General features: G+C 40.4%; 1 pseudogene; it reads left to right on the top strand.

Moving 5' to 3' along the window:
• The first annotated feature begins 20,214 nt into the window (after positions 1-20,214).
• Positions 20,215-45,411, top strand: LOC135714479 (uncharacterized; annotated as a pseudogene).
• The last annotated feature ends 15,537 nt before the right edge of the window (positions 45,412-60,948 follow it).

The following is a 60,948-nucleotide window of genomic DNA, read 5'->3' as shown; positions in this document are numbered from 1 at the left end:
TGAAAGATGTTTTAATGAAGTTTTAAGAAAAATTATGAAAAACTCAGAGATATTTGATTTTGTATGAAAAAAATACGTTACAAATGCTTTTTCTTGATTTTCACTGCGAGGGTCTTCAACAACTTCAATTTTACATAACATATAAAAAAAATTAGCGATGCCGAAGAAGTAGTTTTGGATATTTCATTTTTTTTTAAATAAAAAATCATTGTTCCACAATATATACACCACACGTGCATGGAAACGATGAAGACGCAAGGTAGTTCACAATGCGTCTCAAGCAGCTGTGACTAACGAAATCTTTGAGTGACTTACAAGCTGGGTGCAACATTCAGTTCAACCTGCGGGCTGTCCATAAACCTCGTAGACCAAGTTTTAAACATTGCAGATCCTACCTTTCCCCTCGTATACTAAAATTTTCAAGCGTTTCGTTTCAATACTCCTCCCATAGGGCCCTTTCCATGACAAGTTGCGAAAAAATTCTACACGGCAGCAATGCCAAAATCTTTTTGCATGTTGCATCAGTACCTACGAGTCCAAGTTGTAACTCATAGGTATATCACTCGTTCGTAGGCAATGACTTTTACATAAGCTCCAGCCCTATAGGCTTCGTGGTGTTAGTGACATTTGGAAATGTTTGGGGGCGTTTGTATTTATTCGCAATGCTGAAACAGCTGTTTGTAGTGACGTCATTGCTTACGAACGAGTGATATACCTATGAGTTACAGCTTAGACTCATAGGTACGATATAATGCTTCACATGTTATGGATGTTATGAAAGAAATTATCAGTTAGAAAACAAAGTTTCCTACTAGAACAGTTGAATCGAAGAATATCTAACGTACACACTAACTTTAGATTACTGGAGTCAGTAAAATTTTACTGGGTTTTTGAATTGCGGATCGCCCAGTAATCATCACAGAAATAATTTGCATTACCGAACTGTCCGTAAAGTCAATCTGTCAAAAATAACTGTTCATTCAGTAATTGGTTCTAGTTGCGTATACTGGAAAACCCAGTATTTTCTTTTTGTTTATTTCGCTGCAATTTAACTGAGAAGACAGTTATTTGGTTCATTATTATACCGAGCTACCCAGTTATATTAAAAGTAGTGAATGTGCAGTAATAAAAGCATGAATCCTGGTGCAATTCACCGTTTATAATATGCCAATTAATATGACGACTTAATCCCTTGACGTACCCCGGAATAGCGCGTCGACAGTGAAAGCAAACAATACAAACATCCATTTTGTTAATCAAAATTTGTTGGAGATCAAGGAACTGCAAAAAGAGTAAATAATTAGTGTTGGTACCAACGAAATAGGTCTTCGATTTCGCTGTCGAGCTTTCCCAGTTCCGTCATGATAGAATTCATGATATTATTCCCAATATTATTCAAATTTTAACAAAACTGCGCGATTCAACATTTGCTCCCGGATTTTACTGAAGCTTAAATGGCGGCGGGAATAAAATTGACAGGTTAGAGTTTACAATTCGTGGTCTGTAAAACAAGGTGGCTATTTTGCTGACCAGTCGGTAAAAAAATAAAGACTACTTTGTGCACAGTAATTATTTTTACTGACTTTTCGTGAAATCACGAAAATTTGGAAATTAACGACTTTCTCAGTAAATAAATGTTCTGTGTACAGTATTTTGCATCAAACGATACCGAAGTTCAGTTTGTGTTTTACAGAACGTCGGTTATTCACCTGATTTAAACTGAATTTTCAGTAAATCTTTCGTTTTACCGTCTAAGCCCAGTACAAAAAAAATACCGAACAACTAAATGCTGGATTAGTGTGTACGTGTATAATGTTTGGTGTTTGGATGTTGAGTTCATGTTCCAGAAAAATCACCAATAAAATTGTACGATTATGCAGTGGAAAAAAAGATTAAAATAGATGAGAGTAGCTCGTTCATTTGTCAACGTTGCTACCACAAAGTATATGAACCCAATGATGCCATGACCGAAGAAGTCGTTGCAGGACCATCCAGAATCGCTGCTTCAGGTACGTTATTTGAAAATTTATGTGATTCTTCTTTAACTTTCAATTCTTTTCTTCAAACTACTAACTTAAGCTTTTCTTTTTTTGCAATCATTTTTCAGAGACCATCGAAAAAAACCAGTATTGAATCGATTGCCGTTGCGGATTCCTTTTCCCTGCCAAGGTGAATAAAAAAATAAATCATTTGTATGTTTTTTTTTTCTTCTAATAATCAATCATTTTTTATATTTATTTTCAGAGTCAGTGGAAACAACCAGTTCTGAATCGATCGTTACCACCTACAACGCACCTTTGATAATGAATTCCTGAAGTTAAAGTTTGTCATAGTGGTCTTTGGTTTTTTGTTCATGATTCCGTTATAAAAAATCTGGGACTTTGAACAGTTATCTGAAATCAATGAATTGGAAAATTGGTAACTACACTACAATGCTTATTTCTGTTGGCAAACTTTGTAAACATATCAAGCAGAAATGAATAAATAGAGTATTACTGAATTATAAGTGGGGATGGGTGGCATTCATTAGCCTGAGAATACCCTCCAGATGCTAGCCTCTTCACCAACCATACATCAGTACACACTTATCGAGTAAGTAATTTTTACCGAGTTTTTGAATTGCAGAACTCTTCGGTAAAATTTAAAAAATCTGTAAAAAATTAAAAGTTGAGAAATGTGTTACCAAATTTTACAGACTAACTTCTGTTAACACCGTGTGATGATGAAAAATAAAAATTTCGATTCATTTAAATTTTAACCGAGTCACTAATCTAAAAATCCAGTAAAAAATCGAAGTGTGTATACAGAAGCAGCGGAGCTCCACACTCCACCATCGAAACAGCACCGCAGTTGAGCTGCGAGTGCTATGAAATAAAAAGGACATCGACTTATTACCACTACCTACTTCTCTCCCTTCCGCTCTCAGAATTCGCCAATTCGGTGTCTCTCGTTGTGCTTTCTGCTGAGACTGAGCAATATTCGATACCGCGAAACATCTCCGCAGTTATGTTTTCTTTCGGCGCATGAGATGTGCGGTAATCAAAAGTTAAGAATGTAGCTAAACATTCTACCAAATTTCCATGTGCGTAGTCCACTGCAACAGCCGAACGTACGAATGAATAGGGTGACTATAGCGCATTTTAAGAAAACGTCACAAGTTTTCATGGCTGTTTTAAATCAATAATTACGAAGAAACCATAAAGCCTATAAGGTTACTACCAAAGACACAAATCTAGGGAACTGCATGGAGAATGTTTTGTAGAACAACTAAATAAACAGAAATGAAAATTTTCAACTTAAAAACACTAAAATGTATGAAATTTCACCAGTTTTTTCGGTACTTTCAACATACTTTTCAATTTTAATGTATGATAAATAACTTTAATCGAGTTCTTTTTTAGACAGCATTGATAGCTAAGACTTTAATCTTTCATTTGGTATGTTGAAATCAGAAAACCACATTAAGATTAAAAAAATATAGCTAACCAAAGTTGGCAAAACTCACTTAGCAGTGATTTCCGACCCTATGTTTCATGGGGATTTTTTCATAACTTTAGGAGCCCTATCTACCCTGAAAATATGTAAAACCCGGAACCAAACACCCTGTATAAAGAAACAAGAGACAGCAATGAGCGATACAGGATTTTAACCACACTTCCCAAAAGATGGTCTACGTATAGAATTATGAAGTAGTTCAATGTTTCCCAACATATGGCCAACCAAGCAAAAGCACTGCAGCAAGATGTATGTATATATGTATATATATTAGGGTGTCCCAAAATTGCACTATGCCTGGAAATCTGGGGGCTCACCCTCCAAATGATAGCTAAGGGTGTTAAAAACAAACTTTTGTATGGCGGCAACTCTGGGAAATGTTGTTTAGAGGTCGCCCCGACGAGATTTTTGAAAAAAGCCCATTTTTCATAGCTATTATCCAATAATTATTTTTAGTTCTATAAATTTCAGTTAAATCTCACCCTTTTATATTTTTCGCAGATTCACAAGGATCAAAACTATAAGAGAATAAATTGCTACGGCACAACTTGAATGCTTTGTCCGATTGAAAGTTGTTGGGTTTCATGCTTGAATCGAAAGTACCTGATGATGTCCAACTCCGACGACAAACGGTTTCTGGGCAAATGCTTGCTCGCAATACCGGTGATGAGATCCGACTTGAGCTTGGTTTCTGGTGACATGATTTTCTTTTTTGGTTCTGCTTGCTACGGCAATCAAATGGAAACTAATAAATTGTGTGATCCCTTTCCGCTCATATATCCTCCTATTGAATTCTAGAAACTTCGAAACAAATTTTACCAAGTGATTTGCAACAAAGTATGTGATTTATATTTATCGATTTCAATGATAGTTTGATTTGCTGGTCGGGACATACTGCAAGTATTGCAATTTTGAACTTTTCTTCCCACAATAAATCACGAATAACTTTTTAACGGTTAAAAATGAACTGTCTTCGGCAATGTTTTTGCTTATACAATTTCCCATATTTCTGCTGCATTTGATTAATAATAGCGCATTGTTTGATACCCACTTTTGATGATTGAATGCAGTGATGTACAACAAAAAACACCATTTTAGAGAATTTGAAAAATTGTAACTAACAAATTGGACACAGAACATGCCGTAGCAATTTTTTCTCTTATAGTTTTGACCCTTGTGAATCTGCGAAAAATATGATAAAAAATAACAATTTTCGATTTTATCCAATCTTTACGAGTAACAGTCATTTGAATTTTAACCGAGTCAGTAATCCAAAAATCCAGTAATAAATACTGACTCCTGCAAAAAATCTAAGTGTGTATACAGAAGCAGCGGAGCTCCACACTCCTCCATTGAAACAGCACCGCAGCTGAGCTGCGAGTGCTATAAAATAAAAGGGACATCGACTTATTACCACCACCTACTTCTCTCCCTTCCGCTCTAAGAATTCGCCGATTCGGTGTATCTCGCTGTGTTTCTGCTGAGACTGAGCAATATTCGATACCGCGAAACATCTCCGCAGTTATGTTTTCTTTCGGCGCATGAGATGTGCGGTAATCAAAAGTTAAGAATGTAGTTTAGCATTTACAATAACATTCTACCAAATTTTCAACAGCCGAATGTACGAACGAATAGGGTGACCATAGCACATTTTAAGAAAACGTCACTAGTTTTTATGGCTGTTTTAAATCAATAATTACGAAGAAACCATAAAGCCTACAAGGTTACTACCTAAGGCACAAATCTAAGGAACTGCATGGAGAATGTTATGTAGAAATGTAAAATGTGTTAACTAAATTAACAGTAATGAAAATTTTCAACTTAAAAACACTAAAATGTATGAAATTTCACCAGTTTTTTTTTTGGTACTTTCAACATACTTTTCAATTTTAATGTATGATAATTAACTTTAATCGAGTTCTTTACTAAAGAGCACTAAGACTTAAATTTTTCATTTGGTATGTTGAAATCAGAAAACAACATTAAGATTAAAAAAATATAGCTAACCAAAGTTTGCAATACAAAAAAACATAAAATGTTGGATAACTCACTTAGCAGTCATTTCCGACCCTATGTTTCATGGGGATTTTTTCATAACTTTAGGAACCCTATCTACCATGAAAATATGTGAAACCCGGAACCAAACATCCTGTATATATATATATACACTCCTCACCATCCCTCTCCAAAGGGGAAGTTTGGTAAAGAGAGATGATAAAACCGATTTGTACCTTCCTTAAAAGTTGTCCTAGCTCGCTATCTACTTTCTATATGCAATTTTCACACTGCCGTAATCTAAACGGAACTATCAATTCTATACTTTCATCTCCTCCTCCTCATCTATCGTATACAAATTACCACTTCAGTCTGTTATTCGAAATAGTATCTTCAACTATATTGTGTACATTTGTTAATTGAGTGGGGATTGTTATAATTTTGAGAAATGTAAAATTTAAAATCTCAAAATTGAGCCGAAATGTAAATTATTAGTACTGCTATTATTTTGAAACTTGTCAAAGTTGACCATTTTGTATGGAAATCGGCATGCTATTGCTACGCCTATGAATCTAGCTAGAGAACGTGAACATCCGATAAAAAATGCAAGGGAACTATACGATTGGACTCAGAAGCGGAACGAGGATCAGCTGACTCAAATTTTCTTTTGTTATATATCACTCTGAGTGAACGCTCACGAAACATAGAATCGCTGATTGTGACGCTCTTAAGGTTCAATTTACTTTGATGCATTTTAGAAAGATTCAAATGAAGTTTTTTTCAACGCATCATTTCAGATTGCAAAAAGCTCGCGTCATATTGTTTAAAATAGCAAAAAGAATAGAATGACGCGAGCTTTTTGCAATCTGAAATGATGCGTCGAAAAAAAATGCATTTGATTTTTTTCTAAAATTCATCAAAGTAAATTCAACCTTACTTAACACGAAATCGACATTACAACCCACACTGGGCAAAAATTGACAAAACCGCGACTAAATTGAATATCTCAGCTGCCAAACGGTTTCAGTCAACATGTTATACATATTCTCAAAGGAAAAATTCCGCTGAATCGAGTGGTGGTCATTGGCCGGAGGCTTTTGCGTACCGAGATAGAGGGCCGGGATCAACCCGAGTTCCCGGTAAAGTAGGAAATGCCACTATCTATCGACATAATTTTACACTTTACTTAACGTATATTACTGGAAATTGATAGTACTAAGTATATATGGTGTAAAGACACCATATACGACCTCAGGGAAACTTTACTGGTCTAAAGGAGCATCCGGAATAACCGATGAAGTGGCCACATTATAAAAAATGTCCTAGAACCTTGTGATTTTTTCTATGTTGTTCAGAATCAAGAGATCAAAGCGTATTTAATATGGAAACTATATTTTGGGTATCGTGGCCATATTCTGGTTCTCCGGATAACCTGGATTGACCGATAAAGTGGCCACATTATAAATATTGTCCTAGAACCTTGCGATTTTTTCTATGTTTGTTCAGAATCATGAGTTCAAAGCAAATTTAAAAAAAGAATTTAAATTTTGGTGTAAGTGGCCATAATATATTCATATAAATTTTACTGACGATTTGGATATTTGAAACTATTTAATTCAGAAATTTGTTTCATGGTATAAGTGTTAAATCGAATGAAAAAAAAACTGATTTTAATACCTTGATACTTTGATTTTCTCAATCCAAGTCTGGTTTTCAGCATCAAAGACGAGACGGGAGATGGTTCAATCTTCTGGTACACCTCTGGACGTATTCAACGTATTGTTCGCTCAGGACTCACCACCATTTCTCAACAATTTCAAAATCTTTGTGACTGCTGGGCTTTCTAGTTTGCGTGCAGCAGCTTATCCAAGGGATGATCACGGGCTAGCCGTTGACAACTTTTAGCTTTGGATTGTTCCGTAAGATCATTGCACACCGACTCCAGTTCGTCGTACTTTTTAATATAGTGTGCTTTCAGAAGCCACTGAGGAAGAGTTTTAGTCGAACGTACGGCTGTCGCACATGAATGATGGTGATTGTGTTCCATAATTATCGAAAGGAGAAGCTGGTGATCCTGATTGTTTCAGCTTGAAATCAAAATCACAACAAGTTATTCTTCTGATTTATTTTCTTTAGGCAACATACCGTAAATACAGACTTAATCCTTTTTAACTCCTTCTCGAAAAATCGTTTTTTGCATCCATGCTTCGACCAATAATACTTTAAGCTGCTAATCCTTCGTATTGATGTTGAAGATAAAACTTCGCGATGTCACCGTTAGATATCATGTTGACAGTAGTTTCCCGATTGCGATGATATCCGCTAAGCTGTTAACAATTAATTGCAATCGATCGTGCTAAAGCTTCTTTGAAAAACACATATCGCACTTAAAAATAGGCCAAGATATATTCTTATATCTTACAGTACTGAAAAATAACGAAAACATCGTGATTTGATGTGTCGCATGTCCATGATCTGTCCGATCGAAAATTGGTCCCTGGTATTCCAAAACATCCGGTAGTGGCCTAAGAGGTGGTCGGAGGTCGCAATACTCTTTGAACACATAATTTTGACATTTTATTAAAAAGTAGTATGAGACGATTCAAACATTTTTTTTTTAGAAATTATTGTGATCTACCATCCATAGAAAAAATATACCCCATTTAAATCCGGTATTACTCTAAAATCAAGTGCCCAATTACAGCTCTTCAGAAACATATCGATCATTAACAAATACAACTACAGTTGCGGACAAAATAATAATACTTAGTGATTTTTTTTTTCTGTTCAAAAAAATTAATGAGCTGTAACTTTTCAGGACGGTTTTTTGAACATTTTTGAAATGTTGATTGCTGGTACATCAATTTTTCAAAATGTATCAGTATGGTTTTGCGTTTGATTGGATGAGTTTGTAGGAAGTTTTTGCAATTTTAGTAAAACGCTTTTTATTTGACTGCCCTTTTTCAAAGTGTTATTTCTTGAAGTATAATAAACCGAATTACCTGAAATTTTATATATTTGTAGTCAAATTTTTTTTTTCCTAGAAAAGCTTTAGATTTGACTTAAATCTGCTCACGATGTTTCAAAGGTCAATGTTTTGACTACACATGAGAAATAAATCAGCTGATTCAGTGCATTGTGCTTCAATAAAATTAGTGTAACGATAGAAAGTCAAATAAGAAGCGTTTCATTAAAACTGCTCAAACTTCATACAAATTCAAGTAACCAAACTCTAAACTATACCAATATAACTTGAATAGTTGATGTACCAGCAGCCAAGGTTTCAGAAATTTTAATGTCCATCCAAAAAAGTTACAGCTTATTGAATAGTTAGTATACTTTTGTCCGGCACTGCACATCTCTGTTTTGACATTTCCAGGTTCAAATGAAATTTAATCATTGAAATATTTATATTAATAGTGAAACAAAAACATCTGCCAAACTTTCACGTGTTAAAAAAAAATATTATTCATTTCTGATAGATTGGAACATGTTGCATGAAACTTCATTACTCCTTTATTATGAAAACAAGGATCGGGCCTGCTTAAATAACGTACTAATTGTATGGTGAATGCTTATGGTCGTGTTGTTCAGAATATGACACACACACACAAACACACACACCCAGACACACACACACACACACACACACACACACACACACACACACACACAACCACACCCAGACACACCCAGACACACAACCACACACACACACACACACACACACACACACACACACACACACACACACACACACACACACACACACACACACACACACACACACACACACACAACCACACACACACACACACACACAGACACAGACACAGACACACACACAGACACACACACACACACACACACACACAAACACACACACACACACAAACACACACACACACACACACAACACACACACAACACACACACACACACACACACACACACACACACACACACACACTGGGCTACAAATGGTGAGTTGACAACCTAGCTGTGGTTCTCACAAGTTCCTACCTTACACCTCCCCGTGGTATAGCCTGGGCAATGTTGTCCTTCTGACAATAGCAAAGTGAGGGGGTGCGACGCGAACACTGGCGCGGTAACCATAACACGGCGATAGAGGAAATGCTTCGTCAACCCTCAGGAGTGCCAACCGGCACATTAGGATCGACGCCAGTAAGATCCTTATTAAGGCATACTGGACACGGCATGGAACTATGGACACGACACGGCACAATGGACTGGATATCACGCTACAGGGCTGACAGTCGTGCTATTCTGCTCCCTAAGTAAAGAAGGGTGACACCTTCTTGAAATGGCGAGTAGGCTAATAGTGCGGCTGCCCCCGTCCCGCTAAAACCTTGGCAGGCCTCCGGATACGTTCAAAACTCGTCACCATTTGGTGATTGGTGATTAGTAGGCTCAGATGTAACATTCCTGACTTACACCGATCTGGCTCTGAACACGGCCCCCATGAAGAACCGTGTCAACCTTAGCATGGCCTCCCTGCTTGCATAGATCACCATGAGATCACGATAGGAGACTACATACAACGAGTGGAGATAGCGGCCCGGAGGGGGGACCCATCAGAATGGATAACATTGGAGAAAAAAACAAAAAAGACGAAAACGAAAAAACCAAAAAAAATATGAAGGACGACGGCAAGACGCCAGATATTGAAAACGGAGGAGCGAACGTGTTCGCAAGAAGCGGAACAGCATGGACCCCAAGGAGAGCAGCTAGGTGCGGTGCCATGCCAAATATTCACACCGAAATCCAGCAGTGGCAAACAGCAAGAATTGCAGCTTGGGAGAACCAAAATGACGGAGGTTAGGAGGAAGATCGAAGAACTCTATGTGTTCGTGAAGGATAAGAACAACATACACAAGGAGGTCAAGCTACTAGCGACGGTCATCAAATCCGGCATAGCTGTGGCAGATCGGGAACTGCAAGAATGGAGAAGAAGAGCCGAAGCGGCCGAAAAGGCTCTGCTTGAGGCCAAGGAGAATGCAATACTGGCTGTAGCGCAGGAGACGCCGAAGGGACCAACGAACCCACGTCCGGAAAAAAGAGATAGGGAAACGCCAGGAGAGGAAGAGGACCCTAAAAAACACAAGGACGACGAATACGGGGACAAGACAATGATTGGCGTAAAGTCGAAAACCAGAAGGAGAAGAGGAAAAAACTGAAGGAAGAGGAAAAAATGAAGAAGGAACAGAAGAAGAAGGAGGAGAAGGAAAAGAAGAATAAAGAGGAAGAGAAGAAGGAAAAGACGGAAGAGAGGAAGAAGGAAGTCAAGAAGAAGGAAAACCTCAGGCATCGTAGGGAGAGAAGTAAGGGCGACGCTCTGGTTATCGAGGCGAAAGATAAAACGACATACGCAGCACTCCTCCGGAAGGTGAGAGAGGATCCGGAGTTGAAGCAACTGGGCGAGAACGTGGTGAAAACCAGGCGCACCCACAAAGGCGAGATGCTCTTCGAGCTGAAGAAGAACCCGTCGGTGAGGAGTTCAGCCTTCAAGGAACTCGTCGAAAAATCTCTTGGCGAGGACGCGAACGTAAGAGCCTTATCGCAGGAGTCAGTGGTCGAGTGCAAGGATCTGGATGAGATCACAACGGAAGACGAGGTACGATGTGCGCTGAAGGTGCAAGGCAATCTGGGAGATGTGCCTACGACAATCCGGTTGAGGAAGGCGTACGGTGGTACACAAACGGCGTCGATACGACTTGCGACGGACGCAGCTAACGAATTGCTGAAGACAGGACGAGTCAAGGTTGGGTGGCCAGTATGCCCCCTGAAAGCTATCCCTCGGGTTACCAAGCAAATGGAGAGATGCTTTAAGTGCAAGAACTTTGGTCACCAGGCGAGAAAGTGTAAAGGCCCTGATAGATCGGATCTGTGCAGGAAATGCGGAGAGAAGGGGCACGTTGCTAAAGACTGTATGAAGCAACCGAGGTGCATGCTATGCAGAAAGGAGGACGGAAACGGCCATATGACGGGAAGTTTCAGGTGCCCAGCTTACAAAAAGGCGATTGCGGGCCAATAGTAATGGAGATAACCCAAATAAATCTCAATCATTGTGACACAGCACAGCAACTGTTGTGGCAGTCGACAACGGAAACAAAGTGCGACGTTGCAAAGATTGCGGAGCCGTATCGAGTCCCTCCCGATAACGATAACTGGGTGGCCGATAGAGCAGGGATGGCGGCAATACAAGTTATGGGCAGGTATCCCATACAAGAAGTGGTGACGAGGTCTTACGAAGGTTTTGTGATCGCCAAAATTAATGGAACCTTCGTATGTAGTTGGAGGAGATTTCAATGCTTGGGCAGTGGACTGGGGAAGCAGATGTACCAACGCAAGAGAGTATAGCCTGCTGGAAGCTCTGGCAAAGTTGGACGTCAGTCTGGCCAACGAAGGAACCATCAGCACCTTCCGCAAAGGGAGGGAATCCATTATCGACGTCACTTTCTTCAATCCGTCGTTAGTGACAAGTATGAACTGAAGAGTGTGTGAGGAGTACACTCATAGTGACCATCAGGCGATTAGGTACAGCTTTGGCCAACTGATACCTAAGGCAATGTGGAAAACGAAAGTAAGCAAGCGGAGGTGGAAGACGAAGGCATTCGACAAGGATCTCTTTGTAGAAGCTCTCCGGGTAGACAGCAGCGTCCCAGACCAAAGCGCGGAAGAGTTGACAGAATCGTTAGCGAGGGCATCCGACACAACCATGCCGAGGAAATCGGAACCAAGGAACAGACGGCGTCCAGCTTACTGGTGGAACGAGGCACTTAGCACCCTCCGCGCTAGTTGTCTCCGAACCAGAAGGCGCGTTCAGAGAGCAAGAACTGATGCAGACAGAGCAGAGCGAAGGGTGGTGTTTCGAGCAGCCAAGGCCGCTCTAAAACGAGAGATAAAGCTGAGCAAGTCAAACTGCTTCAAGGAGCTGTGTCGAGACGCTGATGCCAACCCCTGGGGTGACTCATACCGAGTCGCGATGGCGAAGATTAGAGGTCCAACGATGCCTGTTGAAATGTGCCCAGACAAGCTGAAAGTCATCGTGGAGGGACTTTTCCCGAAGCATGATCAAATGACCTGGCCACCTACACCGTACGGCGAGGCAGAGGCAGACAACACCGAAGGTAGACAAGTCTCCAACGAGGAACTCGTAGCAGTGGCGAAAGGACTGAAGACGAAGAAAGCTCCCGGTCCGGATGGAATCCCCAACGTGGCGTTGAAGGCGGCGATCCAGGCGTTTCCGGACATGTTCAGGATAGTGCTGCAGAAGTGTCTGGATGAAGGTCACTTCCCGTACCGATGGAAGATACAGAAGCTAGTGCTGCTGCCGAAACCCGGAAAACCGCCGGGGGATCCTGCATCGTATAGGCCTATATGCTTGCTGGATACAGTCGGAAAGCTATTGGAGAAGATCATCCTCAACAGGCTAACGAAATTCACGGAGAGTGAGCATGGATTGTCGGTGAGGCAGTTCGGATTCCGGAAAGGGAGATCAACGGTGGATGCAATTCGGACAGTGGTCGAGAGTGCCGAGAAAGCGTCTAAACAGAAGCGGAGAGGAGATCGATATTGCGCCGTGATAACGATCGACGTGAAGAACGCATTCAACAACGCCAGCTGGGAGGCCATCGCCGAAGCACTGCATGGAATGAGGGTTCCTGATTACCTGTGTAGCATTATAAGGAGTTACTTCCAGAACGGGTTCTAGTCTACGAGACGGACATGGGAGAGAAATCAATCCGGATCACGGCGGGTGTGCCACAAGGCTCCATCCTTGGCCCAACGCTCTGGAACATGATGTACAACGGCGTGCTAACGCTGAAGTTGCCCAAAGGAGTTGAGATCGTAGGATTTGCGGACGACGTCGTGTTGGCGGTAGTAGGCGAGACGTTAGAAGAGATAGAAATGCTGGCAACCGAGGTGATCGAGACGGTTTCCAGCTGGATGCAAGGAGCGAAGCTGCAGATAGCACACCACAAAACGGAAGTGCTATTTGTCAGTAACTGCAAAGCTGTTCAGCGAGCAGAAATTACCGTCGGGGAGAACGCCATAGCATCAAAGCGCGTGCTGAAGTATCTTGGAGTGATGATCGATGACCGGCTAAACTTCAATAGCCACGTCGACTACGCATGTGAGAAGGCGGCGAAGGTCATCAATGCGATAGCCAGAATCATGCCTAACAATTCTGGACCAAGCAGCAGCAAGAGGCGTCTTCTGGCTAGTGTATCGTCGTCGATACTGAGGTATGGAGGTCCAGCCTGGGATGCAGCGCTGAAAACGAAGAAGAACCAAAGAAAATTGAACAGTACGTTCCGCCTCATGGCCATGCGAGTCGTGAGTGCGTACATAACAATTTCGACGGAAGCAGTATGCGTTATCGCCGGTATGATACCCATCGTCATCACCTTGGCGGAGGACGCCGAATGCTATATGCGAAGAGATACCAGGGGAGTACGAAAAATGGTGAGAACGGAGTCGATGGTTAAGTGGCAACAGGAGTGGGACGCAGCGGAGAACGGTAGATGGACACACAGGCTAATACCGATTCTTTCGACCTGGGTGAACAGGAAGCATGGAGAAGTCAACTTCTACTTGACGCAGTTCCTGTCTGGTCATGGCTGCTTCAGGAAGTACCTGCATCGTTTTGGACACACAACGTCACCCCTCTGTCCGGAGTGTGGCAACGTAGACGAAACGCCGGAGCACGTGGTTTTCTACTGCCCAAGATTTGAGGCAGTGTGAGTGGAGATGCCGGCCCTTAACGCGAGAAATGTCGTCAGTGAAATGTACCGGGATGAGAGGACGTGGAGCGTCGTCAGCAGGGCAGTGACGCAAATTTTGTCGGAGCTGCAGCGAAAATGGAGAGATGATCAGCGAGTTAGCAACGCCGGCTAGCTGAGCTAAAGAGAAGTGCTTGAGCACAGGCCCCCCCGGCGAAATACTCTAGGGGAGTAAGGTTTTAGTGGTTAAGAGTCCCACACTGTGCCAGAAGGAGAACAAACACGCAACACAGTGACAGGCCGGGCTTTTGAAGCTTATAAAAAAAAACACACACACACACACACTAACACACACACACACACACACACATACACACAGACATACTCACACACTAACACACACACACACACACACACACACACACACACACACACACACACACACACAAACACACACACACAGACATACTCACACACACACACACACACACACACACACACACACACACACACACACACACACACACACAAACACACCCACACACACACACACACACACACACACACACACACACACACACACACACACACACACACACACACGCACACACACACACACACACGGTTACAAATGGTGAGTTGAAAACCAAGCTCTGGTCCTTACAAGTTCCTACCTCACACCTCCCCTTGGTGTAGCCTGGGCAATGTTGTCCTTCAGACAATAGCAAAGTGCGACGCGAACGCTGGCGCGGTAACCATAGCACGGCGATAGAGGAAATGCTTCGTCAACCTGCAGGAGTGCCAACCGGCATATTAGGATCGACGCCAGTAAGATCCTTATTAAAGCATACTGGACACGGCATGGAACTATGGACACGACACGGCACAATCGATTGAATACCACGCTACAGGGCTGACAGTCGTGCTATTTTGGTCCCTGAGTATAGAAGGGTGACACCTTCTTGCAATGGCGAGTAGGCTAATAGTGCGGCTGCCCCCGTCCCGATAAAACCTTGGCAGGCCTCCGGATACGTTCAAAACTCGTCACCAATTGGTGGTTGGTGAGTAGTAGGCTCAGATGTAACATTCCTAACTTACGCCGATCTGGCTCTGAACACGGCCCCCATGAAGGACCGTGTCAACCCTTGCATGGCCTCCCTGCTTTCATAGATAACCATGGGATCACGATAGGCGACTACATACAACGAGTGGAGATAGCGGCCCCAAGGGAATCCAAGGGAATTTACCCATCAGAATGGATAAAATTGGAGAAAAAACAAAAAATGAAGAAAAAAGAAAAAAAAAAACCAAAAAAATATGAAGGACGATGGCAAGACGCCAGACAATGAAAACGGAGGAGCGAACGTGTTCGCAAGGAGCGGGATATTGCAGAGGTCACCAGTGCCGAACCTGGGGGCCACTGCTAGTTCCAGCAGCAGCAGTCAGTCTCAAGAAGAGCAGCCAGGCGTTGGGCTAAGCCAGATTTTCACACCAATATCCAGCAGTAGCAAATCTCAAGAACTGCAGCTCGGGAGAACCAAAATGACGGAGGTCAGGAGGATAAAAACAACGTACACAAAGAGATCATGCAACTTGTGACTGGAATCAAATCCGGCATAACAGTAGCAGATCGGGAATTCCAAGAGTGGAGAAAAAGAGCTGAAAATGCCGAGAAGGCTCTCCTGGAGGCCAAGGAGAGCATAAGACTGGCTGAAGCACATGAGACGCGAAAGGGACCCACAAATCCACGTCCTGAAAAGAGAGATAGAGACACGCCAGGAGATGAGGAGGAGCCCAAAAAACGCAAAGACGAGGAAGGCATCTAGGAGATGGGAGAAAATGGTGGGTGGCGTTAAGTCGAGAACCTGGTTGTTGAGGCGAAGGACAAAACGTCCGACGCAGCACTCCTCCGGAAAGTGAGAGAGGATCCGGAGTTGAAACAACTAGGCGAGAACGTGGTGAAAACCAGGCGAACACAGAAAGACGAGATTGCATTTGAGCTGAAAAGAGATCCTACGGTTAAGAACGCAGCTTTTAAGGAGCTCGTCGAAAAATCTCTTGGCGGGACGGCGAACGTAAGAGCCTTATCCCAAGAGTCAGTGGTCGAGTGCAGGGATCTGGACGAGATCACAACAGAAGACGAGTTGAAAAGTGCGCTGAAGGTGCAATGCAACCTCGGAGACGTACCGATGGCAATTCGGTTGAGGAAGGCGTATGGCGGCACGACTTCCTTCGGACGCAGCTAACGAGCTGCTGAAGACAGGCCGAATCAAAGTTGGGTGGTCAGTGTGCCCATTGAAAGCTATTCCTCGGGTATCTAAGAAAATGGAGAGATGCTACAAATGCATGGGCTTCGGTCACCAGGCGAGAAACTGCAAAGGCCCTGACAGATCTGATCTGTGTAGAAAATGCGGAGAGAAGAGCACGTTGCAAAAGACTGTACAAAGCAACCGAGGTGCATGCTCTGCAAAAAGGAGGACGGAAACGGCCATATGAAGGGAAGTTTCAGGTGCCCTGAGTTCAAGAAGGCGATGGTGGGCCAGCAATAATGGAGATAACCCAAATAAATCTCAATCATTGCAACACAGCACAGCAACTGTTGTGGCAGTCGACAACGGAAACAAAGTGCGACGTTGCAATCATTGCAGAGCCATATCGAGTCCCTCTCGATAATGGTAACTGGGTTGCAGATATAGCAGGAATGGCGGCCATACAAGTCATGGCAGTTATCCCATTCAACAAGTGGTGGCGGGCTCATACGAAGGTTTCGTGATCGCCAAAATCAATGGAATCTATGTATGAAGTTGCTACGCACCCCCAAGATGGACAATTGAACAGTTCCACCAGATGCTAGATGGGCTCACCGGAGAGCTCATTGGACGGAGACCAGTCATCATCGCAGGAGATTTCAATGCTTGGGCAGTGGATTGGGGGAGCAGATGTACCAACGCAAGAGGGTATAGCCTGCTGGAAGCTCTGGCAAAGTTGAACGTCAGTCTGGCCAACGAAGGAACCATCAGCACCTTCCGCAACGATGGTAGGGATTCCATTATCGACGTCACTTTCTACAGTACGTCGCTGAAGGCAAATATGAACTGGACAGTGTGCGAGGAGTACACCCATAGTGACCATCAGGCGATCCGGTACAGTATCGGCGAACGGACACCGGTGAAAATGCGGAGGACGAAAGTAAGCGAGCGGAAGTGGAAGACGAAGGCATTCAATAAGGATCCCTTCATCGAAGCTCTAAGGGTAGACAGCAGCGTCCCGGGCCAAAGCGCGAACGAGATGACCGAATCATTAGCAAGGGCATGTGACACAACTATGCCGAGAAAACTGGAGCCAACGAACAGGCGGTGTTTCGAGAGGCCAGGGCTGCACTGAAACGAAAGATAAAGCTGAGCAAGTCAAATAGTTTCAAGGAGCTGTGCCAAGACGCCGATGCCAACCCCTGGGGCAACGCATACCGAGTCGCGATGGCGAAGATCAGAGGTCCAACGGTGCCGGTTGAAATGTGTCCCAACAAGCTGAAAGTCATCGTGGAGGGACTTTTCCCACAGCATGACCCAACGAACTGGCCACCTACACCATATGGCGAGGTAGATGAAGACAACGTTGAACAAGTCTCCAACGAGGAACTCATAGCAGCAGCGAAAGGGTTGAAAGCGAATAAAGCTCCCGGCCCGGATGGAATTCCCAACCTGGCGTTGAAGGCGGCGATCCAGACGCTCCCGGACATGTTCAGGATGGTGCTGCAGAAATGTCTGGATGAGGGTCAGTTCCCTGATAGATGGAAGGTACAAAAGCTTGTGCTGTTTCCGAAGCCCGGAAAACCGCCGGGGGATCCTGCATCGTATAGGCCTATATGCTTGCTGGATACTGTCGGAAAGCTCTTGGAGAGGATCATCCTGAACAGGCTGACGAAATGCACGGAGAGTGAACACGTATTGTCGGAGAGGCAGTTTGGATTCCGGGAAGGGAGATCTACGGTGGATGCAATTCGGACAGTGATTGACAGAGCCGAGAAAGCTTCCAAACAGAAGCGGAGAGGAAATCGATACTGCGCCGTGATTACGATTGATGTGAAGAATGCCTTCAATAGCGCCAGCTCTGAGGCCATTGCCAAGGCGCTCCATAGAATGAGGGTTCCAGACTACCTCTGCAGGATTCTAAGTAGTTACTTCCAGAACCGGGTCCTGGTCTACGTGACAGACACGGGGCAGAAATCGCTTAGAATCACGGCGGGAGTTCCACAAGGCTCCATTCTAGGTCCCACGCTGTGGAACGGAATGTACAATGGCGTGCTGACGCTCAAGCTGCCCAAAGGAGTTGAGATCGTTGGCTTTGTGGACGATGTCGTCTTGACGGTAACCGGTGAGACGCTGGAAGAAGTGGAAATGCTGGCGACCGAGGCGATAGATACGATTGGTAACTGTATGCAAGGAGCGAAGCTGCAGATAGCCCAAAAAAAAGAAGTAATGTTGGTCAGTAACTGCAAAGCAGTGCAAGGGGCAGCAATCACTGTTGGAGAGCACACCATTGTTTCGAAGCGCGTGCTAAAGTATCTGGGAGTGATGATCGACGACCGGCTAAACTTTAATAGCCACATCGAATATGCTTGCGAGAAGGCGGCGAAGGTCATCAACGCAATAGCCAGAATCATGCCGAACAATTCTGGTCCAAGCAGCAGCAAGAGGCGTCTTCTGGCTAGTGTGTCCTCGTCGATACTAAGGTACGGAGGTCCAGCCTGGATTGAAGCACTGAAAACGAAGCAAAACCAAAGGAAATTGAGTAGTACGTTCCGGCTCATTGCCATGCGAGTCGTGAGTGCATACAGAACCATTTCGATGGAGGCAGTATGCGTTATCGCCGGTATGATCCCAATCGGCATCACCTTGGCGGAGGACTACGAGTGCTATATGACGAGAGAAACCAGAGGAGTACGAAAAATGGTGAGAACGGAGTCGATGGCTAAGTTTTTTTTTTTTTTTTTTCTTTATTTTAGAGATTTTTAGCCATAGGCTAGTTCATCTCTTCGATGGCTAAGTGGCAGCAGGAGTGGGATGCAGCAGAGAACAGTAGATGAACACACAGACTAATACCGACTCTTTCGACCTGGGTGAACAGGACGCATGGAGAAGTCAACTTCCACTTGACGCAGTTCCTGTCTGGTCCGGAAGTACCTGCATCAGTTCGGACACACAACGTCACCCTTCTGTCCGGAGTGTGTGAATGTGGAAGAATCACCAGAGCACGTGGTCTTCGAATGTCCTAGATTTGATGCTGTGTGAGAGGATATGCTCGCCCTTAGCACGGAGAATGTCGTCCAAGAAATGTGTCGAGAGGAGGGCACCTTTAACGCCGTCAGCAGAGCAGTAACGCAGCTCATGTAAGTGCTGCAGCGAAAATGGCGAGAAGATTAACTAGAAAGTAGTAATGTGCTCACACAAGTGCAAAGTGAAAGCCGAAGCCGGCTGGGGGGGGGGGGACGTGCTGTCAAATCAGCCTACTGATCATCTTGTATGAAACTGGTTCCAAACGTAAACAAACGCTGTAGGTTTCTTATGGCTTGTTTACGTTTGGAACCAGTTATGCGAGGTAGGCGACGATTGTTCGTATTTGACAGCCACCTCCCCCCCTTGGAAGCCGGGAGAACTCTCCGTCAGAGTAGGCTGAATCCACCACCGGGGAGAACGTGACACTGAGAGCTAAATGGCTCACAAATTGGGGAGACGATCAGCGAACTGGAAGCGCCAATTAGCTGAGGTAAAGTGAGGTGCGTAATGCACGGCCCCCTCCGAAGTAATACGACAAGTGGTTCCGGGGAAAAGGGCAAGGCGTCCAAGGAGGTTTTAGTGCGGTAAGAATCCTACACACTGTGTCACCGCGACTGTGCACCCAGTCGGCAAGCGGTGGCACGATGGATTTTTTGAAGGTTTCCTCCTTGCCAAAAAAAAAAAAAACGCACACACATACCAACTGCGGGTTTCTAGGAGATTTACAGTGCCGATCAATATAATAGCAGATTTAACTTTCTTCTCTTATGACCAATTGAGCTGAAGTCTTCTTCACAGAACTCAAATGTGTTCAAATTTTCGATTTAAAGTACCATTTTTTAAGCATCTGCCAGAAGTGGGATACTAGGGATTTGCTTTAAAAATAAAAATAGTTTTAATTATTTGCATATTAACAAGATTGTTAAGAAAAAAGATTGTGGTTTTGCAGGAATGTTTACATGCTATGACAACTTCTACGTCAATCCAGATTTTCCGGAGGTTATGGTCACTTTACACCAAAATTTAAATTCTTTATTAATTTCGCTTTGATCTATTTATTATGTTTATGAACAAACATAGAAAAAGCCGCAAGGTTTTTTTTTTATTATTGGGTATCAAGCTGCGTGACAGCTTAGTTTTCAAGACTTGACCCATTTGAATAAATGTTGCTTCTATCTTTGACAATACAGCAGAAGGACTGCCTATGTTGGCCGCTTGAACACTGGATTCCGTATGTATTGTTTCAAGATAGTTATAGTAAAAATGCTGTGACGTGTGCGCGTAGTAATCTGATTGAAGAAGTAAATCCGTGTCGAACGAAATATCTAAATTATGTAAGTTACGAAAACCACGCGAATTTCGAACTTCGTGCAAAACAACCAACGCGAGAATCATTCCTCGTTCTGCTAGCGAATGAGCAACATCAGGGTCTGTTGTCTCGTCACACGGCATAGCTTTGAAAGTGTTTTTTTTTTCACCGCGAAACGTTATTTTCCGGAAAAAGTTTTTGTGCCTCAGGTGACTCGCGCATTTCTGGAGGAAGCAGCCGATCCTGGCGAAGCCTACGGTCGGACTGTCCACCTTTAAAACCCGCTTCGATGATACCGAAATTCTGCATACGGCAAAACACACGGACGGTGTGTACAACTGGAAACAATAACCAGCAGAAAGCAGTGAGCCACCGCACGGACGGTGTGTGTACGACCGGCATCTATTGTGGCAGAGCAGCAACAGTATAAGCAGTAGAAACGGTAAGGGCAAATAGTAGCACGTATCTGTTTTTTTGTATACCCATTCCTCTGACTGTTTGCTTGTGAATCATCTGTCTCTCCCCCAGTGGAATCGTTCCACATAGGGTGGTTCGTAAATCAAAAAAGTAAAAAAAAAATTAATTACTTCTTAACGAAAGTTTTAAATTTCGTATGGATGATGCACAGGGGGCGTCAAGCCTCCCAATGATAAAGTTCGAAAGCGTCATTACCAGGCGTCTTCTGCTTCGCCTTGGGTTGTCTACTTTCGGCAGAAAGAGAAAGCCCTAAACTTCTTAGGGATTAAAAGAACGTTGACGCGTCGTTTCCCGGGACCGAATTTCATCAGGTCAATCGGAACAAACTGCGTATAACCAACAATCAATACGAAACTAACGATTTGTAATTGGCTCTCTACTTGAATAGCCTATTGGTCCCAAGCAAACGATTAACGTACCCCATTCTAGTCGAAATTCTAGTAATACACAATGTTTGTTTTGATTCGCTATGAAAGTTTGACAGATAAAATGAGGGGTTAGTGGATTTTCCTATGTTTCGAGGGGTGAATCGATTAGCTTGGGACCGAAGATAGTACCAGAGCTGAGCCAAAAAGTTGAGCACGTTTCTTCGGGACCTGCTGGTCTTAGAGTTGCGCTCACATAATGAAGAGTATTACGTCTACATCCCATCTCGAGATGTGGAGATAGACGGCGTGGTCTCTGCAGTGAGCCTGACGTGTTATGACGTCATGGAAGGTATGGGGCGCCTTCAAAATGCTGCTACATCTACCGTGGACGTTCTGGGTTGCAGGATATTGTATTCAGCGACCACGGTAGATGGTCAAAAAACTTATTCCCCTTCAGGCTCACTACAGGTGTCTTTCGCTGGATCGGTTCTCCCAAAGTTTTTAGAAATTGAAAATGTTTTTTTCCCGGGTGCGACTTTTTGTACCAAGGGTATATAATTGTACCAACTGCAAAAAGTTGGAACACACAGCTGCTTTTTGTGACAACTGTAGCCAAGACCACATGGAGGATGTAGCCAAGACCACATGGAGGGTGTAGCCAAGACCACATGGAGTGTGCTTGCCAACAGGAATCAACTAAATGTGCTTACTGTGGCAAAGAACCTCTTCATGCTTTGCAGGACTGCCCCGCGAACAAGAAGCGTGCCAACAATGTTAAACGTTCAATAAAAGAACGCTCCAAGCTGACGTTTCCAGAAATGGTTAAGTTGCAAAATGGAACCTCTGCTTCGTTGGCATCAGCCGCTCAAAATGAAAAAACCCTTGGGAGATTTTGTCTTCCGATGAACTGGACTCTGACATAGCAGATGAGAGTGAGTGTCCGGAGGTACACGCCCCCGGTAAAAGGAAGCCGACTAGCTCCCCGGGAGTGCGCCGGAAAAAAATAAAACCACTCTCAAAAGCATGCAAAAATCTGAAGGTAGCGGGGATTCATTGAAAAAGCCGAACAAATCGGTAATTGCTGCTCCATCTGATCCTTGCTGCAGCTTTTCCACCCCGCCGCTACCTAATAAAGGTAAGAGGTTACCAGAAATAAACACCACGTCTACTCGCAATTCAAAGAAAATTCTCCCGTCCAAGCGAGGAAAGATTAAATTTAAGGACATTGTGTGTGGATAAACTTTTGAATGCCCTCGGCTTTCCCGACGAATCGCCACTTCGAGGGCTTATTTACCTACTTGTTCCTATAGTCGGAAACTACTTCAAGCAATTTACTGTATCATGGCCCCTCATTGGTGAATTCATATCTTTCGATGGATAATTCGTCGAGTGAGGATCAAGATATGATCACTTTATTACAATGGAACTGTCGTAGTTTAATACCTAAATTAGACTCGTTCAAGTATTTGATTCACAATTCTGTTTGTGATATATTTGCACTCTGTGAAACTTGGCTTTCTTCTGAAGATGAACTAAACTTCCACGATTTTAACATTATCCGCCTGGACCGAGATGTGGTGGCGTACTTTTGGGGATCAAAAAGTGCTACTCCTTCTATAAAATCTCAATCGCAATAATTTCAGGTATGAAATTGTTGCTTGCCAAATACATGTGAAGAACATGGATCTTTGCATAGCTTCTGTATATGTCCCTCCAAGGAAACCGCCATCAGCTTTGGAGTTCAGTTAATATCCTTCCATCTCCAGTTCTAATACTGGGCGATATGAACTCACACGGTACTGGTTGGGGCGAATCATACGATGACAATAGAGCGGGTATTTTCTATGATTTGTGCGACGATTTCAACTTGACTATCTTGAACACTGTTGAAGCAACACGTATAGCAAACCCTCCTGCTCGAGAGAGCCGTCTTGACATATATTTGTGCTCTAACTCACTATCATTAGATTGCCAATTATTATTTCAATCAAAAGTGGTCGTCTAAAAACAGATCAGTCAACTCAAGTTCCTTTTGACCTCACGAGGAACATTGATTGGCAAAAATTTGTATCGGCGGTAACTCTTGATATTGATTCTACCGATCCTCTACCACCACTGGAAGAGTATCGTTTCTTTACCGAACTAATCTACAAAAGCCCATTAGAAGCTCAGAAACGACGTGTTTCAAGTGCATCCCTCAAAAGAAGACCCGCCACCCCTGGATGGGATGACGAATGCACAAAGTTGTATCTTGAGAAATCCGATGCCTTTAAAGATTATCGTAGACATGAAATGTCTGAGCTTTTTGAAAAGTATCTAAAGCTTGAAAAAAAAAGCTTAAAAACTTACTAAAAGCAAATAAACGAAATTACTGGCGTACTTTTATCGAGGGATTTTCTAGAGAAACCTCGATGACAACGCTTTGGAAAAAGGCTCGCTATATGCGAAACCGCTCATCTTCCAATGAGAGTGAAGAATACTCCTCCCAATGGATATTCGACTTCGCTAAAAAGGATTGTCCAGATTCTGTTCCAGCCAGTCTTCAAGGTGCAGCATCGCGCTTGTGAGCAAATAAGTTTTCGTACTCACACGAACATTCATTCTGTGCTCACGCATGCACTCAGCCAAATGAACAAGAGCCCGAGCGTATGTTTAAAGTTCATGCGCGCACTTCGTTTTCTTCAGCGCTCGAACATCAATGTTCGCACCCAAGCACCGATGATGGTTTCTTTTTCAACATTTCGAAACCATTTTTTTCTAATGTTAATTTGATAACCTTTTATTTCATGTCTAGCAAGTAATCGAAATGCAAAGTTCAGAAATAAAGGAATGCTATTTTCACTACGATGAAAATGGAAAATTATTCAAATGCAAAGTTGAAGGGTGTATTGGAAAACTCAAAGATTCTGCAAGTAGCTTGAGGAGACATATTGTCCAATTACATCCGAACATTGCATCGCAAATCGGAATCACAGGATACAAGCGAAAGTCAGATCAACTAATTGTACCTCAAGAAGGAGAGGCTAAGAAACTGAAGACAGTAACTGTGCAAGTAGATCCTATCGAATTTAAATGCGGATTAGTTGAAATGCTTGCCATAAACCCGGTTCCTTTTAACTTTTTTAACTCGAAAGCATTTCGATCGACAATTGGAATTCTAGCCAAAGCTCTAAATATTCCGTCATACGGTGAAGCAATGGCTTCGATGATCCCAAAAATTTCAAACATCATACGAAGCATGATTGCTAAGGAACTCAACGGATTATTTGCTTTGGAATTCGATTGGGCTCAACGGCACAACCGGAACATTTTTTGGATCAATGCGAGAACTCTAGTCAATGGCAAGTTTCGAACGTGAACTCTGTCCATGATGGAAATAACCACACCCCAGACTGCTGAAAACTTGCGACTGCGATTTGAAGAAGTTTTGAAGTTTTATGATTCCGGTGTGGTGCATATTTATTCGTGTACTACGGACAATGGCAAGAATATGTTAAAATGTGTGCGGGAATTGAATAAGTCTCAGCACATGGCTCTCGATTCGGAAACTGAGTTTAGCTATGAAGACATGTTCAGCAATGAAGAAGAGAAACACGATGAATATATTGCCAACGATGACACAACACAGGTTGATCAAGAAGTGAATGAGATGTTAGAGGCGGTAGAAAGCATTTTTCTGCATGGTAACGAATCTTGTATTGCTACTCTGATATGTGCCGCGCATACAATCAAGTTGGTGAAGGACGTGATTAATGGAGAGGACTAAAGTTTGAAGAAAATCCGAAAAATAGTGAAATTCTGTCAGAAAACCGAATATAAACCATTTTTCGATTTGGCAAAAGTACTTCTTCCGAAAATTGACGTCGAAACCAGATGGGGTTCTACATATGTATGAAATTGTTGCATGCCTATATGCCTAAAGTACTTTTTATAAAGATTTGGGCTGCAAATTTGATGATCTCCGGCTTACAGAGGACGACTGGGATTACGTCATAGAATTTTCATGTGCATTTGAACCTGTGTATGGTCTAACAAAGAATCTACAATCGGATGACTTAATTTTGGGTGACGTGTATAAGTTTGTGAAGATGTTTCAGCTGAAACTAAAACAAGTCCCACCGGGCAACAGGTTTTCCGAAAAAAATGTTCATGCAATAACCACTCGAGCAACAGTAATGATGGATAATAACGCATTCCGAGCCGCGTTACTATTCGATCAACGCTGGTGTTTCATTGACTCACCATATGTTACGACAGACGACAAGCTTGTAAGTATTTTTAGTTGTTGTTTCAAATATTTAAAAAAAAATAATATCTTTGACAACTGACAATACATGGAAATTTGGTTTGTAAGGATTTTTCTGATCTAAATCACTTTCAAATAGCTGTGATTATATATGTTTAAGGGGTTTCATCCATATGCGCTTTGGACTTTGGAGAAAGAAAAAAAAAAGAAAAAAATCGAAGCCCTTGACTGAAACACTGCTCAGATAGCATCAAAGTTGTTTGAGTATAAATTAGGACTGAAAAATAAGTTACATCGGAAGTTTCCTTGAAAATGATATGTAGCTTAAATTTCAATCTATTTTCTGTTCAAGTCTACTTTTCAATGAGAAAAGTAACGACGAAAATATAAACGATTTATTCAGAACTGACATCAATCAAAACTCACCACATCTTTCTTGAAATTATTCGGGATTTATATAAGCCCGTTGTTTCACAGTACCGTAAAACGGGGTATATTTGATAATGCGGGTAACTTTGATAGTATAATATAAAGAATAAATTTACTTGCTGTGCTTTTTCCAAATAAAAAACATTGGTTACATATTGTAGCTTATGGTATTTCCGTTGATATGGTGTATAGTTTTTATAAGTATGTGTTACATATTTTACAAAAATATTAAAAAACCATTTTCGTGTTTTCCGTCTTTTTGAAAAAGCACTCAAACCATCACTTATGAAATGTATTTCCGATACAGCCATCACACATTCAATGTTGTATTCTTATTGCTTATGAAGTTTTCTGATTATATACTCATTCAAAGTTTCATATTTAAAGAACTAAATTGTTTGAGTTTCACTCATTTCTTTTCTACATTCATCGAGCATTCTCAAAGTAACCCCAAATCAAAATACTGAAGTTCGCTGCGAATGTCCCCACAAACGCTCAATGATTTGATGACTATTCGGTTCAGTCGTGATTTGTTGCCTGCTGCCATTAACAAATTCCAACAAACTGTATACATCTTTTATCTTTTCGTTATTTGTTATTTTGATTTTCAACTGATTAATTCGATTTGTTGTTTTATTGTTTAGGAGGTTAAATAAATGGAAACTAAAAAATGAGTATATTACTGAGCAATAATAAAAGAATAAAACCCACCAACCATTTTCCAAATTTTCGTGCAGCTTTTGTCCGACATTTCTTTATTCCAGAATGCTGCATCCACTTCCTCTATTAATCCTTCTTTATTAAAATAAATAAAATTGAACTGCACTATAAACATTGCGCAATGCTTGACTGACTTTAAGTCTTTTAAAAGCAATTTTTAAATAATTTAATAACTGGCAACTACGCGCAGTCAGAAAGATATTGGTGTTGACGATTGTCGCAAAACCGGACAAAATCTCTTTTTAAATTACCCACGTTAAACCGCAATTATCATCTCGCCAACACCAACCATCACGTAAAACCTCCGAGTGCAACCCCGATGTTCGAGCACAGGCGCAAGCACGAAACATCAAGCCTGAGTTCATTTACGCTGCGCTCACCCCAGATGTTGTTCATTTCTCTCAAGTTCGATGTTCGTGTGTAAACATGAGCCTGAGAGAGAACACGCGCTCTGAATGAACTTGCACTTCTGAAATTTGAACTCACGCTCAGCGCCGTGCATGTTTACGTGAAGACTGGTTCCAGCACAACCAACTTTACGGGATACAGCCCGAAGTAACGGTTCTCTCGATGAACCATTCACAATGCTGGAATTTTCAATGGCACTTCTTTCATCGAATAACTCTGCTCCGGGAAGCGATATGATCAAATTCGACCTTCTAAAAAACCTCCCCGATATCGCTAAAAGACGATTACTTAACCTATATAATTCATTTATGAAATTAAATAAAGTTCCACCAGCATGGAGACAGGTTAAAGTGATAGCTATTCAAAAACCTGGGAAACCAGCGTCTGATCACAATTCTTACCGTCCGATCTCTATGTTATCATGCCTGAGGAAATTATTAGAAAAAATGATCCTATTAAGACTTGACTATTGGGTTGAATCAAATAATCTACTTTCAAATACGCAATTTGGTTTCCAGAAGATTAAAAGAAACAAACGTTTGTCTAGCGATGTTTTCATCTGATATTCAACTGGCCTTTGCGCACAAGGAGTAATTGGCTTCAGTATTACCCGGTATTTTGAATAATTTCTTGTATAATTTGCTGTCAGAAAAACAAATGACCTTCAATCTAGGTCAACTGACAACTTCTAGAATTAGCTACATGGGCTTACCCCAAGGTTCATGTCTAAGTCCCTTACTTTATAATTTCTATGTCAAAGATATTGATAACTGCGTTAGCGTTGTTATGATATACTTCGTAGATTGGATACTAGCGACACTCACGTCCAGTGCTGATAAAAATCCTTTCTTCTACACTCAATTTAGCTGAAAATGAAGAAAACCTTAACAGATAGACCAACTAGCTGCATGAATTTGAATTTTGATATAAACAAATTCCCTTGATCTAGGCAACCTTTGTTTTTCTTCATTCGTGGCTGGATTCTCATTATCGCCTCTGTTGTTGTAAATATTGATATTCGTCTTCATCTTGGTCGGGATGATATTGAGGATCAAATGCAAAATGATTATTTTCATTTTAAACAAATATAGCGCTGAAGAACGTGGTTTTTAGACATAAGTCGACGGCAAATTATTGCCTCAAGCTGAACTGATGATAATATCGATGATTTAGGCAGTGTGGTTGACAATATTCAAAATAATCATTTTGCCCAAAATGTCGTTGATTATTTTGCTTTTGAGGATCACTTCTGATTTTGACAATTTTGGGTTTGATAATCGAGCACTGGTGAATATCAACAAACGCGTATTCGTTGATGCATAATAAACTCATTTGTTCATTTCGCTCGCTTCGTAACTACGAAGATGTTCAAAACAAACGCAATTCATCGACACTGGGTTGAAGCGATACTCCTTGCATGTGATGGTAAATGATAAAAACAGACACTGCTCACGTCTCTTCTGAAATTCTCAGTTAGACTACTTTCAGGAATAATGCTGGGGAGTAAACATTGGTTCCAATCTAAACAAGAGTAACAGAAGCATGACTGTCGCTATTCCCGGCCACGCCCATCTTTACCATAACTAGGGATAGGGAATGAAATGTTGATGTAGTACTTACTTAACGAGAGGTCACCGACTTAGCGACACCCTCATAAGTGCTACGGAGTTGGAGGGTTGGGTAGGGTATTCGGTTAGGATTCTCCTCAAGTTGGCGATGCAACCAAAAGATGTATTGTTTATTTGTTGTTTATTTAATCTCTCGATAGCCGGCTATCGAAAGAACATATTCATTTTGTTTAGTGATCATGAATTTTAAGAGTCATGACGGAGAGCTTGGGATTAAACCCATGATTTTCTGCTCAATAAGCAAACACGATCCCTCCAGGGTCATCGAGCATCTCAGAACCATAACGCTTCGCGACAATACAGGGCTACGTTTTCGCTTGATATGCAAATAGTTTCCGAGGTTAATATTCAATATCAAATATAAAAATGATGGTGGCGATTTATTGTGCTGTGGAAGAGCTTGGGGTTAAATCCATGATTTTCTGCTCAGTAAGCAAAATCGATCCCTCCAGGGTCATCAAGCACGAACGATGACGCAAAAACGAGGAACTAATATTGAATCTTTTGTATCGTATGCTAATGCTAATTGACTGTAACACAAATAATATGCTTGAATAAAATAAAATTTTAATAAAATGATTTGCAAAATTTACTAGGAGATCATTACTTTATTGGTGAGATGTTCCAATTCCTCTGTAAACAGAACAAATCTGATACTATAATCAGAATTGCTCAGTCTGCATGAAGCAGCCGATTTCATCAAGGAAGTTCTATTAACAACCAATAATTAATCGTTTGAGGCATACTGAAGCATTAAAAAGGTGATATGTGTCACTATAGGAAATTATCATCGTTGCAAATATAAAGAAATTAAACATAACCCTTTGCTTCAGTACCGTCAACCATGGAGGGGGTATGCAATCTCAGCCTCAGCGTGCTCAACAAAAACTCTTCAGACCCACCATGATCACAGATAAAGGGAACTTTAAAGTACAAAAACATCACTGAAGACATCAAACGTCTAAAACCAGAAACAAAAGCACTTGGATGACTATCTTGACGTTCCCACTCGATCTCAACATGTGAAAATTGTGCGCTCGACAAATTACAGCATGAACGTGGCTCTTTGAAAAGATGTCCAAGACAAAATTCTAGAAAACTGATAGATGGTATCGAAACAAGTGAACAAATAAACAGGAACGAACTCACCAAATGAACGATGGTTTGCACGTGAAGCCAATACTTGAAAGACTGTTACATCTCCTAATTCTAGCTAAACATTTCACAACATTCCGTCGGATCTTCAGAGAAGCTCTTGCACCTGCCTCCAATCAGAATCATCGGGCCAGATTGCCAATCGCCTAATAAAAGTTCTGATGAAAAGGATTATGATAAACGAAAACACTTTCGAATGCATTTCCAACCGATCACTTTCACTTTCTTGCACTAAAATTAGGAAACGCCAAGAAAAAATAAAACCGGAAATTTTTCGCGTCCGTACAGAAGCAGAGCACACTTCGATCTCCAGGAGCAAAGTTCGATCTCTTCCATTCTGCATAATTAATGAACAATAACTTACCACCGACTTAAACTAGCGAAAGCTGTCGAAAGCAAACTTGTACGAAGCAACTATAGACCTTTTTGACGTTTAATCGTCTTTCTCTATCTAGCACACATGGATGAATGGACGGTTTGTTTTCCCACTAATCTGTTTCCCTCTTGCTCGCACTCGTTCGATTTAAATGGTGCAGTAGTGTGCGCCGATTAAACGTCAAAAAGTGAAAAATGAAATCTCGATGAACATTTCAAATGGTCCTATCTACTTTGATCGATTCTCTTCATCGACTTTCTCTTTCGTCAATAACTCAGCTGCAAAACCTTTCCCTGTTGTATTTGACGTTTTGGACGCTAGATAAGAACCTCCTTTATCAAACTATGTGGTAGAATTAGCGCGAAATCTGTTTGCATAGCAGTGGTTATGAAAAGAGAAAGTCGATGAAGAGAATCGATCAAAGCAGATAGGACCATTTGAAATGTTCATCGAGAAATTGTCGAACTCGAATAGGCAAAACATAACAACAAGATTATGAAAAAGTGGCCAAAAAGTATTAAGCTGGAATAAATTGATGGAACAAAAGTGTACCTTTCCTGCGGTCTGTACAAATTACAATATAAGTGGTAGACGGGATGAAAAGAAAAAGATAAAATATTGTGTACTAAACATCAAAATAATATTGTTATCATCTGTAATATTGGTGTCGTGCCGTTTGTTTGGTGCTATATTATTAAGAAAATAGGGTAGAGAACTGCTTTAGCCTAATCGCCCATTGTGGGCCTATTGAGCAGAAAACTTCAAATAAATCCATGATTTCAGAGTTAACAAGTCAATTATGCGTTTGGTATGATACTTTAGTTAATAAGCTACGGAACGAAGTCAATGATAACGCGTGATATGAAGGTTTGCACCCATTATTTCCAAAAAGAAAAGAAGCGCTCCGACCGAATCAATTTTTATCTCCATCCGATAGGCCGAAGTGAATTCATTGGCGTTTCAAAGCGTTAGGCCGAGTTTAGAATCCGTAGGCCGAGTTTGGCGTCAAGAAGCAGTGTTAGACTTTTGACAATATCTCAACGATTGATTTTTCATTATCAAATCTTACCGTACATACGGAAAGGTAAATAAATTTTAAAGCCATCAGTAATAATAACATTCCGTTTGATGCTAAACTGCGCTAGATTAAGAAAGACTAAGTGCGGGTTGTGCTTAATAGGCCGGAAATGGGGTACCCGAGCAAAAGCCAGCATCAACATGACAGCAAATTGAAATCAAGTTTTGATATCAACATCAAACTGAAATCCTAATTTGATTTCAGTTTATGCAATTGATAAATTTCGTTTTCATTTTGCTGTACATTTGCTCTTCAAAAATATTTTGTTGCGGGTTTGTTTTCATTGCCGTAGCATAAAATCAAATTGATTACTTGTTTTGTTATCAACAGGAAAAATTGATATCAAATTGAGTTTTCAGTTTGCTCTCACTGATAGCAGAAATAGTTTTCAATGTGATGTCACAGGAAGATTTTTTTGCTCTCAATTTTGATATTTTAACCGTTAAAACGACCAAAACGACAGCAACCTGAGCAATCATTATCAGCGAAATCACAACATCAAATTTAGATTTCAATTTGATCTCAGACTTTGCTCGGGTAGTTAACCCTACTGTCCTGAATGTTGTGGTTGTAGCATCATGAAGCCTTGAGCTACAATTAGCCCTCAACACTAACACTATGCTGGAAAATTTCTTTGAAAGGTCCCGCTATTTATACCCTTCGGAGTGTTGGAACACCCTCCAAAGGCGCGCCCCCCTTTTGTCAGTCAAAATTGGATTACTTAGCAACAAAATTAAAGAATGACATCGATAGTGACCATGCATTAGAGCCCTAGTCTTAACCACTTCAAACTAGGTAACAACGAATAGAAGATTAGGAATCACATAGGTGAAGACTAACTAACTCATTTTTTCCTTGTTTCAAGATCATCCTCGGTCTAGGCAACCAGAGGACTTATCACTATCAACAAGGCATAAAAAGTAACAAGGATTAAGATGCGTTCCTTTGATTACTGAAAAATCCTGTTCCCCTAGATTGAAGTAGTCAAATCGGTGGTAGATCTTACATCCCGTAACGTACCATGTCAAAGATATTGATAACTGCTTAGATAATCAAAGCACGCTTAGACAGCTTACAGACGATGCCGTGGTTTCCATGAGAGGTCCACGTGCAGAAATCTTGCAAAGACCATTGCAAAAAAAATTCCCTAAATAATCTGTCTCTCTGGGCACGAAATTTAGGTATCGAGTTTTCACCGCAAAAAACTGAATTGGTAGTGTTTACAAGGAAGCGGTTTCCAGCCCAACTGCGTCTTAATCTTTTGGGCAGAGACATTACCCAATCTTTAACCTTCAAATACCTTGGAGTCTGGTTTGATTCAAAATGCACTTGGGGTACCCACATTACGTATTTGAAACAAAAGTGTCAACAAAGGATCAACTTTCTACGATATTTCCGGGACATTAAACTATATAAAACGACTATTCTTTCAGTTCTTGAGTATGGATCTTTTTGCTTCCTCTCGGCAAGAAAAAGCCACCTAATCAAATTGGAACGTATTCAATATCCTTGTTTAAGTATTGCCCTTGGCTGTATGCATTCAACACAGCGGGCGTAAACCCCCCGCAGAACCGTTTCTGGGAGCTTTCATTAAGAATATTGATTAAATGTAGTGTCAGTAACAACCTTGTGATTGCAAACTTCGAAGAAATGCTCGAATTGAGCATCCAGTTTCGCAGATTCGTGCGAATCTATCTTAATTATATGTCATCGGATATTAGCCTTCCTTGCTATAACCCCTCTCGTGTATGCTTTACTAACTACAGTTCCCCCATTGACTATGATCTCTCCATGAAACAGGCTATTCAAGGAGTTCCAGATCAACTTCGACCTATCTCTATTCCCCGCATTTTTGCTGAAAAGTACCAACAAGTCAATTGCAATAGAAGATTTTTCACTGATGGATCACGCATTGATGGATCCACTGGCTTAGGCGTATTCAATGAATACTCAACCGCCTTTCGGAATCTTCAGGAACCATGTTCCGTTCCATGATGCATTTTTCAGCAGTATAACGAGAAGATGAATTGAATTGGTAACGACTACAAAAGTTATGACAATCTCAATCGAACCTTGGCAAATCATGAATTTTGTGATAGCGCACTTATTATTAAAACGTTTGATTAAAACTCAATGTTAAACTCTAATGTTAAGAAAAGGAATCAATGTCCTCCTCAATCTCCAAACCTCAAATGAAATGTCCTCCTTTTCAAGTTTTGATATGGCAACCCTAAACAAGGTAGGCACTCATCTTATTTCCTTTCAAAGGTAAGGGAGCAGATGAGTTTGCTGGTCGAAAGATCATATATGATTACCTTTGTATGGGTCCCCTCACATTGCTCAATCCCAGGCAATGAGAAGGCAGACTCTCTCGCAAAGGTGGGCGCACAACAAGGCGAGATTTATGATAGAAGAATTTCAAATTATGAATTTTTCCCATTAGTTCGTCAGAGTTCTCTTTTAAGTTGGCAAAACGATTGGACAAATAATTCTCTTGGGCGGTGGTCACATTCCATTATTCCAAATGTTTCTTCGAGAGCGTGGTTCAAAGGTCTGTATGTAAGTCGGGGATTCATTCGAGTGATGTCAAGACTTATGTCCAACCACTACTCGGTAGACGCACATCTCTATAGAATAAACCTCGTAGACAGCAATATATGTAGGTGCAGAACCGGTTATGATGACATTAATCACGCAGTTTGGTATTGCCCGGGTAATGACGCCTCCAGAGCACGACTATTGGATACCCTAGTGGCCCGAGGTAGACAACCCTTCCGTGAAGTAAGAGATGTATTGGGAACACGTGATGTTTCCTACATGCAAGCGATCTATGAATTCCTTTGTTTGTCTGATGTTAGAGTTTGATGTGACTATCCCCTCCTTTCCAAACAATTTCCCGCCATTGTGTCCCAGTTTTTTTATCCTCCTGTTCCTGTGCTACTTGCCCCTGCACAGCCAGGATTTGGTCAACCGTCCGAGAGTAGTATCTGAAGGAGGCTTCAGAAACCAGTTTCCTACCTAGATCCTTCCAATCGAAATTGTTACCCATTAACCTCGAGCCCGCCACGAGTAATTGGTACCCAATACTAACCTAGAAATACTGCTATTTAAAATGTAAATCAAACATTACTGATTTTGGCTCCGCAAAGTGTCACACACGACTGAGCCTAGTAAATAAACGAACTAGTTAAAAAAAAAAACCAACGCGAGAAAAAAAAAATATTATTATTTAAAGATTGCCACCAAAATAAATGTGATAGCCTATGTTGGCAAGTTGATTAATTTTGGTTTCCTCCCTAAATATTCTACTTATTTTACTGTTGCACTTTGTTTCAATTTAGTTATTTTACCGCACGTATCAATCATTTCAAGATTTCGCGACCGTACCGAACAAATTCTATATTACAGAAGCTCAAAAAAACTTTTGGTGAGCTCTACCGCATTGCGAATCACTTCTGCGTAAGCTCCGTAGACGTAGGCGCGTTGATTCCGACAGCCGCGGAAAGTTAAACATGCATCAATACCAAAAGCTATTAGTTGCGAGAATTGTCACATACCTCTACTTTTACTTATTTCCTAAACTATTCCTCTCCTTGTTAATCTGCTTAATGCTATTGGTCTGCTTACGTTTTCGTTTTAAAGTTCAAGACTAAATAAGAAGATTTATTCTACAACTTTAAAGGTTAGTTGCCTCCCTAAGCGGACCCCCCGCATCCTAATTCTTTTGTTAATCTACTTAATATCATTAGACTTTCTGAAGTTTCTTATTTAAGTTCATTTGATGATTATGATATCTCATTAGTCTAATTTAATAAATTATTAAAAGCTCTAATTCACCTAATCAATCATAACCCATGAGCTTGAGCTTGAGCTTGATTGACCGCCCACGGTTGCTACTCTGTTATATCCAGATCAGCTGTAATTACACAGAGAACCAATAGACGATGCTTGGGACTAGCAATCATCCTCAATGTGTAAAAACTGGTGATCTTAAATTAGGCAATACCAGCGCCGGCCGCGCCCGAACACAGGTCAAGAAAGGAATGGGAAGGATTGTGTTGACATGACACTCGCTTTGATGCCTAATCAATCATAACCCATGCTATATTAAGTACCTGCACTTGTGCTTGTAATCTAAAATTAAACGTGTTTCAAGTACTTTTGATTTAAGCCTATACCTATTTATTATATCTTGGTTCGACCCAGGTAACACCTTCATGTGACTAAAATGCTTCATTTTGAAGTTAGTTTCCTAGCTAATTTTTAAATTATATAGGGTATAACACGCTTCCACTATGTCGCACCACAAAAATACGTATGGGTATGTCACAATAGAAGCACGCCACAGTGGAAATCCCGAGCCATAGTTCAAACACTTATCCCAAATCAAAATGAAGCACATATAAGATTAGTTACAATACCATGTACAAAAATGATGTTTAACATTGTTTCCTGAGTAATACTTCAATGAAAACAATAATGAAAGCTTGTCACGCAAATAGAAGGAGCACCGTTGGACTTTTTTCTGAAATATAGTATAATTCACTTGCAAACTCAAATAAACCTATCTGCGTAAAAATGTTTGATTTGCGGCAAAACCCGCCAGTATTACACCCAACGTCAGTGCCTATACGTAAGCGTACTACGACGCGGCTATCAATCAAAGGAGTAACAAGTGTGATACTATCACTGCTAGACTAGATCTTTGGATCTCTCATGCAGTGGTTTATCAGAGAGGGGAAGCTTAGTAATCCCCATTGCCTGCCCATGACGCCATTCTATCGCGGCATGAGCCAGCAACGCCGGCCATAAACCTACCGTCTCCAACACTCCACTATAAAGCATGAAATTAGGCCCGCCCACCAACAGCAAGGTGCAAAAACTAGCCAAAGGGAGGGCTAGAAAAAGTCGCAAGGTTCTAGGACAATTTTTATAATATGGCCACTTTATCGGTCAATCCAGATTATCCGGTGAACCAGGATATGGCCACTATATTCCAAAATATGTATTCCAAGTTAAATACGCTTTGATCTCTTGATTCTGAACAATATAGAATAAACCGCAAGGTTCTAGGACAATTTTTATAATGTGGTCACTTTATCTATCAATCCAGGTTATCCGGAGAACCAGAATATGGCCAATATACCCCAAAATATAGTTTCCATATTAAATACGCTTTGATCTCTTGATTATGAACAACATAGAAAAAATCACAAGGTTCTAGGACATTTTTTATAATGTGGCCATTTTATCGGTCGTTCCGGATCCTCCTTTAGGCCAGTAGAGTTTCCCTAGTGTATACTTAGTACTATAAATTTTCAGTAATATACGTTAAGTAAAGTGTAAAATTATGTCGATGGATAGTTGCATTTCCTACTTTACCGCCACCAATCGATTCAGCGGAATTCTTCCTTTGAAAATATGTATAACATGTTGACTGAAACCGTTTGGCAGCTGAGATATTCAATTTAGTCGCGGTTTTGTCAATTGTTGCCCACTGTGCAACCTCTTAGGCTGTGTTCCATTTGGTGAATTTTCACTTAAATTTGAAAATTCAAAAATAAATTATAATGTTCGAAAATCCCTCTTTTGTTGATCGTCCAATTTTCCAAAAGGTATTTGCCAAAATTAATTCCTTGCCTGTCATAAATAAGTTTTGTATTCTAGCAGGTTTATTTGAAAAATAAATTTCGTTTTAACGATACAATGCTCAAACAATGAAAATTTTAGTGATGAGATCAAATTTGTTCGAGAAAAATCAGTTTTTTTGTTGTTAATTTGATTTGTTTCATGCAGCTGGAAATCCAGAGCCAAACTGCGGGATGCTCACTATGCCCCACTTGTTCACTATGCCCCTCTACCCTTAAGTACACGAAAATAGATCTTTTGGTCCATTTTCCGATAATTAGTGATGAAGTGATGAAATTGGCGATGTTGACTTGAACTTTTTACGATCAAAATAATCTACAAACTCTAGGAATTCTAGAGATACCACAATTTTTTTAATTCATCAAGAAATGGCTAAGTTATGCCATTGCAAAGTTTCCGTTACACGCTGTTTGGAAGCATCGTGAAGACTGGAACTGGAAATTGGTCGACTGTCAATTTACCCTATTTTGTCAATTTTTCGCATTTCTATATTAACGCAATATGCTATTTAATTTAGTTTGTCCTATAACTTTAAAGGCAATTTTCAAGTTATCCATCGGTGAAAGGGTGAGTTGAAGGCGAGTATATATAGGGTAATGAATGTAATTTGACTCATTATCATATTTTGGCCCACCTGGCTATATTTTGCACATTTTATATAATAAAGTTAATAAAATTTTAGAATATTGGGAAAGCTACATGAAAACTATTACACTGTTTAGCGTCTTCTCTTATTGTTTTCAGTTCAATGTTTCATTTAGTGGTAGTAAATTGAAAATATACTCAAACATTTTCACACTGTTGCTAAATCGGTCCAGAACCAGAAGGTGGCATAACTGAACCCAGCTTTCAAGAGTTATTATTTTTTAAATGTATACATTTTGGACATGCGAATGTGGTTATTGTGTCAATTAAATTTGATTAAAGCGTTTCTGAATAGCTCGAAGAAGCGATAAAATGTGTTGAAAGAGTGGTATGGCGAAAATATGTTCGTCATGATCTAGAGAAAACATATTTTCGCCATACCCGCACACCCGCACACTCAGGTGGTTCAAAATATGTTCCAAACCAGGTCCAAAAGCTACTTGAAGTAGTAAGGTGGGTCAAAATATGTTTTGTTTGAGGTCCAAAATAACGTAAAGACACCATAAACCACTATAAGTCACACATTGCACTACACGATAACCAGCGTAAACACATAAATGAGTCAAATAATACACATTTTTTATACTTATATGCAGCTGTCAAAAAATGTGTAAATTTGGAGATCTTAAAATGTGTAAAAAAAAATACACATTTTAAGAATGTAGTACCAGTCAAAATATGTGTATTTTTATACTCATTAATAAGTAAAAAAAAACTTCAAACTTTGCTGTATCCTGCCTTGTTTACGCACGCCATTTGTATTATTTCAGCAAAGTACAACAGGAAAATGAAAGAACTATGGTCCAAGCTGGACAGCGCAACTGGCGCAACGATAGACATACTAGAGGGTAAGTGATTTATACTATTTTCATAGTTAAGTTTTATAAAAAAAATCATAATCAATGTCCGGTCTCTCGCTTGCTTGCTTCATACTGATTTCTGTTTTTTTCTATGATTTGTTTTCCGTGCTGAGCACCAATGCTACTGACGCCAGGGAGGCAGCTCCCACACCTGGATCCTACCTATCGAGCCATCAACTCATGAACCGGCGACCAATGGTTTTACTTCCCTTCCGAAGGAAGGCGTGATTCTCGGCGTGATCAGAGATATTATGCCTCAGCGGTGCCGACTGGGATTGAACCCATTATTGAATCACGCTTACCACTACACCACCGGCGCCGCTACTGATTTTTTTTATGGCGTTTCTTTTTTTTTATTAAATATTATTAATAAAATATTATTGTATTCAAGCAATCTTTATTTTATCATTGACACAAATAAGAAAATTCCGTTGTTTATAAAAAAAAACCATGCGGACCCATTATATTTAAGTTCTAGAAATGATTACTTTTTACACATTTTGCTGTAAAACCGTTCTTGAAAAATGTGTAAAAAATACACATCTATTGACGTTTGCTGGGTTTACACATAAATGTGTAAACGCAGTTTACACATTTTATGAGTAGGCCCCTTTTTTCACGAAATGTGTGAAATTTTACACATTAATGTGTTTACGCTGGTTACCGTGTAACGTATCCTAGTGGTTCAAAATAAAATAAAAAACGTCTTCAATATTTGTGATAGTTGCTGCTTATTTGTTTGTCAATTTGCGCTGTACAATGATGTGTTTTGACCAAAAAAAATCCAGCTCATTATCCTCATGACCAAGGAATCAAAAATATCTCCAAATGACAAAATGACAAGCGAATCTTTTCAAGGACAAAATTGATAGAATTAAAAAATGGCTGATTTTACAAAAAAAATCAGCCTTGACAACGGCTATTTGTGTATTCTATCAACCTTGTATTTAAAGATAATACGAAGTCAACCAAAAATTCAGAAGACTTCTTATATAGAAACAGTTTAAGGAAAATCATTCTCAAATCTTATTTATTGAGCCTCCCTGAGAGAATAAACTCGCGTGATAACGCTATGTCAGAAGTGGAAAGCAATAATGATATAATCTTCTTCCTTCTTTTTCATGACAAGCAGCCCGTGCGACACAGCTCACTCGGGGCGGTAGAAGGAAACGAGCAAATTGTTGGCAAGCTGCTTCACGAAGTAAAGCCGAAGATGATACACGTGTGTTAATGGGATGTTTTTGTTATGTCTTTTCTCGATTCAGATCAAGCTATGTCCTCATCCGTGTATATTGCAACAAAGCAGGCAAGCAATATATCAGTGCCATTTCAAAGGGGCGTAATTGCTTTTGTAAACAATGGCTTTAGACGTAGATTTCTCGCAAATGAAAACCCACCCCTTCAAATTACAAATGCTAGCTAATACAGGAAACATTCCTCTGCGTGCTGGTGTCATTCATTTTCATGAGTGTGCTTTCATTCGCGAGAAATCGACGACTAAAGCCATTGTTCACAAAAGCAATTACGCCCCTTTGAAATGTTGGCACTGATATCATTATCATTCTACCACTCCGATCGAGCTGTGTTGCAGTGAGAGTTTGCCGTGGTAGTCGTAGCAAGCGGTTTGTCTGTATCGTTGGTTGCTTTATGTGTTTGGATTCGCTGCTCATGACTGATGAATTAACCATTTATTGTAACAAAATTTTACTTTTTTCGAGAAATTGTATAATGACTTCCTAAAGCAAAATACCTCCGTTATATCTTGCTAAAATTATCATTGTTGATGGAGAACCACGAATAACTTATGAAAAGGGCATATTTTCTGAAATTATTTGCATATGATGAAATTTAATTTGAAATATCTCGAAAACTGTTACATTAGGCAGGTTATATAATAAGCACTAACATTTTAAATGATCTCTGGAATCAAATTCTATAATCAAAATGTATTTTTATTGTAAATAATCTAAGATACAAAAAAAAAATGCACAAAAAAACTCTCAGAAAAAAAAAATATATTTTTTAAGTGTAGGTATATTTTTTTCACAAAGCTGAATTAAATCCCCACAACTGTTTCTTAAAGGCTAATTCAAAAGTACCCATAAAATTAGTTTCTTGTACTCATTCAAAGCTTTCAAAAAAATGGGTATTTAAAAAAAAAGAAAAGGAAACCCGGATACTTTCTATTAATTTTTGAAAATATATTCTAGCACTAAAATGTATCAGACATTTTCATTAGGGTTTAATTATAAAACTGACGCCATCGCCGTATCAGGTGGAAATTTTATGTTTTCGATATTAACGTGATTTTTGCAATTATGGAACAAACTAGAGCCGATTGCTTGGAGGTAAGGATTAGAAGTGTAATAATTAAGCAAATTAAGATATTTTATAAAATTAATCCTATTTCAGAATAGCGGAGATCTACGAAGAGGAAACTAAAATTAACAAGCAAATGGTTCCGGATCCTCATCCACTGTGATTCGATAGGTTAACACTACAAGATAACTTTTTTCCCCGATGATATTGTTGAACATGCTCACAATGATTGAACATTGCAGCACGTCGGATGATTCTGGAGATAATGTCCGGTTTAGAGATGTCGAAAGTGTTTCAAGCCTAATCCGATCACCTGATTGAGGCCAATAATCAATATAAAACATTTTAATTATTCGTATTTATTTATTTTTTTCCAAAAGGTCTTATATTTGGTGACAGGTGCCACTGTAGCAAAATTTTTAATAAATTGAGTACTTTTTCATGAACAAAAAATACATCGAGAATAAAAATGACCCATTTTCTGAAGTATTCGTCAAATACTCATTAATGAGTAAAGTTGGTTTTGCTCATTTCATGAGTTTAGTCACTTTTCTCTAAAATTGGTAAAATTTTCGTCATTAATATGATATTCAAGTAAGCGTGTAGTCGGTTTTCTCACGGTGTTTCATGAAAACCCATTAATGGGTAAAAAATATCCATTTTCAAACCATGTATAGAGCTTTTTGACGTTTAATCGGTGCACACTACTGCACCATTTAAATCGAACGAGTGCGAGCAAGAGGGAAACAGATTAGTTGGAAAACTAACCGTCTATTCATTCATGTGTGCTAGATAGAGAAACACGATTAAACGTCAAAAAGGTCAATGCAGCTCTCAAAAAATGGGGGAATTTTGAAATCATAAAATGGGTGAAAAAATACCCATTTAAAGAATCAGTTCACGGTTGCATAATGGGTATTTTTTTTACCCACTAATGGGTGAAAAAAAAACTTCGAAATTTTATCGTCTCAATTCCTGTGGGAATCCCAGCGCAGGTGTACACATGTAATCCAAACCGAACTACCGGACAATAAACACCCGTCCCGGGAGTCGCGTGATAACGAGAATACTTTTCCACTATTATTTTCTTCACGGATCTGGGCTCTGGAAATTCCAGCGCAGGTGCCGAACTACCGGACAATAAACACCCGTCCCGGGAGTCGCGTGATAACGAAGAAAAATAACAACCGCGGACTACGTTCTACGTGCGTCTTTATTTACAAGTTGCAATGGACTAGTCAACAAACATAAATTGTACACACACCAGCAATTTATGCTTCATCAGTCTCTCACTCTCACGCACTCATACACACTCATACTTGCAGCTGTCATCAACGTTCCCGGGGGTTGCTATAGACACTCTTGTGATAGACACGCATCCAGGGCCTTTCACTAATTATTTCCAATACTCCTCCTTAGTGAAGCCCACAACTGTATCTACTTACAACACTTCTCCTGCTTTGCGTTACTACTGGCTGCCTCAATTAGTATATTCCTCCACTCTTATCACCTACAGCGACTACCTTGCCAGCTTTCAAAATTCTGCAGTCCTTCGCACCAAACAGCACATCGTAGCCATTGCTGGTAATTCGACTCACCAACAGCACACTTTCAGATAATCCAGGAACGTACAGTAATCCATTTAGCTTCATATCCACAGTTTCGACTTCCAATACGACACCTGTGATCCTTCCTTGCCCACTTTGTCTTGCGTTCACCGTTCTTCCGTCCGCCAGTCACCTTCTCTTTAATGAACGTCATACTGTCGAAGCTCACAGTCGATCCAGTCATGTGCTTCGAACAGCCAGTGTCGATGATCCATCGACCGTCAATCTACACATCACTTGTAGTCGTCGTCGTGAAGCACACTCCTCGACTACTGCCACTGCTACCGGCATCCGATTGCTTGTCCTTAACCACCATCGACTTCGTTTGGTTTTGTCGCCTCTCCTCCATCAACACAGGACAACTCCACCGCAAATGCCCTTCTCGCTTGCAGTGGTATCAAGCCCGTACAAAACTTCTACGTTTTTCCGATCGCACTGTAGTTTTTATCGTCATTTCACTTGCCTTTTCATGCACTTTGTTCTCGCATCTCCTCCGTCTCTCATCTAGAAGCTTACCTTTCACGTATTGTAGCTTCAGGTCTTCTGCTGGACGGCCTTCAAGAGTAGTAACAAGCGGGTTGTACCAACAATCAATACGAAACTACCGATTTGAAATTGGCTCACTACTTGACTAGCCTATTGGTCCCAAGCAAATCGATTAACGTACCCCATTCTAGTCAAAATTCTAGTACTACACAATGTTTGTTTTGATTCGCTATGGAAGTTGGACAGATAAAATGAGGGGTTAGTGGATTTCCTTTGTTTCGAGGGATGAATCGATTAGCTTGGGACCGAAGATAGTACCAGAGCTGAGCCAAAAAGTTGTGCACGTTTCTTCGGGACCTACTAGTCTTAGAGTTACCTCTATGGTTGTACGTCTCCGGTAAACTCGACAGCAAAATCGCCACAACAAGATGTTCCTTCAACGGCTCTCCCATGCTGGCTAATCGGTGAACCAACTCTGACGCTGGACGAGATGCTCTGACAAATTCCCGTCATCTATCAGACGCATCGAGCACTATCTCCGCAGTACATGGATCTTGTTCGACAGAGATAATCGCTCGTGGTAGCCTTTGAGCTTGTCCCACATCTCCTTTGCACTACCAGCTCCCATAATGTGGCACAGCTGACCATTTTCTAGCGCCAAACCGATTGTCGCTCGATCCCTTTCGTTGTTCCATGTCCAAGCTGACGTAACCACCTCCGGTTTCGCGTCAAACACCGTTGTCCACAGATTTTCTTTGAGTAGCAACAATTCCATCCGGAATTTTCAAGTCACCCAATTAAAATTTTTCAACCGGTCTAATCTCGGGTCTAATGTTATCTTAGCCTCGACCATTTTCCATGAAACAAAAATAAAAAAAAAACACTACGAGCACGGTCGGGCAAAAAAACAGCTTCACAATTCGATACTTTCCACAAAGTGTTCTTTCCTATTCCACTATAAGCTTTTTTTCGAACGAAGCGTATCTTCTTCAGTTCAAAGAATCGCACTTTTAGAGATCGGACCAGCAAGCAACAAGTTTGCACTTCAGCCCGTACAGGAGAGAAACAAAAAAAAAAACAAAATTTCTCCTCCTCGAACAAAACAGACGCAAAGCAGTCCACACAAAATGTCTCCTCCACCGGAGAATACTTTTCCACTATTATTTTCTTCACGGATCTGGGCTCTGGAAATTCCAGCGCAGGTGCCGAACTACCGGACAATAAACACCCGTCCCGGGAGTCGCGTGATAACGAAGAAAAATAACAACCGCGGACTGCGTTCTACGTGCGTCTTTATTTACAAGTTACAATGGACTAGTCAACAAACATAAATTGTACACATATCAGCAATTTATGCTTCATCAGTCTCTCACTCTCACGCACTCATACACACTCATACTTGCAGGTGTCATCAACATTCCCGGGGGCTGCTATAGACACTCTTGTGATAGACACGCATCCAGGGGCTTTCACTACTTACTTCCAACAATTCCGTCACCGACTCATTGGGAATGCACAGTTACTAACCACAGCTTTTTTAAAGAAAATTGGCGATCTCCAGAAAAGGTTAGAATCCGAAACGTTCGTGAGGCTTACGGATAAGTCAATACAATTTTATCCAATTTTGTATTATAATATTTCATGTAATAAAATTTGATCGATTTGTTTTCAATGCATTATAAAGTTTTTTATATCAACGAGCATATATAACCAAGCGCCTGCATCCTTCATTTGAAAAACTGTTTTTTTAACACAATTTAAGAAAATGGGTAAAAAACACCCATTTATTGACCCTCCCATTTATTAACCCTCCCATTTACCCATTAATGAGTAAACCATTAAATGAGGAGGGGCACTTTTTGCGGAAATGGATATTTTTATACCCATTAATGGGTTACACTCAAAGATAAATTAAATCAAAAAAGCTTAAAAAGTATGCAGATTCCCGCTTCACCTTATTGAGTCCTAGCCATGATTACGTTGGCAGTAGTCATGCATGATTAAATTCGAAATAATCTTTCCAGTATTACATTTTATTCTTTTTGAATATTAATATTTAATCAAAAAAGATTAACATTCAATCGAAAATTATTAAAATGGAATCAAAAATGATTAAAATTAATTCAAATAATATAATTTTCTATCTAATCAACCGTGATAATATGGGTTTAATATCAGATGATTATTTTTTAGAAAGAGAGTATTAATTTTAAATCATTCGATATGATTAAACTGAGTTTAATGTCAAATTGATTAAATTTCAAACAAAATGGGAATAGTTTAATTTATCAGTGTAGGCGAATCCAATTGGCAATCTAAAGGCCGGTGCACAATAGATACGTTTTCGGGTTTTTTGACAGATAATGCATGGGCTAACTGTCAAAAAACCTGAAAACGTATCTATTGTGCGCCGGCCTTAACGATAGTAGTAGTAGAATTTACGTTTATTTTCTGTTATTTTATGTTTCAACATCTGGTTTAACATTTCAATTGATTAGCCTTTGCTCTTCATCTTTGTTATAGTTAATTGGTTATTCTAATGTTATGATTGCGTTTAGCGCTAATTTACAGAATACCCTTTATGGGATTGTTTTGGTTGGCGATCTAACGATAGCGCTCGTGATGAATAGGAGAAATAGAAAAATGATGATCGTTTGCACGGTGCACGGTAACTCGGAACAACTCAAAATTGAGTCGAACATGCTCATTTCAGCGGGAAGTATGGTTACTCAAAAGTGAGTACACGGTGCTTCGTGAAAACTATAGATACTATAGATTCCATACATAAGCGGAGGCACAAAAGTTGTTTTGGCTACCATGAATAATAAATGATCTTACTGGCATCCGTGAAAAATGTTCATTCCATCATAGAGTTCTTCGTTGTGCAGTTTTGTTTTGTTTCGTGCGTAAAAGTTCAAAATGAAATGCAAAGCAAATCTTTGCAACAATTAATCGAGGAATGCTGGCGTCATGCTCGTTTGGCTACACTAACTGACAGTTCGTTTGGCTACATTATACTTTGCCTCCGCTTATCTATGGAATCTATAGCATCTATAGTAAAAACCCATTAATAGGTAAAAATACCCATTTTCAAAACATGTATGCAGCTGTCAAAAAATGAGATAATTTTTAAATCATAAAATGGGTAGAATCAGTTTACGGTTGACTACGGTATATTGTTTACCCACTAATGGGTGAAAAACCACTTCGGAATTTTATCGTCTTATTTCCGTCACCGACTCATTGGGAATGCAAACTGTTACTGTCCGCAGCTTTTTTTTAGCGAAAATGGACGATCTCCGGAAAAGGTTAGATTCCGAAACGAGAGGCTTACGGATAACTCAATACAGTTTTATCCAATATGGTACGGGAAATGGCTCTAATGTTGGCCTATGGATCTAAGATCGCAAAAAATCTGCTATTTATTAATTATATCTAGATGAACGCGTCATTGAGACGGTACTAATCGATATTTTTTGGTCGCTATTAAAAATTTAGTCAATAGCTGCTTTTATGTATGGACCCAAATTAGGGGCATTTAGGCCCAAATCACATAAATTTCCCCCTATCATAATATTTCGTGTAATAAAATTTGATCGGAACACCTGCATTTATTTTCAATATAAATATTAGAAAGTTGTTCCGGAGATGAACCTGCCTACGGCTGAAAATTTCCTAAATAAGGCTAAAAAAGTTTTTTTTTATATATCACCGATGACAAAAAACCAAGCACCTACATCCTCCATTTAAAAAAATGGGTATTTTTTACCCATTTTACGGTAAACACAATTTAAGGACATTGGTTAAAAACACCCATTTATTGACAAACCTCCCATTGACCATAGTTTACCCATTAAATGAGGAGCAGCAATTTAAGCGGAAATGGGTATTTTTATACCCATTAATGAGTTTTCGCGAAGCACCGTGTAATGCATCAGACGAAATAGGCGAATCCAATTGGCAATTCAAAGTTGGCACTCGTGGAGAATAAAATGCTCCATTTGCAAAATAAAAGCATTTAAAGATTGCACTCGTATACCTCACCGTGTAAAATTTTGAAACCATCATCACTCTCATAGTTCTTCTATTCTCCACGAGTGCCAACTTTGATTTGCCAATAGACCTTTTTAATGCAACACCAACCCACGAGTTGTATAGGAAACGTAAACCAAACCGTTTGTTTACATCAGAATAAGATTTTTTCACAACGCAAATTAAAGCATTTATTCAACATATGCATATGTTGCATATTTCCCACAAATTTTATAAATTCTGAACTGAAAAGTTATAATACTTCGAAAAAATTTCAAGAATCTGGAGTCCAATTCCTTGCACAGTTTTAAGGCTCATGGAATTTTATTATAATTTCTAAGGACCTCATTCTACGGGAGTTCTGGGAAAAAAATCTATGAGAAGAACATCAACTGCAATCTTGTTTCATGGTAGTTCTGAGGAATTTTAGACTTCATGAGTTTTTCATGAGAAATCTCCGTTGAATATGGAATGGACTATTCTGAGGTATTCAGAACTACTTGAAAATTCCCAAAATATTCCTGAAGTTAATTAAATTGCCTTGAACTTCTTTTGTAGTTTGAGAAACTAGCCTGATCCTCGCAACACTTCTTATCAATTTTTTTAACGTCTCTAAACTTTTTCGGACTTCTAAAGTTTCCAAAATTTTCCTAACAATCATGAATCTTCTCTAAAGTGTTAAAAATACACTGAATTTCTCAATTTTTTTTAAGTTATGTATTTTACCTGCTCTGGAATATCTCTGCTCTGCGGATATATGTTCTTTCTTGAAGTATTTTTTTTTTTGTTTAGAGCTTTATAAGCGAGATCACTATATTTCTCGAAGTTCTCGAAACTTCTCTTAAGGGGCTGTTCATAAACTACGTAGACAGTTTTTTTGGGATTCTTGACCCCCCCTCCCCCTGCGTAGACAATTGTCCATGCAAAAATTTTAAAATTTGTATGAGCCGTTTGTCTGAAGTTCAAATTATCGAAACTAACTTCTTCAATAGTCTAGTTTCCTGATGTTTTTAAAACTGCCCAAAATATTTCTCAATTGCCTTAAAATTCTCTAGACTGCCCTGAATATCTAAGTATTTTTTTTTTAAAGAACCCACCACTGGAATTGATTTAATTGCCTTGAAGTTCTAAAATTTTCCTTAAGTTTTATAAAGTTTCTAAACGCTCACGTAACTTTGCCTTAAAACCCTTATTTTCCCTGGAAAGCCTGGACATCCCAGAAGTTTTCTATTCTTCTTCTTCTTCGCATTTTCAAGCTTATTGCTTATGGCATATTAGCTTATCAACTTAGTGTTCTAGATGCACTTCCACAGTTATTAATTGAGAGCTTTCGATGCCTGCTACCATTTTTGCATTAGTATAATTGTGTGGCAAGTCCAATCATACTTCTATGCCCAGGGAAGTCGAGAAATTTTCCAACCCGAAAAATTCCTAGACCGGACCGGGAATCGAACCCAGTCAGCTCCAGCATGGTCTTGCTCTGTAGCTGCGCCTTTACCGACTGAGCTAAGGCTAAGGGAGGCCCTATAGAAGTTTTCTATGCTTACCTTAATTTCTCTAAATTGATCAAATGTTCCGGTAAATTTTCTGATATATATTTATAATTCCCTGAAGCTTCTAAGGTTTTCGGATCAATCATAGAATTCTCGGAATATCTCATAATTCTAAGGAACTCATTGTAAGTCGCTGCAAATTTCCTATGCTGATGTGATATTTCTGATGTTATCTGATCGTCCTCGAAATACTCGGAACTTCACTGAATATAATGAAGCAATCTAAAAATATCTTAATTTCTTAGAAGTTCTCTGGAATTTCTTGACAATGTCGGTCCTTGCTAAAAGTTCTCGTTTTTTTTAAATTAATGGACCTTCGTTGATGTTTTCTAATCAATTTAGCTAAATTTTCGAATTTTGTTTAGATCTTGAAATTTCCATGATATAACACCCTTGAAATACTCTCACATTTTCCGGATGTTCATATAAGTTTTATTGCGTTTCAGAAATTTTCTCTGAGCAAACCGAAGTTTCCGGAAATTTCGGTTTCTGCAATTTCCTAGACGTTTTTTGAACTGCCCTTTAATTCTCTGGTTTGTCTTGATGTTCTCGAAGCTTCCCTAAAACGCTCAACTCTAATGAAGATCTCGGTTCTGCTTTAAAATAAATGGAATTCTCGTAAACACCTTTAAACTTCCCTGGAATTCTCTGGATTTCTGTGAAGTTTCTGAAATATTTCTGAAGTTTTGATAAATTTTCTGAAGGTCTCTGTACTGAATCTTTCTGAACATCTCATGGGTTCTCGATTTTATTTCAGCACATCATGGAACTATCCTGAATTTTGTCTAAACTCACACTTATAGATTTTTAAATCATTTCAATAGTCTGGGCTAAAGTTTCGGGGACTTGCCCTTAAGATCTCTGGAATTCCCCAAAGATCTCTAGATCTAGCTTTTCTGAGATCAATAGAACTTCATTGATGTTTCCACATTTTTGTTAGTACGAAACGTCAAGACATTAAAAATGTTGTGATCTTAGACTTACTAAAATGAAGTAAGTGTTCAACTTCAACATTTAATGGATTTGATAGTAAAGCTGTTTCTTTAAAACTGATTGTCATGTCTTAAAAACGTTTGCGTTAAAAACATATAGGGTAAACGCTCCTATAGTTGCGGTACGTTAGTAGCGTTAGGTTCCTATAGTTGTGTATTGAGTCTCCTCTCCATACACAACTATAGGAACCTAACGCTTCTAACGTACCGCGACTATAGGATTATATATTATTATATTATTATAAACCTGGAAATTATCCGCCAAAGTTATGGAAAAACCTGGAAAACTCAGGGAACTTTATTTACCCAAATGAGTGGACACCCTGACATAGACAAGAACGATTAAACGTTAAACAAAACTCTATACAAGGTTGTCAACTTCGAATTGTTAAAAAAAAAATAGAACAAAATGTAGGCCTATTCAGAAGAATGATCAATCTTGAAATAAATTCACGTTTAAAAAAGTTTAAAATAGTGACTTATTACAAGAAAAAGTGACTATAGTGACTTGGCCTTAAAAAAAGAGACTTTTTAGTGACTGGCTTTAGTGACTCGCTACCAGTCCTGTAATATAGAAAAATAATTTATTTTCAGATTTATAGGTGTATACATAGATTTCAGATTTTCTACCACTGTAGCAGCAACCAGATTTAAATAAAATGCTCCATTTGAAAAATAAAAGCATTTTAATATTGCACTCGTATACCTCAACGTGGAAAATTTTGAAACCATCATCACTTTCATAGTTCCTCTATTCTCCACGAGTGCCAACTTTGATTTGCCAATAGAAACCAAGCGATTGTTTTAGCAATTTATTGTTGTTTTACATCAACAGGCTGGATGAAGCCCCAATGATTTTAACCTTATCAACTATGGTAGAAAAAAAAATACATTCAAGCATGGGCATAACATTAAAAAAAAACATTAAAAAACGTATATCTTATAGTCAATATCTTAACTCCTGCCGGCGAAAAACAGAAGAAAACTTTCGACGAAGCGCATCACGGGAGAGATGAAAGTCGAAAACAGATGCAACTCTGTTGAATGTTCTCTGCAGTCCGCAAATCGCACCGTACGCTCCATAATTTGTGCGACGTAGAGGCAGTCTTAGCATAAGGTTATTACGAAGCGGTCGGGGTCGAACATTCAGGTCAATTTGCCTCAGGATAGCCTCACAATCTGTCCTTCCTTGTAGGGTATCGGCCACGGTTAGGGCTCTGTTTGTGTCTCTTCTAGTCCGGAGAAGTTCTAGGTCGATAAGTTGACAACGGCTTTCGTAACTTGGTAATCGAAACGGATCGTTCCAAGGCAATCTACGCAACGCAAAACGAAGAAAGCGACGTTGAACAGATTCAATTCTCTCGGCACCGTTGTTGTAGTTTGGGAATAATAACCGCTGAACAATACTCAAGCGTCGATCGAACAAGCGAACAATAGAGAGATTTTAGACAGTAGATATCAGTGAAGTTTTTAGCTATCCTAAAAATGAACCCTAAAGTTCTTGACGCCTTATCAACAACATATGCAATGTGTTGCTTGAATGAAAGCTGCGAATCCAAAATCACACCTAAGTCTTTCACCTGATTCACGCGTTCGATTATCGAGCCAAGCAGGTCATAGCTAAATATTATCGGTTGTTGTTTTCGTGAGAACGTAATAGCGGAGCATTTGGCTGGGTTCACTACCATTCTGTTTAACATGCACCAACTAGCGAATACATTCAGTTGACGTTGAAGAAAGTGACAGTCAGCAATGGAGCAGATTGTAGGAAGATTCTGAGGTCATCTGCATATGATAACCGAGGAGCTTCGATGACCAGATGCACGTCGTTGAAGTACAGTATAAAATTTAACGGTCCCATGTGGCTTCCCTGAGGTATACCTGATGTGGCGAAGAAGCTACCTGATCTGTAATATATATCGAAACCAACTCAGAAGATTACCGCATACACCGAGCCTGCCGAGTTTAGCAATCGCAATAGCATGGTTCAACTTGTCGCATGCTGCGGATAGGTCTGAATAAATAACGTCCGTTTGAACCCGATCCGACATGCTTTCGGTTATATACGATGTGAGACACAGCAGATTGGTAGTTGTAGAGCGGCCGACAGTAAACCCATGTTGATCAGCACTCAAATACTGCTTGCAATGGGACAGCAACGGTTCCATAATCACTAGCTCGAATAGCTTCGAAACGGCACTTAACGATGTAATTCCTCGATAGTTATCCACAGCTCGTTTCCTTCCTTTTTGTGGACGGGAAACATGTGCGCAAATTTCCAGCAAGATGGAAATATGCCACCTGACAGAGACATTCGGAACAGGCGAAGAAGCGGAATTAACAAGCTAGCAATATGTCTCTTCAAAAATACAGATGGAACTCCATCAGGTCCAGGATTGAAGGATGACTTGAGCAGAGTCGCGGCCTTAGAAATCATTTCTGCATTAACATCAATTGCACCCAGCGTTTGATCGTTTACACACTACCGCCATCTGTTCAGCGTACACACTTAATCTAGCTCGGTGAAATCTCCAAAAGCCGATTACCTCGGCATTCTCTTTTGCTGATATCTCTGCAAAATAGGGGAATTTACGTATTCTCGTCAATCTAAGCAGTGTCCGCACTTCTATTAGCATTTTCTCAGCGTCACGCATATATATGACGTGTTTGTTGGTTTACATTCATCTGCTGCTTGCTTCTATATCCATTCCAATCGACAGAATTCTTCAAAACTGTTTGAAAGCGTTTTTACAACGCTCCAAACTTCTCAGGTGAGTGTGACTATTGTCGGCAGCCTCTTTTTCTTCGGCAACCTTCCCATTAGAACTGCGTGTTAACCAGCTGTTCTATTATCGGCAACTTGAAATCAACCCCATTTTAGAGTACGTATGTTTCATTTGAATAAAAATCTGGCATAACAGGACTGCTCAGACGTACAAATACAATCAGATTGAAGCTGAAAGACTAAAGAATCGTTTGGGGGACGTGAGTTTATGGGAAAACATAGTGAAATTAACGTTTAAATTTTGGTTGCCGAAAACAGTCAATGGGTGCCGAAGCCGACATTTACCCTATCTGTTTGTTAGCTGACAGCTCAGCAAAATGTTATTTGTTAGCTGAGTCTCGGCAATTGTTTTACTGAATCTCAGTAAAATAAATTGCAGAATTACTCGGCTGTTGGAATCTCGGCGAAAATATTTAAGTGTGTAGTGCCCACCACAGTATACTCAACAGATGGCGGTAATGTTTTAGCGACGTTTTACAGTGATAAATATTCAATGAGTTATGTCTGTTTGTCTGTGCTTTTATTATGAAAAACAAAAGGTCGTATGTACAGTTTTTACGCTTCTGTCAAATTTGTTACATACACACTCAATCTAGCCAATTACCTCGGCATTTACTTTTGCTGATATATCTGCAAAATATCTGTTTGTTAGCTGATATATAAGCAAAATTATATTTGTTAGCTGAGTCTCGGCAATTGTTTTACTGAATCTCAGCAAAATAAATTGCAGAATTACTCGGCTGTTGGAATCACGGCGAAAAAAATTAAGTGTGTACATACATACAGTTTTCTAATGAGCAAATGAAACAGAATTTTTTACATTTGTTACATAGCGTTTGGAACAACTTTTGACAGACGTTGATGAGTTGTCAATGACTCTTCACACCAAATTTAAGTTTTCATCATCAATAAAACGAATTACTGGATCATGATCAGCAATCCAATGCTTTACTGAAAAAACCGCAAACGATATTTTTACCAAAAAAATCAGCTAACATAAACTAACACCCAGTCAAAGAGCTGTCAAACTGTTAGCATCACAGTCGCAAGTACTTTTGCATTCGTACACCACCGGTCAAACCGTAAGAGGAGGAAGAGCTAAAAAAAACTATAAATAAATAAAATTATGTAGGTAAGGACACTGGCTCGGACACTGGTTATATATAATAAATGATACTTGGAAAAGAGTATGGCGCTTTTATCTTTATTATTCGTATACACTCAGGTCTTTTTTTACACGGGGGATACGTACCGTGTAAAAAACACCTACGAGATTTTGATTTTTCGCATGCTTAATTGTTTTTAAAAAATCGGATTTCGATCCCATTTGTAATTAAAGCATGATATGGTACATATAGACATATTTTAAAAATGTCTGTATTTACACCAAAAATTGTGATTTTTTTTTCCATTCGATTACCTATAGCTTGAAACGGATAATGTTTATTGTTTATTATTGTTTATTATTGTTTATTGAAAAATTCAACTGACAAATACTGTCTAAATGAATAAAACTTAAACTAAATAGTTACGGTCAACGGTACGGAAAAGGCCAAGTAGCCGATGACGAAACACGTCAGCTGATACATTGAAGTCGAACATATAAAAAAAGTTGTTGAATTGCCGGCTGATTGCTCGAATTGGCTCGTGTTGTGTATAATTCCGGCTCCGTGGTTCCAAAAACAGAAAGTCGCGTTGACGAAGAGACCTCTCAGGGGCATACATATTTAGTTGTGACAGCAGTGTTGGGCAGTCAATGTCACCTGTAAGCAGCTTTCCGGCGAACATAGCTTGAGCGACCGTCCGTCTCACCTCTAATGGCTCGATTCCCAGGAGACGGCAACGCTCCTCGTACGGTGGCAAGTTCGTTGGGTCACGCCAGTTGAGGAAACGAAGAGCATATCTCACAAACTTGCGTTGAACGGATTCAATTCTAGTGATCCAGCTAGCATGGAAAGGGCACCAAACAACTGAACTTGACTCCAATAAGGATCGCACAAGCGAGCAGTAAAGTGACCTGAGACATAGCGGGTCACGAAACTCGTCGGCAATTTTGAAAATAAAGCCCAATTGTCGATTAGCTCTGGAGATGATGTCATTGTAGTGGATTCTGAAAGTGAGTTTGCAGTCCAAGGTAACGCCGAGATCCTTTATGTGCTCTACACGAGCAAGACAGCGTCCGTAGAGAACATAGTCAAACATGATTGGTTCAATTTTTCGGTGATATGAAATAATGTTACATTTTTCTATGCTTAGACTCATCAAATTTCTTGAGCACCAGTCAGCAAAAATACCTAACATATTCTGGAGATCCCAGCAGTCCGAGAGGCTTTTAATAATTTTGTAGATTTTCGTATCGTCTGCATAGAAAACGCGGCATCCAAATGGTATCAGCAAGGCGACATCGTTTAAAAAGATCGAAAATAGTAGCGGTCCTAGGTTACTGCCTTGCGGGACTCCCGAGTTGTTTGAGAAAACATCCGATTCCGACGCGCCAATCTTGACATGTACATAGCGATTCACCAAGTAAGATCTGAACCAATCCACAGCAGTTGACGAGATGCCAAGTATCTCCAGCTTGGCCAGCAGGATATTATGGTCCACCGTGTCAAATGCAGCTTTTAGATCCATATACGCAGTATCGACTTGCCATCCTGAATCCATGCATCGCAGACAGTTAGAAGTGAACTGCACCAGGTTCGTGGACACGGAGCGCTTCGGGTAGAAACCGTGTTGTTCTGTATCGATATAATTTTTGCAGCGTGCGAACAGAGCACCATTTATGATAATCTCGAACAGTTTTGAGCAGGCACACAGGGAGGTGATTCCACGATAATTTATGACATTCCGTTTATCTCCTTTTTTGTGCACTGGGAACAGATAAGAAAGTTGGGTCTCACATTGCTGTGCCGAGAGATTGAATAGCCTCACAAGTGGAAGGCAGAGATTGGCTACACAACGTTTTAGAACTGATGACGGAATGCCGTCAGGTCCGGAGGCGAACGATAGCTTCAGTCTGCGTGTTGCGGCTATCACCATGTCTTCTGAAATGCGCGGAATAACGAAACTAAACACATCACGTGGCATCCCAACAGCAGCATCCAGCACTTGTGTTGGCGAAGCGGAGAAATCGTTGAACACTTGCTTGAAATGACGAGCAAACAAGTCGCATTTTTCTCTTTCACTATTAGCCGAGTCATTCCCGAGAAACATGGAACAAGGCAATCCGGATTCCTTCCGTTTTGAGTTGACAAACGACCAAAAACTTTTCGGATTCGTGCGAAGGTTCGCTTCCGTGCGTCTCACGTGTCGATTGTAGAGAAAACGATTGTAATTTCGATAACTACGACTCGCAAAATTGAACAGTCGTTTGTAGTACGGCGAGCGAGAGTTACAATACTTTCGGAGGGCGGCAGAGCGTTGACGTTTTAGCACGCGTAGGCGTGGGTTAGACCATGCAGGCTTTAGCGGAGGTCGTCGAGCTGGGACAATGCGGAAAATAGCATCTTCCAGTGCAGCACTGAAAAAATCCACTGCATCATTCACGCTAGCGGCAGTTTCGATAAATTGCCAATCAATTTCCGCAAGCGCATTGTTCAATGCAACATAATCGGCCCGGCGAAAGTCCAAAGAGTAGCACTCAGATGACGGCGTAAAAAGAATCGGCGCAGGTAAACTAAATGACACGACGAGAGCGGGATGATCGGCATCTAGATCAATCAGTGGCTCGACGGGCAAGGAAACAGAAGTGCCCGGTAGTGCGGAATCATTAGCCAGGACAAGATCTAGCAAACGTCCATTTCGGTTCGGAAAAGTATTCACTTGTGTAAACCCGTAAAAGTTAAAACCGTCCAAAAGAGCACAGCAAGCAACCGGCATATGCGAAAGCAGTGGATCAATTAATGGTGTGCCACTGTAGACCAGCTTGATTGTAGTCACCAAATACGAAAGCGGGAGAGCAGGGACTTAATTGTGACGAAATTGACCCTAACGATTCCACATGCTCACGGATGATCGTGCAGTCGTTTTTGCGGTCGGGAGGCAGGTAGATTGCGCCTACACTAAGCTTGCTTTGTGGAAGTTCTACGACAATCCACAGCTGTTCCAGTTGACTGGAAATGGGTGACGTACTTACGTAGCTGGCTAGTCTAGTAGATACTGCAATCAGGACTCCGCCACCGCGCGATTTTTGACTGTTTAGGGCAGACCGGTCAGTTCTAAAGACGGAATAGAGTGACCCGAAAAGTTGCGATGAGTAAATTCGGTCGTCCAGCCACGTTTCCGTCAGCACAATCAAATCATATTCGGCCTCCGCAACAGCCAGGAAAAACGAGTCGATTTTAGTCCTCAGCCCACGCACGTTTTGTTAGTAAATCCGGAGACCATTCGAGGAGCAATCACGGGCACTAGAAATCGAAAGGACATCAGGTATCGAAAGTTCGGAATCACTAACATACTCGCCTGAGGTTGCAGGCCGGAAGCCCCCGATACCATCACCGACCACAGGACCGGGACGATGACGATGGCGGATGTCTGCAGCAAGCGCGACTGGGTCGGGATGTTCGGAAGCTTCCTCAGTGCCTGTTTTAGGGTGTCCCGGATCCGAGGAAGAGCAGGTGGCGGCATAAACCTGCTGGTAGTTGGCAGGACGGATGCATGGACATGATGTGGCTAGTGTGGAGATCGCAGAACCGGAAACACAGCTAGAAGTTGAAGCGGTATCAGGCAAAGGAGAAGCTGAATCGTCAATATACTTGCCAGTAATAGCTGGTTGGAAGACCCCCGACCTACATCTACACTCAGGGCCAAGACGACTATGCAGAGCGCTGGCTGGAATAAGCGCGACTGAGGCAGAGAAATCAGGGGCTTCCACAGTACTATCCACGATGCGTCTCGGTGGTGATGGTGGTGGTCCAGAAGCAATAAAGGTAGCAGCATTATTCTTGGAAATCGTGTAAACATCATGAAGCGTTGCACTTGAACACGGAAACTGATCAGGCAAATGACTGTAACTAATGTATGCATACTTGCCTGACGACGATGCTCGGGAGACCTCACCACCGAACTCGACCGCAGGGCCAGAACGACTCTGATGGCAGGAAATAGAACGGCTTTGATGGCGGGAAACAGCTAGCGCGACTGGATCGAGTGGTTCGAGGTCTCCCATAATGCGACAGGCAGTGCGTTCTGGTCTACAGCGCTCCAATTCACAACGCAAAATCCAATTCTGAATCAGCAGGCTGGGTCTAGTCCGGAAATGGGAGTTGAGAACTCGGAAGGTCCCGGAATAGGAGAGATCGTGATGGCAGGCGTGTTCAAACGAGGCAACCACATGTTTTTTGAACCGTCTTCAAATTCACGGAACAAAATTCCTTTCGGCCATGTATCCGATCTAAGAGCAGCTTCGCGTAGTTTGGGATCCATTCCGACTTTGTACGAGATGAAGCTCATACGGCTGATGTCGGATCCTTTTTTGACTAGTGGCACAACCTTAATCGGATCTTCACACTGTACACAACCTTTGACCAGCTTCTCGATTGATTCAGATTTCACGCTAGGATGAATACGAGAAAGGTACAGCCAAAACAGCTCGCTGGGTTCAGGGACAGTAAGGACCTCGGTAAAGGCATTGTCGCCTGTTACTGCTTTAGAACCACCAACAAGTGGTTTGCTAGTGAGCGAGCCTTCACCGCGGCGCCGTTTTAATGGCGGTTGACGCATGAAATCGGAGTTTGTCGGAGTTGTCAATGCGATTCGTTTCGATAGCTGAGCGATCTGCTGTTCTTGCTTAGCCATTTCCTTCCTAAGCTCAGCGTGTGCGATTTCCTGTCTCTCGGTGATAGAATTAATCACACTGCCAAACGACGAGACGGCAGTTTTGAACCGAGCACATTTCATCAGCTTGGCGCACTCGTTACACATCCAAAACAGGTTCGGGCTAGTGTGGACAATATTCAAAAAAAGCCTTATTCAGCTTTGTGCCGCCGCACTTTAGGTGAATCATCCTGTCGCAAAAAGCCATGCAGGAGATGGATTCTTCATCGCCTTTACCTGGTTTAGCGCATTGGTCACAGGCGGAAGTCATGCTGACTCAGTTTCCAAAAGAGATTTAGAAACAGCGATGGAGATGCTCTAATACGCAAAGAGGAATTGGATTCTGAAGATCGCCCAATGCTAGTCTGATATCGACAATAACACAACAGTATACACTACAATATGTCCGATTGAATGACTTTTTCACTGTTTTCACAACACAAAATATGCTCTAATTAGACGATTATTGCAACGAACTGCACTTTCCACTAACAACCAGTACAACATTACAGGTATACCGAACGGAAAAAACGAATAACGATAGCCCGTGTGATAAAAAATCGACAAATTTAGCAGTGCACAATCACGACGATGTGAATAACAACAACTGTCAATACCAATGTGATTGGAATCAAGTCGATAGGTTGTATCGTTGTCGAGAAATCGTAAAAAAAACGTACCGTGTAAATCGTGGTAAACCGTGTAAAAAAACCGCGTAAAAAAAAAGACTTCAGTGTATTTGTATCAACGATCTTTTACAGAAGCTTGAAGCTCATATAGTGAAAACAATTTCAATTTACTGAATTTAATAGTTTAATCAGCAAAATGCAGCCAAATGTCAGAATTTTGAATTGCTGAAAGATCAGCAAAGAAATATTGCTGATTTTCAAGTAAAAGGTTGTCATTTTGACAGAAGTTGGAATTACTGAAAAAATCAGCAACATTATTTTGTTGAAACGTTTGCTGATCTTTAATTGAGTCTAAAATCAGCAAAATTTTGCTGATTTTCAGTGATTTTTGGTGTACACCGAAAATAGTTTTCATGTAGCTTCCATTGGAAACGCAAATGCTTTTCATCAATAAACAAAATTAATGGAATTCATCTGAATTTCACATAATATTTATCCGATCACGTTAGTTTTATATGATTTTTCATATGAATTTCATTGACCTCTTAATATTCATGTGATTTTGTGAACCGGCGCCGGTGGTGTAGTGGTAAGCGTGACTGCTTTCTAACACCCCAATGGGTCTGGGTTCAATCGGTGGGATTTTTCTGAGGCATAAAAATCTCTGGTCACGTCTTCCTTCGGAAGGGAAGTAAAGCCGTTGGTCCCGGCCCATGTGTCATTGAATGGGTGCGATACCCTACGCAGGTGTGGAAGCTGCCTTCCTGCACATTCTATTGTCGTCAATGGATGGCAATCGATGTCCGTCGGTGATTGGCACTAGATTGCGGAACAGAGAGCGACGTTAAATAAAGGAAGGAAACATGTGATTTTGTGGTGGGATTTTTAGCTATGTGATCCCCCATAAAAGCTATGTGAAATTCACATGGTTTTCATCCATTAGATATGTGATAATTTTTTTGAGTGTACGAATGCAATCTTAATATGCTTTTATTTTGCATTTTATTTAATTCTGGTTGCTGCTAGTGGTAGTAAAGCTGAAATCTATGCATACACCTAAAAATCTGAAAATATATTATTTTTTCTATATTATATGTCTATTGAGTAGTCCTTTAGTTTTCTACTAACGTAACATTAACCAGATTAAAATAAAATGCTTCATTTGCAAAATAAAAGCATTTTAAGATTGCACTACCACACCGTGTAAAATTTTGAAACCATCATCACACTCATAGTTCTTCTATTTTCCACGAGTGCAAACTTTGATTTGCCAATAGATCAGTGCACGGTCCCTAACCTCACTTTTTGCTCCCTATCATTTTGCTTCTGAGTAAAAGAGATAGCAACGAATGGGAGCCAAAACAAACCACCCAAAACTGTCAAAACTTACGGATGAGAGAAGAGTGCGGCAAATCTTCGTGAACTGATCAATAGTCTTTCACCTGCGGAAAAGACTTGGTCTACACAGTCAATGATATCAACCCAAATTTGAGTTCAGTTTACTCATAATCACAAAAAGTGTAGGAACTCAGCTATGAGTAAATTTGTCTCATGTTTTTTTTTTGACGAAAATTTTACTCAGTCTACCAATAGACTGAGAAAATCCAATCTTATCTTTTCTCATGTTTGGGATTTTTTCTGGGAAAAACCTGATAACATGAGACAAATTTACCCGCATAGAAAAATACCATTTCTAGAATAGTTCAAACTTCACTGACACCTTACTAGCTATGTTAACTTTTCACAAAATAGTTTTGTTATGGTTTATGGAATGTAATAAACATTAAAGAAACACTACTTTCAACTGTTACAGTTTCTGGTATGTTTCAGCTAAATTTTGTTACGGTTGATCAACTATACTGAACTGTTA

Source organism: Ochlerotatus camptorhynchus, unplaced genomic scaffold (assembly GCF_037179485.1).
Source record: "Ochlerotatus camptorhynchus isolate MF236.1 unplaced genomic scaffold, CSIRO-AGI_Acam_v1.1 ptg000651l, whole genome shotgun sequence".
NCBI lineage: Eukaryota > Metazoa > Arthropoda > Insecta > Diptera > Culicidae > Ochlerotatus > Ochlerotatus camptorhynchus.
Note: the sequence above shows the minus strand (reverse complement) of the source record. Positions and strands in the feature narration are given on the sequence as shown.